The sequence below is a fragment of the Bos taurus genome, chromosome X, assembly GCF_002263795.3.
Source record: "Bos taurus isolate L1 Dominette 01449 registration number 42190680 breed Hereford chromosome X, ARS-UCD2.0, whole genome shotgun sequence".
Taxonomy (NCBI): domain Eukaryota; kingdom Metazoa; phylum Chordata; class Mammalia; order Artiodactyla; family Bovidae; genus Bos; species Bos taurus.
In genome coordinates, this window is record NC_037357.1 from 28,671,749 (window position 1) to 28,743,837 (window position 72,089).

The 72,089-nt window shown below is 41.1% G+C and overlaps 1 protein-coding gene across 3 annotated transcripts; it reads right to left on the reverse strand.

The window, feature by feature from the left end:
• Positions 1 to 13,613: 13,613 nt before the first annotated feature.
• Positions 13,614 to 21,921, reverse strand: SLITRK2 (SLIT and NTRK like family member 2). 3 transcript variants are annotated; one of them, XM_010821482.4, is made up of 3 exons: positions 21,639 to 21,921; positions 21,346 to 21,531; positions 13,614 to 21,098 (listed from the first exon to the last, which is right to left on the reverse strand). In XM_010821482.4, the coding sequence occupies exon 3, from the start codon at positions 21,065 to 21,067 to the stop codon at positions 18,533 to 18,535; it is 2,535 nt and encodes an 844-aa protein (XP_010819784.1). In that variant the 5' UTR covers positions 21,068 to 21,098; positions 21,346 to 21,531; positions 21,639 to 21,921; the 3' UTR covers positions 13,614 to 18,532. The 3 variants fall into 3 exon arrangements, with proteins under 3 accessions (XP_010819784.1, XP_005227636.1, XP_015316947.1); XM_005227579.5 differs by having other exon boundaries at positions 13,614 to 21,110; positions 21,336 to 21,531; XM_015461461.3 differs by lacking the exon at positions 21,639 to 21,921 and having other exon boundaries at positions 13,614 to 21,110; positions 21,346 to 21,447.
• Between the last annotated feature and the right edge of the window lie 50,168 nt (positions 21,922 to 72,089).

The following is a 72,089-nucleotide window of genomic DNA, read 5'->3' on the forward strand; positions in this document are numbered from 1 at the left end:
GACACAGATTGCTGCTGCTAAGTTGCTTCAGTCATGTCCAACTCTGTGTGACCCCATAGATGGCAGTCAACCAGGCTACCCCATCCCTGGGATTCTCCAGGCAAGAACACTGGAGTGGGTTGCCATTTCCTTCTCCAATGCATGAAAACAAAAAGTGAAAGTGAAGTCACTCAGTCGTGCCCAACTCTTAGCGATCCCATGGACTGCAGCCCACCAGGATCCTCAGTCCATGGGATTTTCCAGGCAAGAGTACTGGAGTGGGGTGCCATTGCCTTCTCCGGTGACACAGGTTAAGTGCTATGTAATTATTATTATTACTTGTATGAAGATAGGCCTATGTCCATATCAGGCCAAAGGAATAAAACACACTGCATTGCTCATGATATTTGCTTCACAGTCTTGACAAAAATAGATCAAGTTGTAAGAGGTCTCACCTTTACACATTAAAATTAATACAGAAAGAAAAACTAAAGAATTAATGGGAGCAATCAGCATCAAGGTATGAATAGAGAACAGAAAGTCAGATAATACCATAAGCAGCATCCCAGAGGACAGCAGGTACCAGTGGACCAAATGAGATCACCGGACTATGGCAAACCTTCATAGAACCTCCCTCTCCTTCTTGAGGATTAGTCGGAATCTGTGAGCAGCTATGTGATCACAGAGGTTAAAGGTTCTCAGAGTTAGAGAAATCAAATGCTGAAATGATTTTCCCATCTGCCTAACTTCTCCTGGGTGGTCAGATTCCCCTGCTTTAGCCAGCAGAGAGGTGAGGCTGTTTGTCTTTTTTAACGCAACTCAGAACGAATCTTCCCTATTTGACATCTGAGTTCAGGAGAGACTGTCTAGAGCTGGGATTTGTGAATGGCTCTATCCACTGGGATGCTTCTCACACATAAGCCTAATTCATGGCCCTATTCAATTTTCTCTTCAAGTTATCACCCTTGAGACACATTTAGAATCCTGGAACATGAGGGCCGGAAGGGGCATTTGAGATCCACTGGTCCAGCCTCCTCGTTTTACACTCACAACTGATAACTGCATTCCAATTTGTCACCAGCGTTGCTTCTGGCACGATGAGGGCTATTAACACTGGGAAAATGGTAAGCGGTTCCCCACATTCTCAGAAAGGCCAAGGTCAAAGTCACCCTCCCCCAGCTAGTCTCACACACAGTTTTCACTGTTTCCTCTCTGCTGCTCTGTGAGGCAGCTTACAAAACAATAGCCCTTTGTTGCTGAGGGAAGAACAAAACCCTGGCCTCCCAGCAGTGGAGAGATTTATAAGAGCTCAAGGAAGGTCAAAAGGGTAAATTACCCTGTGACTTGTATGTAATCAGCATCTCTCTAACATACTTCAGGATGAGGCTGATTACATCAGGCAAAGGTGGAGAAAAAGGAGCATAAATAGTCACAGAAGAGAAAGCTTGAACAAGTCGTGGTCTTCATCTTTTTTTCAGTCTTTACACACCATTCTGCTAAATCTTTTTCAGAAAAAGCATTGAGGAAGGACAAAGATTGAAGTTTTTTCCCAGATTTATTTAAAAGTAGGAGTAGGAAAAAATAAAAGTAGGACTAGGAAATAACTTGATATTGTGTGAGATTTTCTTTAGTTTTAATCAAGAAAGAACATGCCCATAAATTGGAGGGAGTGGCCCAGAATTGAGAGAACACTTCCATTTTGGAGGAAGCTGCAAAGACTTCACAGAGGAAGTGTGACTTTCACATTTCTTTCTCCTCTTCCTGTTTCATTATTTGTTTGCTTTCACAGACTTCTGAAAGAATGTGGTTATATTTAGGTAAAATTAGGGTAAGAGTACCTTTACTTCCTTCTCTCTCTCTGTCAATCGTATACATAGTGCACAGAAATTTCAAGTGCCCATTGTATCCTGGGAACTTTCAGTCTCTAGTTAACCCCACCTTAGCACTTAGAGCATTGCACTGCAAGTACTCCCTGGGACACAGTAAGCTCCATGAGGACAGAAACCTTGTCTATGTTATTTACCACTGTGTGCCCAGCACAGAGGAAGTGCCCAAAGAATTGACTGAATGAATGATTACAGCACCAGCTCTTTGGAGAGCTATGTGGCTGTGATTTCAAATGCAACTGATAAGAATATATTCCTAGGTGATGTTTTTCCACATCCCCTTGACCTTTATGAGGGCTACTGCCTACTTTCTCCATCCATGCAGGATTCTGGTACCTAGCATGGGGCAAGTCCTTGAATATTGATGTAACAGCATAATAAATACATTATATAAATCATTTAGTAAAGCAATCATAGTAGACCTACGGGTTTTAAAATAGCTCCCTTCAATATAAATCATGCAAGCCCTTTTAAGTAACAAAATGGAGAAAGACTCAAATGTAAGTGATAACTCAATTACAGTTCTCTACTTGAATGCTTTCCAACTGCTGTATGTAAGACATGACTGACATCAAAACTATACTGAACTTCCACTCCCAAATCATCTGAGCTTTACAATAAATTCACATGTTACTGGGTTCCCATAGTCCATATAGAATTCATATATTCATACAGTCACCACATGCATGTCCGTCCTAAAGAATACATAACAGCTAATGTTCAGGATTTGGAGGCTCTGCTAAAACATTCATTAATTAGGGCAGTTATACATGTTTCTGATGGAAGTACAGCCATTTATTTAGCTACAAAAGGCTTCGGTGCATGTGAAGAAGTAAAAATGTCTATGCTTCTCATAGGTGCTTTGGGATAACACACAAATAGGGATATGGGCTTAGCAAATGCTTTTTAGGCCAAGACTTTTTATTATACAAAGGTTTAATTAAATATATGTGAATATCTCATACAATAGAAATATGTACGATTCTAGAAAGATTTGATCCCTCCATTTTTCTCACCTTGCAAAAATCACTAATTCCTTTTCTCACTGGGACGTCCATACCCTACTTTCAGCTGCTGAAGCTCGTTTTGACTTCAAATTGTTTTCCCATCTCTACTTTCTCCCTGCCTTATTCCATTATTCAAGGCATCAAAGAGATTTTTCTTAAAAAAAAAAAAAGAGAGACTTTTCTAAATACAGATTTAATCTTGTTACTACCCTGCTCAAACCCGTAATGCCTTCAGTCTCTTTAGCATGACATTTGAGAGCCTTAATGAGCTGACTGTGGCCTACCTTCTCAGTCTCATCCTGGCCATTCTCGCTGTATGCTCTAACCTAGAGTTAGCGCCACCAGATGTCTCACCTAGACCAAAACAGGTGATACACTCACATCTCTCTGTGCCTTAGACTCTCAGTTCCCTTTTCCATCTTTTGCAGCCAATGCAATTCTACTTACCAGCTCTAGGGTAAGTTTTGCTAGGCCTCCTGCCCAGAGGAAGTTAGTGGTTGCTTCCTCTCTCTTCTCTGAGCGCTCTATGTATCCTTCTAACGTGGCATTTATAGCTCTGCATTAGCATTCGTTTTATGCTTGACTTTCTGCACCACTTGATTGTGAACTCCTGGAGGATTAGAACCAGAGTTTCTTCACAGTGTTTAATAAATGTTTGTTACATGAGTGAATGAGTGAGGTAATGAGCTAATTATTTCCCCCTGCTATGGACATTAGTCAGCATTCAAAACAGTCTTTTTTTCCATTTGGGAATCTCTTTATTGCCATATGGTATAATGAGGGCTCTTAAGTCTACCAGAGGTCTGGGGAAAGGAAATGTAATAAATGAGAAAGTATTTTAAAGTAGACACGTGTGGGCATTAGCTTGAAACCTTTTAAAGACAGACGTTACATGCTGGAAAATATCAGGAATGAGATTGTTGAAAACATGGTTTGTTTAACAATAGCTAGAAGTGAAAAGTTCTTGTCTTTAACCCTGGGAGCCATAAGGTGATGTTAACCCCTATTTCAGTCCTCTCCCTGCAGTGTTTACCAGATGAAAAAACCCCATCAAATTCTTCCATCCAGATTTCTGGTCTCTAAAAGGTGAAAAGGAAAGACTTTCATATTATTCTGATTTTCAAAATTTTATGAAGATCAGGTGAATTTACAAATGTAGTAGCATGGTTTAAAAAGTAAATTAAAAAAAAATAAAAATAAAAAGTAAATTGCTTGCTGTAGGCAAAAAATACTTGTTCAATTTACAAAACTGTGGAAACCTCTACATCCAAAATTTAATGCACAGATTTACTTTAGTATAATTCTAATTCTAATCATGGCACAATTTGTAAAGTAAGCCATAGATTCATGCATTTTTGATCAAAAGAGGTTTTAGGACAATTTTTGTCCAATGCAGGTAACAGATTTGAGGAGATTTTTATGTCCTTACTCCTTATAGAAAAGTGATTGGCTGTGTGAGATGAGATGCTTGTAAAAAGCCATACAGCAGTTTTTAATCTACCAGTTCTAGGGATAACCAAATACAAACGTAAAGAGTTCTTGATTTGTCTATTTAAGCATCAAGCCAGATACGTTTGTATGTATTTTCCAAGTCAGTCTTTAACATTTATTTTTATGATCTTTACTTGGCTTGAGTGTTTGTAACAATCATGAATGAAATTTCATAACATGAAGATTATTTGGCAAAACAAAACAAATAATGCCAGAGGTTGTCACAGACTAGCTCTCTCTACTGCAATTCAGCAACTTTTAACAGTTGCAGAACAAAGCTTTCTGAATCTGTGACCATGCGAGCAGTTCCAGAGCTCAAGGAGAGTCTTCTGGTGCCTGAATCCACACTTCCATGCTTGAGGAAGCAAGGCAGCCAGCCCCACGGTGAAGGCTGTCTCTCTTGTCTGCTTAGGGCTCCAGGCTTCTGCACTACTTGGCACTACTGAAATTTTGTCAGCCCAAGGAATCAATGGGGAATGTTCTGAGTGCTTTTACTTAAAAAAAAAAAAAAAAAAAAGTAGAAGAAGAAGAATGTAAGCCCCAAGCTTTGAACGCAACATACACTGTGGAGTTTTCTAAGTCCCACTCATGCCCACACAGCCCTTCATAATTGATGCATTTTCAGGTCAGAAAGCCCAAATACATCAGTCAAAGGTCCTGTTGTCCCTAAGGCTCATTCATTTGCATTCCAAGTAAGACCCGTGGTTTGTGGGTCAGATGTAAACAGAAGACTGATATGTGGCCCAATATCTCAGGCTTCCAAATGCTGTGGGCTTCAGAGACAGCTGTGAGGGTTGCCTACGAGCTCTTCCTATGTGCCTGACAAGTGCTTGATAGAAATCTGTGCATGGGCGTTGGGGGAGGTTTTGCTTGTACAATGCTGTCATGGCGTGACCTTTCTCATCTACTATTTAAAGAGTTTTGCTATGAATAACTGTGAAAATTTATCTAAGTACCATTTACTGGAAATCCTCAAAGGCTTTGGAACAATTTTATTTACAATGAAGGAATAGAAGACAGTCTAAATATCCTGATGCCGTGAATCAGGCTTTCATCATCGTCCAGCCCTGCTCTAACTTAACTGTGTCTACTTCCCCTCAAAATGTTTCTGTTTCTTTATGTTCTTCAATGGAGAAAATTCTGCTTTCTTCTTTGCAATTTCCTCTTAAGGCTGTTCTGATGATGAATGAAACCTGGGCCCATTGGAAGTTTTTCTTGTGATCACAGCTTAGATGACAGAGGTACATGAAGAGTTTTAAAAAGTACACAATTTCTTTCCCACAAAGTATAACCAAATCATACAAAGTTGTTTTTTTAACCTGCCCTACAAAAGCCAAATTGCTTTTCTCACACCACAAACTCATTCGACCGCTCTCACCAGCTCTGTGGAGATAACAACAGCCACCCCTGACACTGCCTCTGCTTTAGCCCTGGATGCTTTCATTTACACACACACACACATTCTGAATTAATCAAAAAGTGCGTCAAATGTAAATAAAATGTGTATGAAAGGAGAAGCGTCCACAATTTTGTTCAGTGTCAGACAGCCTGAGAGAGATACTTGGCCAGAAAGATGAGATGGGGCAGGCTGCTCAGAAGGTATGAGTCCTGGGACACACAGAGCTGCCTGAGGAGTAACTGGTGGCATGTTCATCAAGTCCATGGTGTCACAAACCCTGGGCTGGTTTGACATCATTTGTGAGGACCAGTTCAAAATGAAAATGGAGGATGTCTTGTTCAAAAGTTCCTCATAATTTCAAGAATTGTCAAAGTGGCAGAGCTTTAGACTACATGTGAGACAATTCTAGGTACTTTAAAAATTTTTATTTATTTTAATTGGAGGATAATTACTGTACAATATTGTAGGGTTTTGCCATACATTGACATGAATCAGCCACGGGTGTACATGTGTCCCCCATCCAAACCCCCCCACCTCCCTCCCCACCCCATCCCTCTGGGTTGTCCCAGAGCACTCGTTTTGAGCGCCCTGCTTCATGCATTGAACTTGCACTGGTCATATATTTTACATATAATAATATACATGTTTCAACAGTGGTCTCTCAAATCATCCCACCCTTACCTTCTCCCACAGAGTCCAAAAGTCTGTTTGTTACATCTGTGTCTCTTTTGCTGCCTTGCATATAGGATTGCCATTAGTCCTGACACTGTGCAGGTCTCCCCCCACCCACCCAAGAGGCCTGTGTGAAGCTCTGGGAAGCCGGAAATGCCTCCCCAGGGGGCCTCAGGTTTCTCCACTCACAACCAAGCCTTTTGAGCCTCTATCCCTTCAGGATCCATGAAGAAACAGACTTTTTTTTTTTAACCCATTTTTGCCTTACGCTTTTTCCTTAGAGAATAAAAATATTATTAAGAATCTGCTGAAGATAAAAGACAGATGTGTTACTAAATTTGGCTCTCTAAACCATCAGCCAGGACTCCCAGCTCCTGGACAGTCTGCAGTTGAACTAGAGAGCAAGGCCTCTTGGCTTCATCTTCTCTCCATTCCCCTCATCACAGGGTCTGCTTCCTTCATCCTGAGTCACCAGAGCAGCTTCCTGGGCCCTAATCTCTCTCCCCAAATGCTCAGATCACTCGTTCTGCCAGATGACTCACTCTGTTTATCCAGGGAGACCGAGTGATAGAGTGGACAAGACATGGGTTTCAAGTCAGTCAGGACTGATTTCAAAGTACACCTTTGCCACCTTTTGCTTTATTTGGCAAATATTAAGTCACTGATTCTCATAACCACACTGTTAGGGCAAATACGATCCTTCTTTCCTTGTTTCAGATGAGGAAACTGAGGCCCAGAGAGGTTTCACAACTTGCCCAAGGTCACACAGTGGGTGAGTGGCAGGCCTGGGTTTCAAATTTCAGCACATGGGCTGCAGAGTACCTGCCTGCTTGGGAGCATGTCTCTGTGCTGACTCGGTGAAGTAGACGGACTCAGCCTATACTCACTGGGTCACCAGGGTAAATACCAAAACTAATCTAGGTTTCATCATTGTAGCCCAAATATAATCATTTCAAATGGTAATGTAGGGATTAATGTTGGAAATGCATGTTAAATGCTTTATAAAGCCCTATTAGGAAAGTGAAGTGGCTCAGTCGTGTCTGACTATTTGAGACCCCATGGACTGCAGCCTACCAGGCTCCTCTGTCCATGGAATTTTCCAGGCAATAGTACTGGAGTGGATTGCCATTTCCTTCTCCAGGGGATCTTCCCGACTCAGGGATCGAACCCAGGTCTCCCGCATTGTAGACAGATGCTTTACCGTCTGAGCCACCAGAGAAGTCCTATACAAATAGTAACACTTCTACAATTTTTACTTTGCTTGAAGAAACTTGCATTATTTGTGAAATCAAGTCCAAATTTCTTACTGTGGCTTTCAAAGTCATCAAAAGGTGCATCAAGCCAGCTTTCCACACTCTTCTTCACTATCCTTCACAGGCCTATTTCTTTCTTTTTCACTTTTTAATTAGTTTTTATCATTTGTTACTTCTCTTGAATTTTCAAATAAATTGCTATATCATATGTCAATATGGGCAGTATCTTTATCCCATCCCATTGCCTTTTACTTTTTTAAATTAATTTTTTTTGGAGTATCGTTGACTTACTATGTTCTGTTAGTTTCAGGTGTACAACACAGTGAATCAGTTATACATATCTTCCATATATGTATTCAATAACATCTTATGGAAAAATACAAATAGACATTTTGGCCAATGCAATACATATATTCACTCTTTTTTAGATTCTTTTCCCCATATAGGTCATTACAGAGTATTTAGTAGAGCTCCCTGTGCTGTACAGTAGGTCCTTATTAGTTATGTATATATAACTATATATATATTATACATATATATATATACACATATATATATAACTGTTTTATATATAGTAGTGTGTATGTAGGAGAGAGCAATGGCACCCCACTCCAGTACTCTTGCCTGGAAAATCCCATGGACAGAGGAGCCTGGTGGGCTGCAGTCCATGGGGTCGCTAAGAGTCATATACAACTGAGCGGCTTCACTTTCAGTTTTCACTTTCATGCACTGGAGAAGGAAATGGCAACCCACTCCAGTGTTCTTGCCTGGAGAATCCCAGGGACGGAGGAGCCTGGTGGGCTGCAGTCCATGGGGTCGCTAAGAGTTGGGCACGACTAAAGTGACTTATCAGCATCAGTGTGTATGTGTCAATCCCAATCTCCCAATTTATCCCCACCCCTCTAGCACAGCAGTAACCATTTGTTTTCTTCACAGGCTTATTTGTCTTTATATTGTCAAGCTTGGTGACTCCCCAAGCCTTTCCCTAACTTACGGCTCTTTTTTTGTGCCCTGCCTTCTCCCATGAGCCTTCTCAGCTAAGTCCAATTTAATCTGCATTGATCTTTTTCTTTTGTGACCCTGATTTCTCCTCTCCTTTTCAAGGACGAGCAGCTCATCTTCCCAATTTAGTTTTATATTCCATGAGGGCAAGAGCCACGTCTTACTTCTAGTGTTTATGTTATGTCTCCCCGACATACAGGAGCCAGTTTTTTCATTTCTCCCCAACGGAGTCTCCTCCTAGCACTAGGCCTTCAGGAACTTGTGGATTTGTTTTAGATGTGCACAGCATCTGCTCAAGTGCTCGGCACACAATGAGCACTCCATAAGTTGTATTTTTAGAGACAATCTGTTACCACATAAGGACTACCAGAAATTACTCATACTCTTTGTGTAAATGGATTTATACAATTAAAATGTTTAGGAGCTGGAATAAGGATGAGGGAAAGAAAAGCATGAGACTGTTTTTGGTTTCTTTTTTTTTTTAAAGCTGAAAGAAACTATAGAACTTCTAGTTCAAATGTTTTCACTGGTGTGTCACAGAACAGGTGTGAGGATTGTTGAAAATAATTTGTTATTAATGATCATTAACCTGTCAACTTTGCAGATGATTTACTACTTTTTATAAATCAAAGTGGATTTCAGGTTTCCCCAGTAGTAAGCTCCTTTTTATTCAATTGTTTTCTTGACTGGCATGGCTGTCTACTTTCTTTTTCAGATGAGGAAACTGGGGCTCCGAGAAGGGACTGGTTCAAGGTCACATGGAGAGTTAGCAGAGGCATGGAGGCAAAATCTGAGGGCACCTTGTCCTTGGGGAATGTTCCCCCACTGTCGTCAGATCCTCCTTCATCAGCAAATCAGAAAGAATCAATGTGATTGAAGACCAAAACAAAGCAGAACTCAGAAAAACCCACAGTCTTACTGCCATAGGAAAATATTTGTCTCCTGATAAGGAATCAAAGCTGGGGAAAGATTTCTGACACAAGGCAATATTTTGTGAAACTCCCCATTTCCTGGCCATCTGTTATAAATCACTCTAGAAAGTGTCTATTTACCCCTAAGACTTTACCTTGTCTTTGTACAAATATCCATCCCTATATACAGACACTCAGAAAGTCCAACTGGAAAACCACAAACTCCATCAACACAGTCAGAGCCTTATCCATTTTAATATGTAAGAACAGAATAATAAACATATTTTTAAAATTTTATAATATTTGAACTGTTTGAGTAGTAGAACTGAACAACTTTCTGAGAAATTTGCACAAAACAATTAGATTGTCTCTATCTGAATAAATGTAATTTAAAAAAGAGTAAGATTCCTTCACAAAGCCCTGCTCTCAAACTGTCCAGATTATGGTTAAAAGATGTACTTGCTTTTCAGAGATCTAATTTAGTACATAAAATAGCTTTTTGGTTCAAAAAATTTCGAGTTAAACATTTGAAATGTAATTATACTGTAAATCCTGAGTATCTCAGTGGCATCCTATTTTTTAAATCTTTTAAGAGGAATGGCTTAGACAAGATAGTCTACATGTCCTTTTCCACAACCTTCTGTAACATGACAGAAGAAAACAGAAAGCAAAGTGTGGGATGGGTTTTCCTTGCATTCACTAAGGCTTTTAATAAGCCCGTTCAGACACCCTGGAAAGCAGAGGAAGTTTTTTTGAAGTAAATGTTTGCTTCTCTTTTTACCCTTGCAAAATTTAATGTCAGCCAAAATTTACAGGATTGAGGGCTTTGTTTTTTTGTTTCCAGTTAAATCAATCTGACCAACTAGAGACACAGTGGCCCAGAAATAAAACTATGGCTGAAGTCTATGATCAGTTAGAAGCCAAATACACTTGTCAGCTAAGAGCTTTGCTAACTGGAATGAATCGTTGAATTTCTGAAGCTCAACTGAATTGTCCAAGGGTCTGTCAGTTTCCTTGATGATAAGAAACTTGGCAGTGTTGGATAAAGGGTAGGATGATGAACAACCAAATGGGAAAACTGCTTTGTGCCCTGAAATGTGATAATATGATTTTCCTAGAGAGATTCATAGTTTAACTTTCCTAATTATCACACAGAATAAGCCCCATAGAAAACTCCCCCTACCAAACAGCTAAATGAAAATCCCATCACCTTCCTCCCCTCCCCCCAAAGCAGTAGAATGTTGTGATTTACAAAGAAGAAAAATGTTTTAAGCATTTTAAAAGTCAAGCTTTAGGAAGATAAACTAACCTGAGACAAATGTTACATTTGAATCTTGTAAAAAATAAAATCAGAGATGGCTGTGTCCAAATTAGACACTGGAAAGGAGAAGGGTAAGAGATTTTCAGGCTTGAAGTACCTGAATAATTGACTTCATGCATTATCCATTTTGTGTGTAGCAGTCACTCCCCCAAATAAACTAGAATCAGAGCATATCCATTGAGTTCATACAGGCCAACACTGCTCCAGATAGGAAAAACTGAGACCCAGTGAGAACTATGACTTATCCTTATAGCTTCTTAGCTGTACAAAGATCAGAACCTCAGATCCTGGGACTCTGTTATGAAATACCACCTCTAGGTTCTTTTCTGGACAAGTCGGACTTTATGAAACAACTGTGTTCTGACAGAAATATGACTTAATGTAGTCTGAACACAAAGAATTTCTCTTCTATATGGAAGACTTAAGAAACAAACCAAACACACAGGTCCTGCTGCTGCTGCTAAGTCGCTTCAGTCATGTCCGACTCTGTGCGACCCCCATAGATGGCAGCCCACTAGGCTCCTCCATCCTGGGATTCTCCAGGCAAGAACACTGGAGAGGGTTGCCATTTCCTTCTCCAATGCATGAAAGTGAAAAGTGAAAGTGAAGTCGCTCAGTCGTGTCTGACTCTTAGCGACCCCATGGACTTGCAGCCTACCAGGCTCCTCCGTCCATGGGATTTTCCAGGCATGAGTACTGGAGTGGGGTGCCATTGCCTTCTCTGACACACAGGTCCTAGGAAGACCTAAATGATAAGCTCTGAATCATCATTCAAGCTTTGTCAGGGAGTTTATTTTCTCTCAACTTGGAATCTCCTGATTCCAAAAGCCAATAACAAGGAAATCTCAGCGCTCAGCAGTAAAGCTTCTTTTAAGTCTAGAATGCGATCGCTGGGTTCAATAGACAGATTCGGGTATCACTTAAAATTGGGCCTGCCGGCATGTAATAAACTTTGGATCTTAGCTGTGTGTTACTGTAACTTCTCTACCATCATCACAGTGTGCATGTGTGTGTTCTTCATAAGCTCTGAAAATCGTTCCAGTAAATATTTGTTTAGTACTTCCTGGAACAGCTAAAAACCCATTACAATTGCTTTGAACTTAGATCCTTCAGTTTTTCACCCTTCTTCAGTGTTCACATGAGAGCCAGTATTATTCATTCATTCATTATGGAAATATTTATTGAAGGGTTATATATTCCAAATCACTATGGCAGGCGTTAATGCTGTGAAAGGGAAAGGGGCTTGAGGAGTCAGCGACTTGGCTAAAGATTACCCAGAGCACACCCCATTCACCTCTCCTATTTGCCCAACAGTCACTTTTGTGAGCCAGAAATTACCTTATATTTGATGTTGTACCCAACATTCTGTTAAGATCAAATGTATCCCAAAATGCCAGGTAACTAGATCTGACAGATAATTAGCTCTAATGTTCCTTTTTAGGGTAATGTTGATAGCAAACACAAAATAATGGTTGAAAAATCAAATTAATAAAAATGATGTATAACTAATCACATACTGTTGCCCAGGGAAATATGGACCAGGTGCATTTCCAGCCTCCATTCAGTAATGACAACATCTATTTTGATGGTCTTTTCCTAGGATCAACAGGCACATATGATTTGCTGTCTGATATGACATGTGTTCTGAATGGGGGGCTGTATATCCCTTTCATTCCCATTCCATTTCAACTTATCTTTCTTGTGGCTCAGCTGGTAAAGAATCCACCTGCAATGTGGGAGAGCTGCATTCAATCCCTGGGTTGGGAAGATCCCCTGGAGAAGGAAAAGGCTACCCAATCCAGTATTCTGGCCTGGAGAATTCCATGGACTATATAGTCCATGGGGTTACAAAGAGTCAGACACGACTGAGCAGCTTTCACTTGGATGAAATAATTTCGTGTACTAAGCACCAACTCTCATTCTTCATTAAAACACTCTAGAATGAGACTATTCCAATTGTTTTCACAGACTTGTGAAGGCCATATGAATAATCTGAATATATGGTGAAGACAGTAAATTAATAATCTAAAGAGGGGATAATTAGTTGCAAATCCTCTTGTTCATCACACAAATCTCAAGTCCTTTGTTGTACATTTGTGGATGGAGCATACCTGGCAGATATATTCTGATGTCCAACCAATGCAAATACCAAATAAGTCACTTTGCTATAGTATTACCATGATTACAGCAACAAATGCATCTCTCTCTCACTCGTTTTGACTCTAGTCTCTGCGAATACAGTATAACATCTTCTTTAATGAATTCATAATTTCTATTTCTTGGATTTGCATGCCAATCTTTCTCATTTTATAGATATAAAAGTATTAAATCACCTATGGTATTAGACAGAATTTTGTAATGAAAAACAGTTGGCTGTTGTGTGGGTTGGTGTGTGTGGTGAAGGCAGTGTGAAATCAGACTTTCAATTCCTAGAGAGATCTCAATTTTAATTGTTTTATTGTTCTTTCTACTTTTAATTTTTAAGGCTGATACCAATGGGTATTCATAGAAAAGTATTAGTATGTTTTTAAAAGGACATTTACCCTTAATATGTAAATTCTAATCATACAAAGAAGACCTTAATTTGTAAATATTTGAACAGTATAGACCAAGGCAAAGAGAATGGTTCCAGCAATACTTTGTCATCAACTCTTCTCAAGAGTCTAAAGAATTTTTCTAACTAATTCAAATGTTCATTTTTTGTGAATATTTATTAATTGAAAGCTAACTGTAGCATAAAAAATAATTTTATATAAAGTTTATCCAATAAAACACAGTATCATTTGATCACATTTTCAGTATTTCATTTTCCCTATTAACAGCCCAAAATATGGCACTCATTTTTTTGAAACAATGTCACTATTTGGCACAGAAGTCTATTTACACGAGAGTGCATTTCATTTTCCATTTATTCCAGTAATTTGAGAACAATTATTTGCAACTAAATCTAACAGTATTTGTACAAGTACTTTCAAGCTAAAATACTGCTAAAAAATTACAACACACATGCAGTTTAATATGTTTACATGATCACATATATTTATTATAAAACCTGTGACTCTAAGCACTTTATAGGATGTGAATACAGGAGTCACTCTACCGTCTAATGAATCATGGCCACATCTGACAGAGAAAATGCTTCGGAGCAGAAAAGTCCTGTGGTCAATGGAATTGAAATGGGTTGGCTACTCGGACTGTTCAGGAATGCTACTGCGCCCTCAGAGAATCGCTTGATAGCTCCAGTCACACAAAACTGCAGCGGATTTTCAAGTATAAGCCCTTAGCAACCAAGAAACTGGTAGCACAAGCAGCACTGGAAAAACACACTCTTATTATGCAGGTGGGCTGTGTTTTAAGCAAAGTTGATATTGAAACTCCAAACATACAAAAAAGATAAATTAGACAGATTATTTGTATTATAAAATGGTTTTCTGCCTTATAAAAAGATTGATTCACAAGTTTCCTCTAAATGGCAGCTCTCCTAATGCTTTTAAAATACAATTTAACTTACAAAACTTCAATTTATATGTGACTTTTTGCACAACCATTGTGGGAAGCAAAGTACACCTGTATACAGTACTTAATTTTCTCTCAGGATTTAGGTGTCTTATTGTCTTTGTAAAAGACACTTAAGCCAAATGTTATATTTTAAGCCACTGAAATAGAAAGTCAATACTGCCTTTAAAACATGGATATTCCAAAATTATAAGTATGTTTGTGATTTTTTGTATTTACAATTTGGGGATTCATCTTTATAATGTACATCTTTAGATAGCAGAAGTATATAGCTATTTTCAGGCCATAATATTGGACCCTATTCTGCAGAAATTTGTTTTTATTTTTGTGGGTGTTCTCCCTGTTTAACTGTGTAACTCTAAAATGATGTTAATGGTGGTTACACAGTAACTAGCACATGATGTGTCAGTGTTAGATTTCATTGCACAAAATCATCTTCAAAAACTCAACTTCCTGCATTTCACTGCTGTCCCCACTGTTTTTTCAGGTGATGGTCATTCAGATAAGGTTCTCCTTTTTTTAGTACTAAGCTCTCTGCAGGGTGTGGGGGTGAGGGGGTGGACAGAGATCCTGACTACTGTATCTCTGCACCGTCTTAGCACACAGCACAAAGCCTGGCCCCTAGGAAGCAAACACTCAATTACTTAGTGAATGAATGAAGAAATGACTGGATTAGGAGAATTGTCTAGAAGACTTCCTTCAGTCTAGCTTCCAATCCAGTTATGTTTCTGAAATGTGTACAGCTAAAATGAATTTCCAGAGTCTGAGAAATCACAGAATGTCCCTCTTTTTCATTAGACCCTTTTTGTAAAATCCATAGAATATTGAGCCCTTGATGAAATGAAAATATTTAGAAAAATTAAATCACCTTAGAGGCCAGAGGATAAAGCAGAGGAAACTGAAGGATCATTTCCTTACTCACCAACTGCTGGAGGGAAGTAACAAGGCACACAGGTTGACCAAAGTCCAGAAGCAAATTAGACTTTTGGCAATTGTGTCCAGACTGAGAAGTGGTGCTTTTGAGAGTTTTGATACAAACTTAGACACAGGTATATTCAGAAACAGCAGAAGGAACTAATTAAGAGCTAGAATCAGAGGGAATTACCATTTGCCAGATATACAGATCTGTTTCAGGCAGGGCCAGGGGAGATCACATTCTGCTGGCTGGAACCATTTCGCTGTGCTTGTGCTCATACCCATTACAAGCTGCATGTGAAATAAAAGTGAAATAGCAAAATCCAGCTGTAGGAGATAAAAATAAAAATCCTAAAATAAAATATGGTTTAAAGCACTTGAATGGATAAAGCAAAACAATACAATCAGTGGGGATGCTAATAAGTTAAAAAACAAAGTGTTTGTGATTGCATTAAAAAATAAAGCTTCATAGTATATGGTGTTTTATGCCTTTAAATGAAATAGTCTGGACCACATTCAAACAATTTCATCTTAAAACCTAAAACAAAATAAAGTACACATCTAAGAAGCATGAGAATTTAAAATTAAACCATAGTTATTAAGCAAAAGAGTTTATGAATCTGAGTTCTTCCAGGAGGCCGCTTTAAAATCATGTAACTAAATGAATAGTAAGCAATCTCTGCTTAAAATGAATGAATTAGTTTTTCTATAGAGACTAGTATTTTACAGGAATGATTTTATTTTCAGGAGAATACGAACACTGAAGTGGAATCACCACATCAGTGGTTCTAGGCATACAGTTTAAACCAAAAAACTCTCTTAATAGAAGATGGATATTAATTTGCCTTCATAATCATTCCCTCAAATACCTACCTCAGTGTTCTGTATTTATCGTTGCACCAAATGAGAGCAGACCTGACAGTCCTTTGTATTTCTTATATATATAAGAGGAGATGGTTTCCGGGAGCTATCTCCAAGTTCAACTGGCATATCACTCTTGCTCCTCTTCTATGAAATGTAAAATCTCTGGACATTAACCTTCCTGTAGATCATTTCAGCCCACCGTTTTAAACTTCAATCTAATGGATTTAAATAAGAATTATGATCTCTAATCAAAGAATGAACACGTAAGCTTGTCACTGTAGATGTTCAGAGATTTTAGGGCATTAAAGGCATTTACTTTCCTGAATGCCCTTTACATTTATATATACACAATTACCTTCTATTGTTAAAAAAACGATTTTGCACCAGTAGCTATTAATCCAAATAATTTGGATTTAAGTAATTTCTAATTGAAAGCCTATCACATGAATTGTTTATAGTGACAGACAATAAACTATTAGTCATTTTAAAGCTTTAAAAGTAAGTCATCAGGATCCACTTCAATCTCCACATGATAATAAAGGATTATTATGTGCAGTAACCTATTTATGAAAAGGAAACAGTGTGCTTCTTTCAGATGCCATCAATTGCTTTAATAAGGAACTGAAAAGCTGGACTACTTTATATGCAGATCACCACCCCAGTTGCATAAGGATTTACAATAGACAAAACAAAACTATTTTTTGTTGTAAAGAAGGGCTGTTTGTTTAAATCACACAATAATATTTGCATCTAAAAATTATTTACAGGCTAATAAGGCTTCATAAATGTTATGTAGACTTGGTTAGTTCAAATCATTTTAATTCTAACACCAAAACGAAAAGCTTGGTCAAGCCAAGGAAAAATTCAAGCAACACTTGCCTCAAGAAGGCAGGGGAAGAAAAGATGGCTACTTTCTCCATTTAGGCATTTATTAATTGCGTTGGAGACACACAGGGTACATCATTTGATAGCTCCCTGTTAACGCTTCCATAAACTCAAGAGGAAAACACTGCTTTCTCCGAAAATGGGAAAATTGAGATGGATTCTGAGTCTAACCTTTAATCCTAAAAGAAATAGCAAGTAATGTATAGATTTGTCTCTGTTGCCTTGAATTTGCAGAGAACTTACTTGGGACGTTTAAATCTCACCTTTGAAGTCTTCCTTCAAGGCATTTAATGGCTCGTATGTCTTTATTAAATGAGGTGTGTGGCGGCCTCTACTGGTGTGTGTTTATAGAAAATGTTTCAATAGGCAGAAAAAATATTAATTTCAATTAAAAAGTTAGAAATACAGACTCTTTCATTTAAATATAAAAATATCTAATTTAATGCAGGAAAAATATATTACAAGTTGTGTAATGTACTCTTTAATTAGGAAAATAATCTAAAACACTGACCATGTTAGTGTAAAATAATGATTTATGGAAGGGCATTAATTGTTCAATTCACTCATATTGGGTTAAATATATTTTATTAATGAATTACTAATCCCAACTGAGGTGGTTTATTACCTCTAGTCCACTGTTAAATCCCCTTAGTTGACTTAAATAAAATCATTTAGAACAAACCCAAAGGAAAGGAAACATTTTACAGTTAAATCTATAAAGTCCTAGAACTAGAATCATTTGATGACAAGCTGGTTTCTATAACTCAAGCAAACTGTACGTTGACTTAATATAGCTGACATTTCAATCTATTTTACAATGTTTTTAATTTCAAAAATACAACACATTAAAATATGTTCAATTTATCAAAGCTAAAAGCAACATTTAAGTAATGTACTTAAAGTGCAAAGGCACTTTAACATGAAGAAGTGATGCCCAGTGGCTATGCTTGGTAACTGAAGTTCGAAATACCATATATCGTTATTTACAAAAGAATTTATAGTCTCAAAAGATCTTTGGAGATCTTCTACAAAATACACTAAATATCCATTTTCATTTTAAAAGTTTGCTTACTGTTTCTTCATTCACTATAATCTCCTCTTCCCATTCCCACACTGGAAAAATAAAAGAAGAAAAAGGAAACACAACCATAAAGTATATGAAAAAATGCACTGTAGAAACATTCATGTTCAATGATGATTCCTAAGGAGAGAAGTGGGGGGAAGGTGGGGGAGGGAGGAGAGCAAGAGAGAAATAATTTAAAGGAAAACTTGAAAAAGCAGTATCATTGCTTCACCCCATCCCCCAAACATCTTCAAAGTCCCCCACTGAGGCTGAGAAACGGAGAACAGACACACACAAAAGCAAACGCCCAGCCTCCAAGAGTTTGGAGCAGCATCCTTTGATGCCAGAGGGTTGTCAATGATTTCCTTTCACAGCTGACTGATTGCAGTTTGTTTTTCCAGAACTTCGAGGTAGTCTGGTTCTGATTGCGGCTTAGCTTGCAGTAAAGGGTGGTCTGCTTTGGACTGCCCCACAAAGCATTTCCTGGGAGTTCCATATAAAACGGTTTTATTGATTCTGTCTTGGTTTTGGCGTCGAGATTCATAGGAAGGGGTGAACTGCCTTTTAGGTAAGGTACAAAAGTTATAGTGGACAAGTCCCGCACTGGGCAGCTCCTTGACCCGCTCAGCGATATTCTGATACAGCAGCTCGGGCTCTCTCGGGGCCTGCTTTTCCAGAAGCTCTGTGGCACTGATAGTGTAAGCAAGTGTGGCTGGCTCTTCTTTCTTCTCCTCCAGGTTGCTGTAACTGAATTCTTGCAGGTTTCGGTAATAGGCCACCGGGTCTCCTTCCTTCTGCATGTAGATGGGGTTTTGGCACATCTGGCCCACAGGTGGAGGGATGTAGTTATAGACGTGGCCGTCTGCTTTATCCTGGGTCTCAGTGTTGTAAGAGCCGTACTGTAACTGGAAGGAACTTACATCTAAGTTGTTAGCACTCCTGGGAACACTGGGTACCCGCTTCCGGCGTTTCAGGACAAAGACAAATAAGCCAGCGCCGAAACAGACAGATAAGATAAAGACAACCAGCAATCCTAAAATCAAGACGGAAAGCGGAACTTCAGTGTGCAGTTCAGGGTAGGAACTGGGAGACACACTGAGCGAGCGAGGTGTGTCTGTGTTGTGATTCATTGACAAAACGGTTCCATCTGACAAGTTCGGACCATCTGGACAGATTGCCTCCCTCCCCAGAAACTTCAGGATCTCCCCGGCGTGTTTCGCAGGAGATTCACAGGTCACCTCATTGATGATGACAGGAGAATTGGCATGCTCTGTCCAATCCTTCAGTCCCATGATGTCACAGGTGCAGTCCCAGGGGTTCTCTTGGAGATCAATCTGGATAAAAGCCGGAAGCTGATCTAGAACTCCTTTCACTGGCAAGTGAGAAAAATGGTTGTTTCTCAGATTCAGCCTGGTGAGGGCCGTGCCCCCAAATATGTTATCAGGCAGGGACCGTAGCAGGTTGTTATTCAGAAACAGCAGCTGTAGGTTAATCAAAGCATCAAAGGTCAGCGGCTTAATTTCCTTAATGACATTATACTCTAAATAGAGATACTGCAAGCTCTGCAGCCCATCAAACATAGCCGGAAACAGCACTTCAAGGTAATTGCCATTTAGATAAAGTCTGCGTAAACTGGTCAGGTTTGTGAAGGCACCTTCCTGAATGACTGCAATCCTATTGTTGCCTAGATGCAGCAAATCCAAAGAACTGTATTCTAAGAGGTCATTCTTATAGACCATTTGAAGATAGTTCCCTGTCAGGTAGAGTTTCTTTGGACTGGTGGGTTTGGGCTGCAGGTCGGAGATGTTGGTGAACTTCCGTTCTTGGCAGTTGACGTTCAGCCCATTGTCGGAGCTCTGAGAGGTGCAGACACAGCTGCTGGGGCAGGTGAGGGGCACTGGGGACTTGGTCTGGTACACCATGATGGGGCCAAAGCTCTGCCTGTCCTTTGACACTGTGACCCGGGGGGTGGGACGGTTTCTCATTTTGGGTGGCCGGCTGGCTTTTGGAGCCCGGGTCGGGTTGAGAGCAGGATTCAGGGTAGGTGACAGCCTCGGGATGTGTGTGTCGGTGTGGCCACCCCTCTGAGCCGAGTCACCAGTACTTTTTCTGGGGCAGAGGTCTTGCCTGGTCAGCTGGGTGACATCTTTACCGTGCAAGCGGAAAGGGGTTTCACAGACAATCTCCCCCACGAAAACGGTGATGGTGTCCAGCCAAGCCTTGAGTGGAAGTAAATCGCATGTGCAGTTCCAGGGGTTCTCCTCCAGCTGGATCTCCATGATGCCCCCGATGTGCTCGAGGACCCCCGCGAAAGGCATCAGTTTCAGCCGGTTCCCTCGCAGGTCTAGGTGGGTCAGCAGGACGAAGCGGAACACATTGCTGGGCAGCGACAGAAGGAGGTTGTCATTCAGGATGAGCACTTTGAGCTTGTTCAGCTTGCTGAAGGCCCCCGCCTCGATGGCGCTGATGTAATTGTAGTCAGCCTGCAGATACTCCAGGCTCTCTAGGCCCAGGAAGGTGTCCTCCCTCAGCACCTCGAGCTTGTTGTTGTTGAGGTGCAGCCTCTTCAGGGTCTTCAGCCCACTGAACGCCCCTGTACGGATCTCCTGCAGCCCGTTGTTGCCCAGGTGGAGAGTCACAGCGTTGGAGTAGTTGACGAACTCGTTGGGGTACAGTCTGGTCAGGAGGTTGCCATTGAGGAAGAGCTGATAGATTCGGTACTGGGGGGGCTGGAGCAGGCTGACGGTTGTAAATCCTTTGTTTTCGCAGTTAATATTCAGGACGTTCTCCTTCTCTTCACACAGGCAGCGGATCTTGCAAATGTCTTTGGCAGTTTTGCGACTCTCCGTCTCTAAGATCCCGGCCACGGTTAACACGCTGAGGAACCAGACGCCGCTCAGCATCTTTAGGCGCCGTCGGGGTCAGCTCAGGTACCTACAGGCAAACCTTGGGCGGGGGGCAAGAGAGAGCGGGAGGCGGGGGAGAAAGAAACACGGAGGCCCGATTAAAATGGCAAAGCGAGGGGGCGGCGTGGGAGGGAGGAAGACGGCGGGAAGTGGGCAGCGAGGCAGAATGAAATCACTGCGTTTTTTTTTTCCCCAGCGGTTTCTGCTCTCCTCCCCACTCCCGGCCCACCCACCCACCGACCCACCCACGCGTCCCGGCACCCACATGCTTGCACCTGATTTCCCAGCGGGTCGCAGCCAGCCACGAAGTCATTAGTAACCGAGTTGTCCTACTAAATCCAGCCCATCGCCTCCTCCTCCGCCCCTGGGGGATATCTTGAAGCTATCTCGGGCGGCTTGACCGTCCTGGGCTCGCAGCAGAAATTGCTCTACTTTTTTTTGTTGTTGTTTTGTTTTTTTAACTGCGCAAAAAGGGGGTGGGAAAATCAGGGGACTGGAGGCGGGGGGAAGGGAGAGGGTGGACGAGCAAAGACAGCGCGGGGTGCTGGGGCGGGGGTCTGTTACTCACGCATCAGGAGAAGACGGGACCCCTCTCCTCTGCAGTCCGCCGGTAGTTTAGCATCTTCAGAAAGAGAGGAAGAGCAAGGTAAAAGGGGACGCCGCTGCTTCCGGAGGGATGCTGTTTTCTGCTGGTTGATTTAATTTTGCTGGGGGGTGGGGAGGTGGGGGTGCGCACGAATTCGGAATCTGGCAGGCGACAGGAGAGGCCGAGGACGCTCCGAGCGGCGGGCAGCTGAGTCTCCGGGGACCCCGGGGGGTGCGACTGCGCACGGAGCTGGCGAAGCCGGCCGGCCCGGTCGGCTGGCGGCGGCGACGGCCGAGCCTGGGCTCTCACTTCCAGTCCCGCGGCAGTGGCAGCAGTGCGCCTGGCAGTTTGAATTTGAGAGGCTTTGCGGGTTCCCCGGGACAGGGCTGGGGTGACGTCACGGGGGAGGGGGCAGGCCGGGGAGCGAGGGCGCGCGGCGGGGGAGGGAGGGGCAGACGCTTCCCTTTCCCAGCGAGTGGCTTCGCCAAGCTCGAATCCCGGCTGCGTCAGTTGCTTCTGAACTCCTCCACCTCCAGCCCGGCGGGCGGCGGGTGGCTGGCGGAGCTCCTGGAGAGGGGGTTCTCCAGGAGCGGCCCCACTATGGGGTTGGCACCGCCGGGACGCCTCGGGCCCTTCCGAGTGGTTTCTTCCACCTGCCCCTCCCTCCTGGCCCTTCCACTGGGACTTGGGGTTGGGGGGCGGGGATGTTGGTGTCTCATTACAGATTCTGGAGCAGGGGTCCCATCTTCCGTGTGTGTGAAATCTTCCGTGTGTGTGTGTGTGCCTCTTTGCTACAGGACTCTGTGTGTGTGTGTGTCAAATCTTCCGAGTGTGTCCCATCTTCCGTGTGTGTGTGTGTGTGTGTGCGCGCGCGCGCGTGCCCGCGCTCGCGCGCCTCTTTGCTACAGAACTGAGCCCGCCTGCCAGCCTCCTAGCTGAGATGCTCTTGGTGCGGAGAGCGGGCTGTGTGTGCACCAGTGAGCCTGTGTGGGAGGACGAGGAGTTCTCCCGGGGGTTCTATGCTTTGCATTCAGAGCTTTGTTTCAGTGCGCAGAAAATTACTTTCTGGGTGGTGACTGGCCAGATATTTGCCTGGATTCTGACAGCCAGCCCAACAACATTAGCCTATAGACTGAGATAAACAACAACAAAACCCTTCTCCCCCTGAGGTTTATACTTAGCTAGATGATGAGGTTTAAACGTGTACTCTTAGCCTGAAGGAAGGAGAAGAGGGGTGGGTGTCAGACAGGCACGGCCAGGCTGCGCCTTAGCTGGGAGTCCAGTCCACAAGGGTGCAGAGCCCTCCAGGCTGCAGGAGCCAGGGACCCAGGGGGACAGAAACCGCCGATGCAGGAAGACTTGCTTCTGAGAAAGAAAAGGGATGACCCGAGTCCTGGCCTGAGACTCAGGAGACCTGGCCTCTGGTTCAGTTCTGTAGCCAGGTGTGTTGCTTTGTTTCTGGATCTTCCTGTTCCCACTGGCACAAGGGGGTGGACTATTCGGCCCCTCCCAGGTCTGCTAATCAATTGCATTCGGATAACCTTTCCTCAGGATTATTATTGGCCAGGTGTTGGCTTTTTGCCTTCAGTATCTCTGTTTTCCCCTAATTATCTTAAGGTCCCCTTTTAAGGCAACTTTTAAGTTGCACAGTTGGAGTCCATTTGCAAAATGGGAATGTCTGCCCATGGCCCAGAAGGGCCAGGGACTGCCTCTGGTGGGAATGGGGGAGATGAGGCAGCAAAAGTAATGGATGGAAGAGAATGGGAAGAGTTGACCGAGCTATGTGCCAGTCCAGCCAGACACTTCAGCGATTCTTCCCTGCCTCCTGGGCCCTGCCTGCCACAGTCCACACAGGGTCCCATGGCTGGGCGAAGGGTGGCAGAGAGGTTCTGGCAGAGGTCATCAGCCTTCAGAGAACAGCAAGCCTCCTGCCTCTCCCCTCCTCCTTTCCTGTGAAGCTGATGTCCTAGAATTGTCCCACCCAGACAAGTTTTTCCCTCCCCAAGAAGGGCTTTCTAGTTTATAAACAGCTTTCAAGCAACCTGTGGCTTTGGCCAGTCTCCTCCACAATTGGTAGCAGGCCTTCGCCTTTCCCCTCCTTTTCTTTTGGGGAAGAGCCCATCCCCATCCAGTAATTCTGGCTTCACCTTGGGCAACACTGTTTCCTTCTGGGCCCTCAAATTTCCTTCTTCTCTGCTAAAGGGCAACAGTAGAGGAACTGCCCCAGAGCTGGAGGGCATAGCCTCCCACCCACCCTGGCAACTACATCATTGCCAGTGGAATGGTGCAGTGCCAGCACGATTAAACTGCCTTCCAGAGCAGAGGGGCATTTGTTTCTACATATTTCCAAATGTTAAATATATAGAGTTCCTAGAGAGAGATGGTTTATTCTGTCATTCATATAACAAACATTTATTAATTAGGTTAATATTTCACTGAAGTGGAAGCCAACATGAGAGCTGGACAATACCTTTGCAATCAGATTCATTTTCTAGATGAGGACATTTCCTCAACCAGGGGAAGTGCTGACTTGCTTAAGTTCAAGAATCTATAAAATTAGAAACAGAACCCAGGGATTCTGAGTCCCAGGCCAGCAGTTCTCCAAAAAACTCACTCCTGCTTACCGTGAATTGGTGGTGGTGGTGGTGGTGATTTACTGAAATGTGTTCTTAAAAACAAAAATTTTGAAAGTGAAATACCAAATATGAGTTTTAGTTTCCAAAGATCGTAATTTCCTGCAGGAGACGGATGACTCTGTCAATACAGTTTTAGGACAGCATCTACTAGGAATTAGGGCGGGGGGTCGTCAATGGATGACGGAGGCGGTTGAAGTCCTCGACATCACGGGGCGAGGGAGACGACGCGGTAGGCTGCCTAGGGGAGCGGCACTGGGGACCCCGCGAGGGCCGCAGCGGTCCCCTCCCGTGGTTGGCTTCAGACGCGGGTCGGTGGACCCTCCCACCACTGCCGCATCTCCCGCCGGTCCCCGGGCTGCTGCAGCAGCTTCCCCAAACACAGTGACGGGGAACAAATCAGCCTCCACGCCGGAAAGCACTTTAAGGAAGTTTCCTTCAGCCCCGCGAGTCGGGAAGCGCCGCCGCGGCTCCCCGCCGGGGACAGCGGCTCCCGGGGCGGCGGAAAGGGGCCAAGTGAACGCGGAGCACGCGGGAGGCAGAGGCGGACGCTAAAATCGGGCAAACGCTCCCTGTCCCCGCGGGGGCGATGGAGGGAGAAACTGGGACTCCGCCGCCTCGGTCTCCCTCGCATCTTCCCAAATGAAGCGGGACTCGGGTCTTCGGGGCCGCCGGCGGCAAGTGCGAGCGTGCGCGCAGCCCTCCTCTTCTCCGGCCGCCAGGGGCTTCACGGAGCCCGGCCGGCCCGGGGAGGAGGCTTCCGCCGCCCGCCAGCCAGCAGCCTTTGGCCCCCGCTCCGCCTCCCGCGGCCCAGCCTTTCTCGAGAGCTCTTCTCGGGACCCAGGAACCCGGCGAGTCCCCCGAGGCCGGGCCCCGAGCCCGACCGCTCACGCAGCCCTCTCCTGCTCTCGCGTCTCCATCGCCGCGACGGCCGCTCGCGCCGCGCCGCCCCCTTCCCGGGCCCGGGTCGCTGCGTCCTCCGCCCGAGCGGTGGCCGCGCGACGCCCGGAGCCGGACCACGCCCGCCCGCGCGGACGGACGGTCCCGGGGCCGGGCAGCCGGAGCGGGGACGGCCGGCCACCCGCGCGCGGTCCCCGGCGGATCGCGCCGTCTTTCCTTGCCCGTTCCCTCTGCCGAGGGAGCCGGCTGGCCGGCCGCGTCGCCGCGGCGTCCCCCGAATGCTCAGAACTTACCCGGCGAACGCGCCGCCCGGAGCTTCCCCCGGAGGCGCCCCCGACATCCGCGAGCTGGGGAGGCGCGGGAGGCGGCGCGGCCTCAGCCCGGCGCGGCCCGGGAGCAAAGGCTCGGCGGAGAGCGCGGGCGGCGCCCCCAAGGGCAGGCGGATCCCCACTGGAGCCGCTCGCCGCCGGGCAGCGCTACCGGCAGGAAGGAGGGAGGGAACCGGGAGGGAGGCGGAGAGGAGGCGGGAGGGGGAGGAGGCAGGCGAGGTAGAGGGCGGGCCGGCGGACCCCCGCCCGCGCTTATCAATCACCCCGCAGATCAGGTGTCACTGCGCTACACCCGGATGGCATTGGACAGGCCCACAAACGAGCCTGGCTCGGCTTCTCTGACCTGTGCCGCGGAGCGCAGCTCCCGCCTCCCGGCGGCCCCTCTCGCCTGGAAATCTGCCCAGCCCCTGCAGCTTTCACCGGGGGCTGCGGCGCGGACACGGTCAAGTGACATCAGGATGGCACGGGGTCCGGACCGTAGGCGAGGGGACACTGAGACCTCAGGGTGGAAGTTATGGACAACTGAAAGCGGCCAGCTCTTCGAGCCGGCACCGTCCAGGACGGCTGCCCCCTTAACTAGTGAGCGCCCGGGGCTCGCCGTTCGCGAGCAGATGTGTAAGGACCCCTGACGAGGCAGTCAACACGGCATTTCCATATAACGTGGAGCCGGGCGACACCAGCGTGCGCCAGAGCCAGCCTTTCGCCACGGCCCAATCCCTGGTTCCGTTTGATTCTTTTCATTCTTCACGAGGTTGCCTGGATCGACTGGAGCGGACTCGGGGCCACCCGCCTTTCTGCTTTCTCCTTTCTTTCCTCTCTGATTAGTAGTCCAGGTGGTTGTGTTTTGATCACGGGAAGATGCTATAGGCGAGGGTCATGGTAGCCCCAGAGGGAAATGCGCAAAAGCCCAGAGCGTCGCGGTTCCTTCCACACCCGCTTTCCCTGGGTCTCCGGGAGAAAGTTGCAGTTGTATTCATTGAAGACGGGAGCAGGTAGTAGATGGCGTTGGCACCGAGACTTTCTCCCCTCAGTCCTGGAGCAGAGCAGCCGTAAGGAGAGTCATCACTGTCCCCTATCCTTTTCATTCCCTCTCTACAGGGTCTGTAAAACCCCAGTTCTTCAGAAATCCACTCACTTGGTGGCAGAGAAGGAGAGCTGAGGGGAGGAGACAGACGCAACAGAGCAAAAACTAGCTCTGGGCTAATGAATCTGCACTGCAATTTGTCTGTTTCAAGGTTATTTCCTGCACGTTTAAACCACTTTCTCCTGGCACAAACTTCCACTTCATTCTTGTCCTTACCCTGGGGAATATTTTGTGCTTCTTTCTTCTCTTCTAGGCTTTCTTTTCTTAATGGTTTTCTAAGCAGACCACTCTGGGCCTCTTTAATGGAAAATTACTGATAATCTTATGCACGTAGGCAGACTTTATTTTAGTAATAGTCCAGAGAATTTTCTCATATGTCTCTGAGGTTGTAAGGAGCATTACTGTTCCTTTTATTGACTTCAGTCCTGAGAAAGCCTTTTTGATATTCCCCTGCCATTCAGACAAGCAGTTTCAGAATAATAGAGTTCTCACATATGCACATGGGCAGGCTATTTACAGTTACATAGTCAGAAACATTGTTTTTCTTTAATATCCTTATTCGTGTAAAACCTGTTCACTATGACTATAGCAGCAGCCTGAACTCATTATATTATTACTGAGAACATTTAATACTGTTTCTTCATCTGTCTTTACCTCATTTCGGACGGTGTCATCTTTTTGTGTAGTCATTTAATGGGGGCTATAAACAACTACAAGGCACAGAGCTGAGGGGCTATTCAAAGGCAGAAATAATGACACATTCATGCTGAAAAAAAAAAAAGACAGTTTACTGAGAAGAGTGGTGTATCCCTCGCTATAGGGGACACACACAAAAGCCATGACATATACAGATGAGATGAGGAACATGCTATTTTATTTTGGTCCAGTAGAAACTTGTAACGGAGAAGGCAATGGCACCCCACTCCAGCACTCTTGCCTGGAAAATTCCATGGACGGAGGAGCCTGGTAGGCCACAGTCCATGGGGTCGCTAAAAGTCAGACACGACTGAGCGACTTCACTTTCACTTTTCACTTTTATGCACTGGAGAAGGAAATGGCAACCCACTCCAGTGTTCTTGCCTGGAGAATCCCAGGGACGGGGGAGCCTGGTGGGCTGCCGTCTATGGGGTTGCACAGAGTCGGACACGACTGAAGCGACTTAGCAGCAGCAGCAGCAGAAACTTGTAAAATGGGCATGCATTCATTTTAATCAGCCTTGTAAGCAAGTCTAATATCTTTATCAGCCTTCAGAAAAGCACTTAGCAGCCTGCCTTTCTGCACAAGACCACACTGATAGTAAGATGAAAAAGAGCAGACTTTTTGTCAGCATAACATTTTCAAGTAGTTGAATAGCTATTTCAAAGGATACCCTGAATGCACACAAGCACACAAAATCAGGAGCAATACAGAACTTTCTGTGAGGGTTGTTGCATAGATAATTACAGAAGGGAGTTTTAAGTGTGTGGAAGATATAAATGTACCAATTTGTTGGAAAGCTGTTTCATACTGATTTTTCTAAAAGTTTCTGTGTTACAGGGAAAATTCCTGATGTAATTGAATATCAAAGACATGCATATTAATGTATGTGTGTGAATTAGTAAAAATGACATTCTTGATTCTTTGCTGTAGTGGCATTGTAAATGCATCTCTGTGTTTGTCTGCTGAACTCAGTTGATGAGTTTATGTCACCAAAGGGCTTAGAGATCCCTGATTGCAATGCTGGTGGGGCAATAGAGAAAATTTTGTTAAATTTTGCTTGGGCTTTTGAAATTTCAAGCTAAATTTAGGAGAAAGTCAGAAGCTTCACATAGGATGAAGTTTTGAAATGTGAAGACATTACCAAGACAATGCAAATGTTGCCCAGTTACTGAGAGTACACAGTTTGCCTGAGAATGCTGCTTTTCCACCTTTACACAACAATCCAGGGCTGGAAAGCTTTTAAAAATTTTACAAAATAAGACCAAGTAGAGACCTCATGCAGAGTCAGTAGATCTAAGACCAGTGTGAGGTGTTTTCTGAAAATAGTGTCCCTTTAAACCAAAGGTTTCAAAGAAGTGTTCAGACGGAGACAGACAAATTCCTAAATAAAGAAATGAGACGCAGAGGACATGTCGTTAATACCGGTAATTATAGTTTTAAGGATATTGTATACGTTGGTTCTCTGATGCTATTGAAAGTCTGGATATTTTTAAAGTCAATGCAATTATTTTGATTATTTTGGCAGGCATGTTGGCTTGGTTGGAATAGTGCTGGGCCAGGACCCAGAGCAGTTTGTCTTTTAATCAAACTCATATCCAAACCCTTGGAGACCAATGACCTGGGTTCAAATTCCAGGGTAGATCCTGTCCCTAAGTTTCCCCATGTGCAAAACTGGGTACTACCACTTGTCCTATGGAGTCAGTAAGGATGAGTACCCATATGTGAGGTGAAATATTGAAATGAGAAATCCCTAAACTCCTTTCTTAAGAAAAGTAATTGATGCAAAGCAATGGTTTTAGTGAGAAAGCATCATTTTACCTGAAATTGGATAATAGAATCAGGATTTGAAAGATGTTTTACTCTTCTCATTGGAGCTGTATGATGTCAGGCATTCAAATGAAAACTTGAAAACATTTCATCTTTTCCCTAGATTTTTTTCCAAATACATAGATTTATGTGTATATCAGGATGTTGACTTCTTGGATCAGATCAGTGTTTGCTGTGGAGGGCTGGTGTACTTAATGTGTTTAGAAGCATCCCTGGCTTCTCCCAATTTCCAGTAGCACCAGTATGTTATATATTTATATACATGTACTATATGTTTGGCCTTCCCTGGTGGCTCAGACAGTAAAGAATATGCCTGCAGTGCAGGAGACCTGGATTCAATCCGTGGGTCAGGAAGATCCCCCGGAGAAGGGAATGGAAACCCATTCCACTATTCTTGCCTTAAGAACCCCATAAACAGAGGAGCCTGGCAGGCTACAGTCCATAGGGCTGCACAAAGTCAGACACAGCTGAGCAACTAAGTAGTATATGCATTCTATCTATTATATATATACATATGTTTTATGTATGTATATGTGTATATGTATATATATGGTATGTGTGTATGATATGTTTATTTCACACTTAAACAAAATGGAGTAACATAATGTACATGATGACTTAGCAACAGAGCAAGACCAAGAGCCCAGGCTCCCTGATGCCCTGCTTCTTGGTCTGCCTCACCCTGAAGCCTGCCTGCCACTTCTATGACCCCAAGTACTATCACTGGAGGCAGACAACACATACTGGTGCTGCTCTTTGTGAAGAAAGGTATTTTCCATCATGACCCAGGGCACTGTCATGGGTTGAAACCAGAGTTTCTGAAGCAGTATTCCTCTTGTCATAGCCATGCACCCTGAAATACTCTCTTGTAGCTGATTTTAAAACCTGCTGGCCATGGTCTGCTAAATTGATTTCATAAAGGACTAATAGGTTGTATCTCACAGTTTAAAAAACACTGATACAGTGGATCGGGCCAAGGAGGAACAGTGAGCCAGAAAAAAGAAAAGGAAGCAGGAAAGAAAAAGAGAGAGACTAGAAATAGAGGGAAAAGTGAAGTGCATATGGTGCAAAGTTACAGTAAAACTTAGAGCTCTCAACTGATTGTATTCAAATCGAATGTCACTTAGTGATGGCACCTGTTCGCTGAGGGTCCCAGATCTCCATCCATCCATGGTGACTAAGTAGAGTGATTCATCACTTAGAACCATATTTAAACTTACTGGACTTGGGAGGGAATATACATTGCAAAAGCCATAGATTTTACAGATCAGACTTAGGACAGCGTTAGTAAGTATTTCATTTATCCTGACACATTCTTCCCTATTAATCTCGCTGCAGCTGGAAGTTATGTTTTGGTCTGGAGTTACAACCTAATGCGCTCAGAAGGAAACCAAATTTATTGGTTTGACACTGCACATTATTGCAGCGGTATAATGCAGTCGAGCCTCTGTACTAAGTTCTGTTTATTTTATTTATGTATTTATGTTTGGCTAGTATAAATATATGGTAAAGTATGTGCTGTGGCAGAGAGTTTAATGCTGACTCTGCTGGAACATTCAAAAGTGTCTGCACACAAGTTGCCCAGTTCTAAAGAGTTACAGTCAGAAGACCAGCTACTAAGGATTTGCATTAAGTATTTCTGAAATTTTTAAAAAGCCATTATTTGTGAAGATGACAAGGCCGTTAATATTCAAAAACAGCAAGAATGACACACTCCAAATCTATCCTGAACTTGTGATTTGCACAAAATGAAACAGGGTTTAGAAATTATGGATTCAGAGGGAAGGTAAGATTTAGAAAGTAAATAAAATCATTTCCAAGTAATAGCTAGATGCAGCATTCAACCGTCATTGCAAATCAATGAGAGGAGAAAGGATTGTTTTTTACCTTGAATCTTGATGATTTATTACTCATATGTGATATCAGTTCCTTTTAAATTTTCCTTCTATTTTTCATCTTCCAGGAAGTTATCTAAGTGATATTACAATGCCACCTGGCACACACCCTGATTTACCTGATTATTGCAGCTGAGGTCACCTTTAAGTCAAACGTAATGACTCCAGGACATATATCAAACAACTTCTGCACTTGTCTGGTCATACCATGGTTCTTAGGCTAATTAAAAAGAAAAAAAAAAAAAACCTTCAAATTTTATGACACTTTTGATAACCTAGATATCTTTGATGTCCTCTCAGAAAAATAATCTGATGTGTATCTGGGGTTGAGGAACCATATGGAGTGTCTCAAAAACATCAGTCTGTGGCAACTCCAGGACACCATGACAAAATTGTAGGCATAATCATCACCAGATTTGTCGCCCACCCTAGACATTGCCACGGCAACTCAAGTACTGTAGTAGGGTCAGTGTCACTTTGTTAATATTTTGAAAGGAGGGAAAAGCAAGCTCGTTCTTTGCTACACATCATTGCTTCAGAATAATGAGTTCAGTATGCTGTACCCTTACCTGTTTACATACTGACCTAGTTGGTACAGGTCAGGAAACAGCACTATTTGAACTAGATAACTTCTTTGTCATCATTTAAACATATTGAATAGGTTTATCTTAATAGATTATTTTCAATAGAAATACTAATATTAAGGACATGTGTACAGTATTTCTAAATGATTGTGTTGGCTATTATTTACAGCAAGAAAGGACAATTGTCAAATTAATGAATCAATGCCCTTCTTACAATTTTTATAAAATATAACCACTCAATCTAAGATAACTCCTAACTCTCAAATGCAAATAAATAGTATAGAACAATCCCTGATTTACAGTTTCAGTTGCTTGGAATTCTAGCATATGATTTACTCAGGGGTCAGAACAGATTTGCTATGATTTATGTTGACAACATTGGGGTGTATTAGGCAGTAATGGAGTTGCTCGTTACCCCTGCTATGGCTCTTAGCCAAATTCAGTCTCAAACTGTAGTAATGATATTAATCACAGGCTTCCTGACTTCACCAAATTGTACTTCTCCACTGATTTTTTAAGTGGTTTGTCCAAAACGAATCCTAGAATGCTAATAACCCATAATGCCTATATGGAGTTAAGTTATCCAATTTCTTGATCTGTTTTCAATATTAATATGCAATAGCACCTTAAGTCATTTTTTAAAACTACTAAGATATGTTAATATAACAAATAATTCTCTGTAAAGTGAAAGTTGCTCAGTCCTGTCCAACTCTTTGTGACCCCATGGGCTATACAGTCCATGGAATTCTCCAGGCCAGAATACTGGAGTGGGTAGCCTTTCCCTTCTCCAAATTCTCTGTAGAAAGACCTCAAAATATAAGGGTGTAGGATGAGTGATCTATAGCTAAACTCTGCAGATTTCCCAAGCTGCTTTCACGCATGTTCAGTTGTTATCTTTCATTGAAATACCAAAGTAATTAGTCATCTTTAAGAATTTTCTACTTGCCAAATGTCAGTGAGTATTTTGGGTAGCGATGTTGACTAAAAGTACTTGATAGCCTAAGAATTTCTATTTTGCACGTTTGCCTGCTTTCCCTCCTCCCTCCCTCCCTTCCTTCTTTCCTTCTTTCATTCCTTTCTTCTCTTCCTTTTTTTCTGATTTGGGAATTCATTCATCCACAATTAGGTATTTCAGCAGTCTGTATCCTGAGAAAATGATGATTTGAACTGACCCAACACCACATAGAGCTTTCTGACCACATAGGTCAGAAAGACACCATCATGGTTCTCTTTTTACTGGATTTTCCTTAGACTGGGAAGATGGTAGATCCAGAAGGGATTTAAAGTTAGAGGACTTTGGTGTGTGGTTTGGGTGTGCCTCCAGCCTCTACCTCCTGGTCCCTTGGAAAACACGCAGTTTTCTGGGTCCCACCCCAGACTCATGGAATGAAACCTTCTGGAGGTGGAATGTGATATTGTGTTAAAATGTCCAGGAATGGCATTTTTATAGGATTCTCAAGGGATTCTGATGCAATTTGCAGGGCCAATTATAGTCCAGCATCTTCATTTTATAGACAGGGAAACTAATGATCCGATAAGCTGAGTAACCTTTTTCATAGTCAACCAGACAAAGCAAGAACCAAACTCAGATCTCCCAACTGTCATGCAAATATTAAGTTGTATAATGTTTTGATACTTTAGTTTTAGAATTGTATTTTTCAATGACAATCAGTGTTAAGATTTAATGCTGCTCAGTACAGTCTGCTTATGAACCATGTTACAAAATGCCCATAAAAAGTGGCTTGTTGGTCAGCCACAAGAAGAAATAACATTTTGTTTCCAGACTCTTTGGACTAAAAGTTTATTGCTATTTATTAGTACTTTGGGTGATAAACTATATAGAGTGGAATAAAATGGTTGATAAATACTTATTGAATTGAAAAAAAAAAATGAGCCCCAACTTTGGTTTAGAGTTTGAAAAGATTTACCTTATTATGGGCACAGAGATGCTAAAATGTCAAATTTAATGGAATCTGAAGTAGCTTACTTTTCATGTTATCATATACTAGAATCATTTTGAGGATATGATAGGTAAACCAGACTCCATAGTAGTTTGTTTGTTTCATTTTGCTTTTTCCTTCATTTCAAATTTTTGAGTAAAGTTACATAAACCCTTTAGGTTAGGGACTGAGGATGCACTCTAGAAGCTCTCTTGACCTATAAGTGTCTACTTCAAGAAAATTTCTGCTAGAAACTTTTGAAGATAAAATAGAACATCTAATTAACATTTAGAAAAGGAAGATATATATCCATTTCAAGTAACCTGACCTGGATTTCAGCAGCAGGATCTCTTCTTGACACATTTGTAACTCATTTTAATTGCTAATAGGTACTGTGTGTACACACCCAAGGCAGAACAGGACTTCACCTCTCAGCATTAAAAAGGTGAATTAACTTGAAATTAATACATTTTTGTGAAGAGACATTCCATTTATCCTAATCTAATACAGAATCAAATGCATGTGATTAACAAGCACCAATTATCTAAAAAACTTGAAAGGACTAATAATATTTTTATGCCCTGTCTGAATCACTATAATTATTTTCAAGAAAAATCAGGTGATCTCATTGGTATGAAGTGGGGATAGTAGAAAATGTATGGGCTTTGGAGTCATATAGACCTACGTTTGAACCACAACTCAACCATCTAACAAGAGTGTGAGTACTGGGCAAGCTGCTTAAATTCTCCAAGTCTCACTTTGCTTTCTTGTAAAGCCTATTATGCTGACTTTGTGAGGGCTGTTGTGAAAAACATGGAAAATAGATATAAAATGTTTCATGCTGTGCACATTTAATAGGTGAAGCAGGAACCATGTTCTCCTTCCACTGTCCTTAGGTTGGTCCACAGAGTAAGGAATACCATCCTCTTATCCTTCTTGGAAGTAACAGGAAGAGCGTTTCTGTCTCTCTCACTCAATCTTGAAAGAGAAGTGACCTTGTTACTGACCTTGAGTGAAGAATCTGACCAAGCTCACCTCTATGCATCTTGTGTTCGCTCTTTCAGGGTCACCTATCCTCAGAGTGTGCCAAGCACTGCCTGGGATTGGGCAGCCCTATCCACTTCAGAAGTCTTCTCTGTGAAGCCTAGCTGTGGCCATAGACCACAACTTATTCAATTCAAGCTTAATAGTATGAAGCTGGTATTTTGATCCCCATCCATATGGTATCTTCATTTATTCTCAGTTAGTCATGAACCCACAGTGGATTTAAAGGAGGGAAAAGCTATCACCCCCAAATCCCTAAGAGTAGAGAGTCAATAAATTATAGCTACTGTTTTCATGGGGGTTTTGATGGCATCTTCATTTTTTCATAGTAATTTGGTCTACTCAAAATATGAAATGTCTGTAACCTAGTGAACATTTTTTAATGGGACATTACTATATGTTCTAAATCTTTATTCATTAATTGGGAGGAAAAACTTGACCATTGGTTTCTTTTATCTGAGTAGCATGATTTAGCCTATACTTTGTCAAAACCGAAATCCTTTTTACAACTTCAAAGCAGAGGAAATGCTTTGATTGATGCTTCCTGAAGGTCAATTCTGCTTAGTCATACATTGTGTGTGTTCTTTTTAAACTCAGCAAATGTCTGAGATATCAAAAGATACTGAATTTAGAGGCATTATGAGGTAATAATTTTTATTGTAGCAAGACCAATGCTCCTGTTGCAGCTTAGCCTGATTTGTAAAAATGTGTTTGAGTGTATGTGTGTGTGTGTGAATTTAATTGTCATTTATGCTTTGTGACATAAATACAGTCAGTGGCAGAACAGAAATGTATGTCTCCAAGGGAAAATATTAGCAGTAGTTTCCTTTCTTCTGGGTGGGCGAAAAAATTAAATTTATCACTTATTTTTTGAGAAATAAAAGAATGAAAGATTGAAAAAGGAGAGAAAATAAGAGAGAAAGGAGTAATATGGAATATAATAACAATACAACAGCAAACACCTTTGTTCCCATTACCCAAATTGATGATGTAGGAGAGACTTAAAGCAAATAGGAACAATATTATCAATATAAAATATGTGAAGATTCAGGTGAAGCCACTTTTGTATCTCATTCCCGGTTGTATTCTTTTTACCTCTCCCCAAAGGCAAAGACATCGGTGTGTGTGTGTATGTATAAATATAAATTTAAAAAATATATGTACATGGACAATCTATAGGCCTGTTTTGTGAGAAAATACTGTATGTAGTATTTTTTATTTTTTAATGTAACGTTTCTTTTAGATCTTCCTATGTGGATGCATAGAAATCTAATTCATTCAGCTTGACTGCTATAGTCATCTATCAAATTATATTTATCAATTACAAGAGTGATAGTCATCTAAGTTGGTTTCAATTTTTTCACCAATGCAAACAAGCCACATCCTTGTGATAAACACCTTCTCTTGTCACCTTGCTTTCACTGTAATGAGTACGTGCTTGTTTTTCTCGTATATTACAGCGTCCTATTTATTTTTCCATGGCATCTAACACTATTTATAAGATTGTATTTAGTTATCTTATTCATTATTTACTTTATAAAATAGCTATGTACCCCATTAGATCGAAAGGTGTGTATGCAGGCACGGTATTTGTCATTGCTATTGTTCACCAATGTGTATATGTTTTGTGACTGACATACAGTGTATACTTCATCAATATTTGTTGAATAAGTGAATAAATGGAAACAACAAATGAATCACTTCTTTCTTAAGGTGAATTTGCTGCCAGGAATCTCCTCAGTCCTTCCCACAAATAGACTTCTGGCAAGCCTCCTCCTCGGGTCAGCTAAAAATATGCAGTCCTGTCTCATTCTGCATCACCAATGTGGCTAAGCTTTAAGCTCAGGGTTCTTATAGGTGCAGTGTAATCTACCAAGAAACCAGACCTCATATGGACATGTTATTCCCTTGAATTCTAGAGTCACTGGGAATAAAAGTGGCTGTCATTCTTTGTGAAGATAAAATTGTCCCCGGAAGTCTTAAAACAGACCTCAAACAAGCAAAAGCTACTGCCACAGATTTTGCTAGTAGCCTCTTGGTGTCTGCTCGCCATTGCTTGCTTAGTCTAAGAAGCTCTTTTTTTTTTTTTTTTTTGATTTCTGCACATTATCTCCCAGAATCAAGATGATCATTACTAAACTGCTACATGTGACCATCTGGCTGAGTGCTGGTCAGTGAGAGTGGAAAGTGTCATTTGGGGGTTCTGAAAAATCTCTTTAAGAGGCAAGGTGAATCCCCTTATTCTGCCCTACTTTGATTGTGTTCCTACAGTCATCTTGGATCATAAAGACAAAAGTTACCTGGTGGCTCAGTGGGAAAGAACCTGCCTGCCAATGCAGGAGATACAGGATACTCGGGTTTGATCCCTGAATCTGGATGATCCCCTGGAGGAGGTATGGCAACCCACTCCAGTATTCTTGCCTAGGAAATGCCATGGACAGAAGAGCCTGGAGGACTACGGTCTGTGAGGTCACAAAGTGTCAGGCACGACTGAGTGACTAAACAGCCACAACAACCCTCTGGGAGTGGTAGAACAGATTCCTAGAAGGTGTTAAGGTCCTAAGTACCATGTTGAACCATCATACCAGCCCTCAATTGTTTATTTGTGTGTATGTGTGTGTGTTTAATGTGAGCATTAAACATCTATACCCAGGTAATATCAATCCAAACAGATATATTTAGCCAAAGCAATACCATCCTAAGAATTTTGCCATTTAAGAAAAAATATCCATACACCTTGACACGGGAGTTGTGTAAAACCTGATTTTTTTTTTCCTACAAAACAGCAGGCTAAGCTTAAGAATATATAAGAACTTTGTCTACTAGAGAATTCTGTGACCATATCTAAATATGACCACTCTGGATTGTTTAACTAATATTAGTAAGAAACAAAGCCTGTCTTTACAGTTTGGCAAAAGCTCATTAATTTGATTTGAGGGGTGGGGATGATTTGAGTGCAATCTAGGCTGCACTTTATCTTTGTAGTAACTAACACACACAAAATTTCCCCAACAAATATGCAGGGTAATTGTTGACTTACCTAGAAATCAACTGCTTTCTTTTTTTTTTTTTTTCCAGGGTTGATTTCCTTTAGGATTTTTTTTTTTTTTTTGGTGTGTACATTTTATTATTATTATTTTTCACTTTACAATATTGTATTGGTTTTGCCATACATCAACATGCATCCACCACAGGGTTCAAGATGGGGAAACCAACTGCTTTCTAATTGAAAGTTGGCAGCTTCATGTTTGCATAGAAACAGTTAATGTGCTAATTTTAAATGATTTTTAAAAATCTATTTTTTTAAATTTTATTTTATTTAACTTTACATATTGTATTGTTTATTTACTAAAATAATTTGGCAAGACCTTATTATTGTTACTCATGTTGTATCGAGGTGGGCCAAAACTGAAACTCAATATTTCTGCTTCCTTGATGACTAGCAGCAGGGAAAAAACTGCTTTTTTAAAGTTGCAGAAAATTTCCTTCCTAGGGCTGGAAGAGTGAAAGTGGGAATGTGCTTTGGGAGTAGGTAGTCTTTCTCTTTGTTCTGGAAGGGATTAATCCTGAGCTTTATCGACATGCAGAAGTAAGCTAAGTACTTATTCTTTGTTCTCTGATTTTGGAAGTAATATAAGTGTAAATAATTCTGAGAGGAATGCTAACATTCTAATAATGCAAAAGTTTACTTTTGGTGGGATGAGGATGGAGGGATGGGAACCCAGTCCCTCCTGGATATCTAGGGATGTTCCCTTTCATCTGGCATGCTCTGGGCAAAAGCTGAAGAACCTTGAAACTGGAAAGAGAGAGATGACGGGAGAAGAAACACAGGCAGCTGGTCTGCTACAGACCTTCCATATTTGATGTCTGATACTGAACTCAATTATCCTTTCCTGCACTGTAATCACGTTTCCAGCACAATGTGTTAACCACCACAGCCTCTTGTGTTGTATTTCCTTGGGGTGGGGAGGAAGGGGCTCTGTTTCTATATTCAGAAAGAGGTTTTTGAGAACTGGAGTGGCATGGCTTAGTGGTAAGTAGAGATGGACCAAAATTAGAGTGAATTAGAGAATTCACAGGCATCAGTTTAGAGCCAAGTGTCACAAGGAAAAAGCAGGTGTCTACTGAGAAAAACAAAATGCACAACGTGAGAAGTGTGAGTTAAGTTTTATTTGAGGGAAAATGACTGTCACCCAGGAGACACCATTTCAGGTAGGTCTTAGAAACTGCTTCAAAGAGGCAGGGAGTAAGGTCAGTGTTACATATGGTTTTAGTGAAGATGGGGAGTATGTGTAGTCAAGCACACATTTTGGCAGAGGCTTGCTGCTAGTCATGAGGAACAGACATCACCATCAATGATCTTAGTGTTTTTCTAGATATGGGGAGATGCAAGAATTGGACTCATAAAATTGTCTCCTGAAAACATCCAACTGTATATCCAACGGTCTAAAGACCTGGTCTGCCAGTTTTTCCCAGCGCAGAGGGCCTCATTCCTTATCTCCACCTTGAACTCTTTTCAGTGGGTGTTGAAGCCTGTAGTTGCAGTGGCTTGTCAATAAGTCCTTGTAGAGGCAGATGGCAAGTGCCAATTTTTAGTTGGCTCAGGAGAGATAGATTTATACTCCCCAGGAATGATTTGAAATACACAGGAGGACTCTGTGTTACCCAGGATGAGTTCTCAAGTTATTTTTTATTTAGACATTCAAGAAAGATGATGCTTAGAAGGCTAGAAAAGTGGGAGCACTAGGGTTTCATAATAATATAAATACTGTTTCTCTTGAATATTTACTGCTACTGCTAAGTCACTTCAATTGTGTCCGACTCTGTGCAACCCCAGAGACAGCAGCCCACCAGGCTCCCCCGTCCCTGGGATTCTCCAGGCAAGAATACTGGAGTAGGTTGCCATTTCCTTCTCCAATGCATAAAAGTGAAAAGTGAAAGTGAAGTCGCTCATTCGTGTCTGACTCCTAGCGATCCCATGAACTGCAGCCTACCAGGCTCCTCCATCCGTGGGATTTCCAGGCAAAAGTACTGGAGTGGGGTGCCATTGCCAATATCTACTCTAGCACCTGTGTAAAACAGTTGATACACATGATCTCATGTATTGCTCATAACACCTGAAAGGCAGCATTATTTTCATTACCAGGGAGGCAAATGCTTAGAAATATTATAATTGGAAATTTGTCTTATTCTATGTTATTGTAATGAAAGTATTTTTCTTTACCTTTTTAAAATTAATTCTTACTAATCTTCTTTGCAGTTAATATGAACTGGTGACATTTGGTAGTCAGATGACAATAAAACTTTAATGAATTATCTATCAAGAGTGTTCATTTCCAGGAAGAACGTGGAAACATGTATGTGAATCCAGAGTATTAAGAGTAAGAGTTATGCTGAGAATATCTAGTGGAAGAGTTTTGCAGTTCATATCTAGTGGAAAAGTTTTGCAGTTAATATCAATGTTTATTTTTTATAATCACATATTTTGTTTTGAATCATGATACAAAGTAATACTGAGAACATTGAGTTTTACATTCTAGTATTTTTTATTAATTTATTTTAATTGGAGGCTAATTACTTTACAATATTGTAGTGATTTTACCATACATTGACGTGAATCAACCATGGGTGTACATGTGTTCCCCATCCTGAACCCCCCTCCCACCAGTATTAAATGACCACAAGTTACTGGTATTTACTCATGAGCATCATGATTCACATTTGATTGCCATGTCCTAGAGTGAGTAAAGTGCTGCTATTATGTACAGTACACTGTAGACAGGCTTACTAATGAAAAACTGCAGCAAAAATGACGGGCTACATTAGTAATGGATAATAAAGTCAGAACAGCTCTTAATGGTGAGCAATGTTACAGTTACTGAGTCTGCTGCTTTTCTTTTCTTTCTTTTTCTTTTTTTTTACTGTTTTACTCTGGAGAAGTGAAGTTGCTCAGTCATGTCTGACTCTTTGTGACCCCATGGACTGTAGCCTTCCAGGGTCCTCCATCCATGGGATTTTCCAAGAATACTGGAGTGGGTTGCTTTTTTCCTTTGGAGGGCTTCACACTTATGTCTTCTTTTCTTCTTTCTTAACCAACTAGATGGTTAAATGCAGAAATGCACTCAAGTGTAAGTGGAAAATGCCTGGCAGGAAAAGTCAATTGGCTTTTACTAAAATTAGGAGAAATATTTACAGCCATTCAAAAAAAAGTTGGTTGATTACAAGAGTGGAGTGCAAGCTCACATGAGCTCCTGGAGGGGCCTTGTTTTCACTTCATCATATGCACAGTGGCACAGAATTGAGCTAGTAACTTGGTGTGATTTGAGAAAGGGGTGGCTCTAGTGGCTTATGACTCTCCTGCTCCCAGTACCTTCTAACTCCTCACTAGGAAGCCCCTGGAGTTGGATGTCCAGTGTTAGGCAGCACTATAGCCTGAGAAGCTGACTAGGATTCATGTGGAAGAGAAAGGTGGTCAGGCGGTTGGAGACAAGGTGAGTCAGAGCATGAACAGACCTTCAGCTACAGGTGCAGTCATAGAGGGAGTTGAGGGGCACAGGTTCTTGCAGAAATTGAGTCAAAGTCTTGTGTGTATGTGTGTGTGTGTGTGTATATATACACACACACATACATACAGGCTCCTCTGTCCATGGAATTCTCCAGGGAGGTAAAGTTGACAATACATAAATACATAAAGATGATTTAGATATGAATATATATATATATATATATATATATATATATACACACACACATCCATATACATATAAAATCATGAATGGAAAGGTTGAAAGAGAGGTCATTCTAAAAGAAAAGCTATTATAAAGGAGGAACACTTGGATACAGCTCCTTATCTTATCTCTGTAATAGATTGTTGTTTGGTCTAACTCTGGTTTTAGCCTCCTTCGAACTAAGGAAAACTCATCTTTAAACTCACCTGAATCTTTAATCTGTGTTTTATGTCAAGAGCTATTTTCAGGCCATAATCACAGCTCTGGAGCTTTAAACTATCATAGCATTTTGATATCAAAAGGATTTGACTTTGTTCTTTCTAGGGAGACAGACAAAAACGCCTGCTTGAAATAATCAAATGGCTGCATAGTTGGATCTTTCTAATCCCTGCTTTCTCCCTGGATTAGGGAAGATGAAGAAGAAATTGTTCAAGGAGAAGAAAAGTATAGCATCTCTCTGAAGCCTTCTGTCCATAGCCGTTTCTCTGCCCTTGACCTGTTCTGGAGTCCCAGCACCAATGCTGTTCCTTCGGCAGGGAAGATGGAGAGAAGCTATGAGCCAGACGTTTGACTATAAATTAGCTTTTTTGTTGATGCTGATCTGATGGCTGAATTCTAATAATTGACTTCTTGCCTCATTCCTTATGATTAAGGTGCCATGTGGGGACATTTTTGTGAGCAAAAAGGGATGCTATTAATAACTAATCTGGGAAAGCAGGTATAAACCTGGGCTGCCCTGTGCAAACTGGACATTTGATCTCTCTATTTATGATCAAGTAGTACATGGTCCTAATGAATGATACTAATAACCTTTCTACACTTTGATGGAGACTAAGCACTTTAGTTACAGTGTGTCATTTAATCCTCAGAGCTGCCTCCCCTACCATATCAGTGCTGTTAGCCTCCAGATTTTACAGATTAGGAACTGGAGGCACAAAAAAGGGAAGTCACCCAAGTTCCCATGGCTAAGTTCCCATTGGCAGAAACAAATTGCAGGGGCTTGGAAAAGGTGAACGGAAGTACCAGTTAGGTTGAAAATAAGGAGCAGTGGGCTGGAATGAGGGCATAAGGACAGACACATTCCACAGGTGGTGTGGCAGTGTTAGCTGGGGATGTCTAGGGGGTGGAAGGGATTCTTAAGAATGCCAGGAAAGCATAGGCTAACAGACTATTTTTGTCATGGTGTATGGCAGCACATCAGTGGGGAGGTGAGAGTCACCCATCACCCCTTGCTCCCTTGAGATGCCCAGGGATCTCAGCTGTAACATGACAGGCCTGAAGCACACAGTACAATGTGTGCTTGTACAGATAACCCAGCTGTGTCAGCAGTTCTCCAACACCATCCTCCTGCACCTACAGAACTCTCTGTTATGAGCAAGCTAGGTCCTGTGATTTCTATCTGTTTATGTGGTCAGAATTCCAGGAGGATTTATCCTCTTCATCCTTCATTTTATCTCTAAACACTCTGTCATCTTTTATTACCCCCTAGGCATTCCTTGTGTAAGCCTTGAGCTGATGGAAAGCAACTTAAAGGCATGGACCAAATCATTTTGGCATCTAAGTGAGCATCACAGTGCTAAGCACAGAGAGATATTCAACAACAACAAAAATATTTTCATAGATCAGTTTTTTCATGCAGCTATAATATATAACTAAAATGGAGTCACTTCAAACAATACAAATGTATTATCTTACAGAAAGTCTGAAATGAGGCTCACTGGGCTAAAATCAAGATGTCAGTAGGTCCATGTTTCTTCTGATGGGTCTAAGGGAGAATCCACTGCCTTCTCTCTCCCAGCCTTTAGAGGCCACCTGCATTCCTTGGCTTGTCACCCCATCTTCCATCTTCAAAGCCAGCAGCAGAGCATCTTCAAACTTGGCTGATTCTGCCCTCTCTTTGCCACTCTCTTTCACTTTTAAAGACCCTTATGATGACAGTGGGCCCATCCAGATAATCTAGGGTAGTCTCCCCTTTGCAAGGTCAGTTGATGAAACAACTGTAAGTCCCCTTTGCTGTGTAACTTTAACGTAGTCACAGTTTCTGAGGATTAGAATATGTACATCTTTGGAGGGACCTACTGTACTTCCGTCCAAATGGGAAGGAAAAGGACACATGTTTCTCCCTGTGTTAGTTTCCCATTGTTTTTTTTTTTTTTTTTTTTTTCTTTTTTGGCCACACCATGCAACATGTAAGCTTTTAGTTTCCCAACCTGGGATCGAACCTGCATCCCCTGCATTGGAAGTGCATAGTCTTAACCACTGGACTGCCAGGAAAGTCCCAGTTTCCCATTGTTGATATAACACATTGACAACAAACTTTGTGGCTTAAACAGCACAAATTTATCATCTTACAGTTCTGTAGGCCAAAAGTCTGAAATGGCTAAAACCAAGATGTCAGGAAGGCTACATTCCTTTGGAGGTGCCAGCACAAAATCCATTTCTTTGCCTCTTCTAGAGGCCACCTGCATTCCTTGGCTCATGGTTCCTTCCTACATTTTCAAAGCCAGAAATGTGTGATCGAATTGTTCTCACACTGAATCATTATAACCCTCCTTCCAGCTTCACATATCCTTCCCTGACTCTCACTCTTTGGCTTCCCTGTTGTGCTTAAGGACCTTTGCGATGACATTACACTTAGCCAGATAATCCAGGATAATCTACCATCTCAAGATCAAGTGGTCAGCAGTGTTCATTCTTTTATGCCATGTAATCTGACATATTCATAGGTTCTCACAGTAGAATGTGGACACCTTTCTGGGGCCTATATTCTGCCCCACATCTTCTAAAAACTTTCCAAAAATATGTTCAAATATGCACAGAAGTGGAGAGACAGAGTACCATAAAGCCTCACTGACTCATCCTTAGCTTTGGACTCGGTTCATTTTTGAGGGTTATTCTGTGAGTGGTTGTAATATTATTTCATACAATAAATACTAGTTAACTTTATTTCTACATTATTTTGATTTCTTGTTATATAAACATTGAGATTATAATGTATTGTTTAAAAGTTATTTTGTAGACTTTATTTACTACTAATAATGGTTGTAAATGATATAAAACAGTACAATAAATACTCTCAAGGCAGAATATTGTATATAAAATCATGAAAAGTAGGATGGACACAAAAAACCTGATATTCTGACATCCCTCAGTACAAAAGAATACCTCTGGCCAATATTCAAAAACCTAGTGTCTAGATAGCAATAGGGGTTATCTAGACCCTTCCTAGCATCATCTGGGACAATCTTCTGCTTGGTGGAAAATGGAAACTTAATAACAGCACTTTTTAAGTCACGAACTAGTGTGGCATTATATTATTTTATGGTACTGAAAGTTTTTTTTGCTCATTAGTTAGTTTTGTTCACATTAAGTAGTGTTTTGCAAAACACAAATGAGCTATAAAACTAGAATATTTAATATTCATACTTGTTATACTTTAATATCTTGCTGAAGAGTTCACAGAGGACATGGAGCTTGTGTCCTGCATGTGCCAGTATTTATAAACTTTCCCATTAGTATTCATATTAGAGATAAGTGAATGAAAATAGAAATTATCTGGAAATTGAAATGTTGATGCATTACACTTGAAGTTTTCATTTTCTAGGCTATATTATTTTATGATTTCAGCTTTTGTAATCTTGTTATTACCGTGTGGCCAATACATAAATTATACACATGGTAGATTTGTTTTGGGGGTTGGAGTGGTACAGCCAATGGAGAATAAAGAAAGATAAACACAAGTTCTGTGAGATTATTCCTCCTTCTTACCGAGAATGCATCAGAGCTCTCTCCAGGGCCACAGGGGGATGAATACTGTTGCGCCATATTCATCTTGTCAACTCTGAGCCAGCTTCTGTATGTTTAAGTCGCAAAATTCTTGAAGAGCTTGGTTTTCTCAGCTTCTGTCAAAACTCTTCCTGTGGCTGTGTGCCTCCACTGTAGGCTAATGTTTGTCCTTGTTACATAGACAGAAATGTGATGTACACATCTTATATCACTTCTAGGATACTATGGACACTCTGGGATGCTATGCATTTACATTAACAAACACAGCAACAATAGCCCAATGATAACAAATGATTATTGACTTGTTATGTACTGTCACTGTTCAAAGCACTTTATATATATTAGCTCATTTAATTATCAGAACAGTAGTCTATCTCTTATATTCCTTTTAAATAAAATCTTCCCATAAGCCTCCAGCAGATTTCCTCTAAAGTCTCATTGACCAGAATTACATGTCTTGCCCATGCTAAACCAAGCACTTAGCAAGAGGAATGCTTGACTTAGAAAGTCTAATCAAAAACTCCTCACAAGTATGATATGATATCACTTATATGTGGAATCTAAAACAATCATACAAATAAAGTTATTTACGAAACAGACAAACTCACAGACTTAGAGAATGAATGTAAGGTTACCAGGAGGGGAAGGATTGTGGGGAGGGAGAGATGAGGAGTTTGAGGTTGACGTGTACACACTGAGAAATCAGAATATGCATAGAAACGAATGAAAATGAAAACAAAACAACCCAAAACCTATGGAATTCAATAAAAGCAGCGCTAAGGGGAAAGTTCATAGTAATACAAGCTTACCTCAAGAAATAAGAGAAAAATCAAGTAATAACCTAACTCTACAACTAAAGTAACTAGAAAAAAGAAGAAATGAAGAATCCCAGGGCTAGTAGAAGGAAAGAAATCACAAAAATTAGGGCAGAAATAAATGAAAAAGAAACAAAGGAGACCATAGCAAAACTCAACAAAGCTAAAAACTGGTTATTTGAGATGAATAAAACAGACAAACCATTAGCCAGACTCATCAAAAAAAAAAAAAAAAATCAGAGAAGATTCAATTCAACAAAATTAGAAATGAAAATGGAGAAATCACAACAGACAACACAGAAATACAAAGGATCATAAGAGACTACTATCAGCAACTATATGCCAATAAAATGGACAACTTTGGAATAAATGGACTAATTCCCAGAAAAGTATAACTTTCCAAAACTGAACCAGGAAGAAATAGAAAATCTTAACAGACCCATCACAAGCATGGAAATCAAAACTTTAATCAGAGATCTTCCAGTAAACAAAAGCCCAGGACCAGACGGCTTCACAGCCGAATTCTACCAAAAATTTAGAGACAAGCTAATATCTATCTTACTCAAACTCTTCCAGAAAATTATAGAGGAAGGTAAACTTCCAAACTCATTCTATGAGGCCACCATCACCCTAATACCCAAACCAGACAAAGATGCCACAAAAAAAGAAAACTACAGGCCAATATCACTGATGAACATAGGCGCAAAAATCCTTAACAAAATTCTAGCAAACAGAATCCAACAACATATTAAAAAAGATCATACATCATGGACAAGTGGGCTTTATCCCAGGGATGCAAGGATTCTTTAATATCCACAAATGAATCAATGTAATACACCACATTAACAAATTGAAAGATAAAAGCCATATGATTATCTCAATAGATGCAGAGAAAGCCTTTGACAAAATTCAACATCCATTGATGATAAAAACCCTCCATAAAGCAGGAATAGAAGGAACATACCTGAACATAAATAAAAGCTGTATATGATAAACCCACAGCAAACATTATCCTCAATGGTGAAAAATTGAAAGCATTTCCCTTAAAATCAGGAACAAGACAAGGGTGCCCACTCTCACCACTACTACTCAACATAATTTTGGAAGTTTTGGCCACAGCAACCAGAGCAGAAAAAGGAATAAAAGGAATCCAGATTGGAAAAGAAGAAGTAAAACTTTCACTGTTTGCAGATGACATGATCCTCTACACAGAAAACTCTAAAGATTTCACCAGAAAATTACTAGAGCTAATCAATGAATACAGTAAAGTTGCAGGATATAAGATTAGCACAGAGAAATCCCTTGCATTCTTACACACAAATAATGAGAAAACAGAAAGGGAAATTAAGGGGAAAAATCCATTCACTATTGCAACAAAAAGAATAAAATACTTAGGAATATATCTACCAAAAGAAACAAAAGACCTATATATAGAAAACTTTAAAACACTGATGAAAGAAATCAAAGAGGACACAAATACATGGAGAAATATACCATGCTCATGGATCAGAAGAAACAATATAGTGAAAATGAGTATACTACCCAAAGCAATCTATAGATTCAATGCAATCCCTGTCAAGCTACCAATGGCATTTTTGACAAGATTAGAACAAATAATTTCACAATTTGTATGGAGATATAAAAAACCTCAAATAGCCAAAACAATCTTGAGAAAGAAGAATGGAACTGGAGGAATCAACCTGCCTGACTTCAGACTATACTACAAAGCTACAGTCATCAAGACAGTATAGTACTGACACAAAGACAGAAATATAGATCAATGGAACAAAATAGAAAGCCCAGAGATAAATCCACGCACCTATGGACACCTTATCTTTGACAAAGGAAGCAAGAATGTGCAATGGAGAAAAGACAATCTCTTTAACATGTGGTTCTGGGAAAACCAGTCAACCACTTGTAAAAAAAATGAAACTAGAACACTTTCTAACATCATACACAAAAAATAAACTCAAAATGGATTAAAGATCTAAACGTAAGACCAGAAACTATAAAAATCCTAGAGGAAAACATAGGCAAAACACTCTCTGACATAAATCACAGCAGGATCCTCTATGACCCACCTCCCAGAGTATTGGAAATAAAAGCCAAAATGAATGAATAGGATCTAATTAAACCTAAAAGCTTTTGAACAACGAAGGAAACTATAAGCAAAGTGAAAAGACAGCCTTCAGAATGGGAGAAAATAATAGCAAACAAAACAATTGACAAAGAATTAATCTCAAAAATATACAAGCAACTCCTACAGCTCAATTCCAGAAAAATAAATGACCCAATCAAAAAATGGACCAAAATACTCAGACACTTCTCCAAAGAAGACATACAGATGGCTAACAAACACATGAAAAGATGCTCAACATCACTCATTATCAGAGAAATGCAAATCAAAACCACTATGAGGTACCATCTCACACCAGTCAGAATGGCTGCTATCCAAAAGTTTACAAACAATGAATGCTGGAGAGGGTGTGGAGAAAAGGGAACCCTCTCACACTGTTGGTGGGAATGCAAACTAGTACAGCCACTATGGAGAATACTGTGGAGATTCCTTAAAAAACTGGAAATAGAACTGCCATACGACCCAGCAATCCCACTGCTGGGCATAAGCACTGAGGAAACCAGAATTGGAAGAGACATGTGTATTCCAATGTTCATCGCAGCACTGCTTACAATAGCCAGGACATGGAAACAACCTAATGTCCATTGGGAGATGAATGGATAGGAACGTTGTGGTACATATACACAATGGAATATTACTCAGCCATTAAAAGAATGCATTTGAATCAGTTCTAATGAGGTGGATGAAACTGCACCCTATTATACAGAGCGAAGTAAATCAGAAAGAAAAACACCAATACAGTTTATTAATGCATATGTATGGAATTTAGAAAGATGGTAATGATGACCCTATATGTGAGATGGCAAAAGAGACACAGATGTAAAGAACAGACTGTTGGATTCTGTGGGAGAAGGCAAGGGAGGGATGATTTGAGAGAATAGCATTGAAACTTGTATATTATCATATGTGAAACAGATAGCCAATCCAGGTTTGATGCATAAGGCAGGGTGCTCAGGGCTGGTGCACTGGGATGACCCTGAGGGATGGGATGGGGAAGGAGGTGGGAGGAGGGTTCAGATGGGGAACACATGTACACCCATGGCTGATTCATGTCAATGTATGGCAAAAATCACTACAATATTGTAAAGAAATTAGCCTCCAATTAAAATAAATTGATTAATTTTAAAAATAAAATAAAATGCCTTTCCATATAAAAGGAAAAAAATCATCACCTAAGTACAGAGAAGGATATTGCAATTCAGAAAAATCTGAATGAAAGTTTGGTTGTCCTAGCAAGGAAGAAGGGACATAAAAACATTGGGCAGAATGCCAATGGTGTTTACCACAATACAGGGGGAAAGGAGCAGCTATCAGGAGAATCAAGTTTGGAGACATTGCTCAAACACTAAATATTGAAGTGAAAATAAAATTCCATTAGTATTTGAGCCCTTAAAGATAATGAATAGCAAAATAGCTGTGAATTTTCTAAGCATTTCTAATTAATTTCTTCTTAATTGTTTGCAGTGTGAATCCAGGCAAGTTAACTGAAGCAGTTGGCATTTCTTCTCCGACTATGACAACCCAATAATGAGACTTCTTAACTCAAGAAACTAGAAATGTCATTCTGGGCTCTGTCTTGGCCCATCCCCAATATCCATAGCTTGATCTATTTCATTTCTCCATCCTGGGAGATTGCAATTGACTGATCTTCATCCTTTGAACCAGAATCCAACAAGGGCAGGAAAAAGCATTTCAATAACCACTAAAGGCATTTGTAACAACCTTTAACTCTCCTACATTAAAGAGCCAAAGGGCCTAATACCCACAGGCATTAATGGGCAACAAGGTCTGTATAGCCCTTTTATTGCCCAGATTTGGGGTACAATCTTCTTCCTTCCTTCCCACCAGTCAACATTACAGTGATTTTGTCCCAACCTTCCCTGGCATCTGGGATTACCATCAGTTTGCACAACTGTGGGGAGTACCTGTGAAATTCATCAATCTTGCAGGAATCTCTTTCTGTGAGGCAGACAGATAGATGCACAGACATAAACAGATTTTTCTATCTATAATATTTCTTGTAGTTGAAATCGTACCCCATACAATTGTTTCCTGATTTTTCACCTACCATCATTCTCAGCTTTTACCTGTGCTGTATTTTCCATAAACCTTTCTGGACTTTACTTCTGATATGTGAGTCTTGCCCTAGAGGCCAATCCTGTTTCTACACCCCACCCCCCTTTGCCTGCCAGTATTCTCAGATCCCTCTCCTCTTTTGAGTCCACCTCCCTTACTCATAGGTGGCTAATCAAGTACCATAAAGTGTTTCTGTCTTCACAATCAACAAGACCCATCTTGTCCTAGAGGGCCTTATTCTTCTTCTGGACACTACCCACTTATTTCAGGATGTTGACCCACTCTGGAATCATTTGGAATCATCTTCTCATCTATTTTTCCAGGAACAAATGAAACTAATGTCATTATTTTCTCAGTTGACATTGCTTTAGATTCAAAGAATAATACCAGAGTTGATCATTCACTTTTTTTTTCTCCAGTGTTAGCTTCAAATGGCATCTTTTTCTGAAAATTTACCTTCAAAGGATGAAGATCAGCCAATAAGTATTAAATATACGTTTGAACTGTGGTGTTGGAGAAGACTCTTGAGAGTCCCTTGGACTGCAAGGATATCCAACCAGTCCATCCTAAAGGAAGTCAGTCCTGAATATTCATTGGAAGGACTGATGCTGAAGCTGAAGCTCCAATACTTTGGCCACCTGATGGGAATAACTGACTCATTTGAAAAGACCCTGATGCTGGGAAAGATTGAAGGCAGGAGGAGAAGGGGACGATAGAAGATAAAATGGTTGGATGGCACCACTGACTCAATGGACATGAGTTTGAGTAGGCTCTGGGAGTTGGTGATGGACAGGGAGGCCTGGCGTTTTGCAGTCCATGGAGTCGCAAAGAGTTGGACACAAGTGAGCGACTGAACTGAACTGATACTTTTGAATAAGAATGCTGTGGGTGTTTTCAACTGATTATTTGGTTTAAGAGAGTGCTAAAGACTGAAATCTACTCATTGTGGAAAGGGAAAGTGAAATTGAAGTCGCTCAGTCGAGTCTGACTCTTGGCGACCCCATGGCCTACCAGGCTCCTCTGTCCATGGGATTTTTCCAGGCAAGAGTACTGCAGTGGATTGCCATTTCCTTCTCCAGGGGATCTTCCCAACCCAGTGATCGAACCCGGGTCTCCCACATTGTAGGCAGATGCTTTACCATCTGAGCCACCAGGGAAGTCAGGTTCTATTTAAATCCAGCTGCCATTTCATAGAACAGTTCCTAATCATCGCCAGAAATGGTATTTCCCTCTTTAGGGATTACTCAAAAGGTACTTAATTATTTGTGTGCAAAGTTTCATGCAGAAGCAAGGCTAATCATGCCTAGCCACCCCGAGCCTTCAGCTCCTGTGCTCTTCAGCTCTGCATCTTTATTGGCAGCCACAGTGCAGAAGCAGAACTCACAGCAAATAACACACACTGGAGCACTCCAGAAGCTATCTTATACAAGTGGATTTTTATAAATAACCACAAGCTCTTCTCATCTATCAGCTCTTGACACGCAATCTCCTCAGTGTTCCCTGGAGAAGTGTGCCCTCCCCAGAGGAGAGCCAAGTGGGGGGAGAGAAGAAAGCCTTCAGCTCACTGCCTATGGCTCTTTCCCCTGGAACTGCCAGTGTTTGCCTGTGCCCTGACAGGTGACTCCTGATTACCGAGCTCCTTATCTTCAAGAAAAAAATAAAATAAAATAAGGTTGAGTTTCTCTGCATGGCACTTTATCTGCATTTCCATAAATAAAGTATGCTTCAGGGAGGAAAAAAAGGTCATTGGACCACATTCATTATAAGGAAAAGAAGATTGTAAGAGGAATTCTTGAGCACGGGCTTTTCAAACTAAAATTTGAGCAAGAACAATCATTTTCTCCTTTATAATATCACATGTCTAAAACACACTCTTGAGCTCAAGTTTTCGAAGTTTAAGAGAGAGGAGGTCAATCTTACCCCAGCATTTCTCAGACTCTTCTCAGCTGATCTCAGCCCACAGTCTCTCCTGCCCAGAGTAAACTTTCTGTAGCATCTCAGTTCTAACAGGGCTTTAAAAATTACCCTTTTCCTTTGCTTGGCTTTTGAAAAGTGCAAGTGATAGTTGCTCTGTTGTGTCTGACTCTTTGTGACTCCAAGGACTGTAGCTCACCAGGCTCCTCTGCCCATGGGAATTCACCAGGAAAGAATATTGGAGTGGGTAGCCATTCCCTTCTCTAGGGGATCTTCCTGATCCAGGGATGGAACCCGGGTCTCCCGAATTGCAGGCAGATTCTTTACCATCTGAGCCACAAGGGAAGCTTTTGAAGACCCCACTGACAAATAGCATGTCCCACAAGCTTCAAAAGAGGGAAGGTCCTACTCTCTAGGGGGAGGAGAGGTTCTTAGTGTATTGCACCCCAGGAAGGAGAGTTTTTTTGTTTGCCTTTTTTTTTTTTTTTCATTTATTATTTTCCTTCTGCACTTTACATGAGAATTCAGAGTTACCTCAAACTCTTCTCTCCCAGGCCCTAAAAGCTATCTCAAGACTCCTCACCAGGCAGACTAGGTTATGTCATTTGGAAAGGAGTCCTCAGGACCCAGAGAGCCAGAGTTGTGGACACCAGCACCCTGAGGAGAATGCTGAAGGAGACAGAGACAGTGGTGGCTTGTCTTAGCTATTCCCAATGGCAATCGCCATTCATAACTGCTATCATTAATGCCCCTGACTCTGCTATTTGGGCTGTGGTTTTCAATCTTTTTTCCTCAGTCAGTCCCACCTCATCTGTGTTCTACGATGTTTCTACCATCTGGAATTCCTTCGAAATCTCTAGTCTACTCCTGGCTGCCTTTCTGACTTCTCTGACACTGCAATGGCTTTTTCTTCCCTCATTCCCTGCCCCCACCCCCAAAAAATACTCTTTTTAATAATTTCAAGAGGCTCTTGGGAGGGAAGAGAAGCATATGTGTGTTCAATCCACCTTTTAATACTTGAAGCCCAGCTTTCTCTTTATCTTCTTATTAAAATCATCTATTGGTGGGAATGTACCTCGTGCCTTATTAGACCAGAAATAAGTCAACCTTCACTCTTCTAGTTTAAGGAGTTTCCTAAGCACTTTGTACAAATTATCAGCTAACGTATCTGATTACATAGTCATCATCTGAGCTAATGGCCTTCCATCAGCCTCTCTTGGAGGTCAGTGGATGCTTTGTGGGACTTCCTTCTCACTCGTGCCAAATACTGATTCGGTAGCTCTCTGTGGTGATTTATGCTCTGTCCTTTTAGGTGATGTCCTTTCTAAATGCCATAATCACAGAGATAAGCTATGGTATTTAACTTGAGCACAAAAAGTTTTAACATCAATTTTCATACCATTGCTTAATTTCAGACTGTTGAACACAGAGGGGTGGAGCATCCACGGTTACTTAAGGTAATAGAGAGATTTTAAAGGCAACATGAGCTGAAATTCTCCCATTAAAAAGCACTCTGGTTCTCCTCTAGGAGTTTTATAGTTTCTGGTCTTACGTTGAGATCTTTAATCCATTTTGAGTTTATTTTTGTGTATGGTGTTAGAAAGTGTTCTAGTTTCATTCTTTACAAGTGGTTTGACCAGTTTTCCCCAGCACCACTTGTTAAAGAGATTGTCTTTAATCCCATTGTATATTCTTGCCTCCTTTGTCAAAGATAAGGTGTCCATATGTGCGTGGATTTATCTCTGGGCTTTCTATTTTGTTCCATGATCAATATTGAGTCGCCAGTCCAGGTTCGATGCACGATACTGGATGCTTGGGGCTGGTGCACTGGGACGACCCAAGGGAGGGTATGGTGGGGGAAGAGGGAGGAGGGTTCAGGATGGGGAACACAGGTATACCTGTGGCGGATTCATTTCCATGTTTGGCAAAACTAATACAATATTGTAAAGTTTAAAAATAAAATAAAATTTAAAAATATATCACTCTGGTTGCTGTAGGTTGTTCAAAAAAAATAAATAAATAAAATAAAGAGCACTCTGTTCCCCTAACAGTGATTGTTTTGGATACACAGATAAGGTCAACCTGATTTTATTCTCTCTGCTGCTACTGCTACTAAGTCACTTCAGTCGTGTTCGACTCTGTGTGACCCCATAGACAGCAGCCCACCCAGGCTCCCCCATCCCTGGGATTCTCCAGGCAAGAGTACTGGAGTGGTGTGCCATCGCCTTCTCTGTTTATTCTCTCTGTCTACTGCCAAAAATAAAAGGCTTGTTCTACAACATTCTACAAAGTCATTTTCTTTCTATTTCTCCATTCCCTTGAGGTGGTTTAAACTATGAGCACCCATGAAATTTCTGAGTGACATAATCTGATGTTCCCTGAGTGTAAACAATACATGTATTGGAAAATACACATAGTTAATTAAAACAGATCATGAGGTCTTCTTCGCTTGGTGTAGCTACTTCTTTACTTGCATAAGAGGGTTATGCATAAACAGAAAAAACTCCTCACTGTACAGAATCTTACTTCTTAATTAAAATCACTCTGAGTATCTGAAACACTAGAGTCATCTTCAACTCATACACTATTTACCACTATGCTGCTGCTGCTGCTAAGTCACTTCAGTCGTGTCCGACTCTGTGCAACCCCATAGACAGCAGCCCACCAGGCCCCCCCCCCCCGTCCCTGGGATTCTCCAGGCAAGAACATTGGAGTGGGTTGCCATTTCCTTCTCCAATGCATGAAAGTGAAAAGTGAAAGTGAAGTCATTCAGTCGTGTCCCACTCTTAGCAACCCCATGGACTGCAGCCTACCAGGCTCCTCCATCCATGGGATTTTCCAGCAAGAGTACTGGAGTGGGGTGCCAATGCCTTCTCCGTTTTACCAACTATAGTTTTGATAAAAAGCCTCTCTTGCACATGCACTGCCAGTGTTCCACTTCAGGTTTAATTAACCCTCGATTTCCCTCATGTAATTCTCATTCTTTTTTCCAGTTGTTAGTGTTTTTTTTTTTTTTTTTAGTTAATAGACTTCATTTTGAGAGTCTTCAATTAGAGTTTGCTTTTTTTTAAAATTACACTGTGTTCATTTCAGATGTACAGCAAAGTGATTCATTATTTTTGTTGATTATATTCCATTATAGTTTATTACAGGACATTAAGTATATTTGAGTGCTATACACTCAATTCTTTGTCACTTATCTATTTTATACATAGTAATGTGTAACTGTTTAACCCCCATTTTCCTAAGTTATCCCTTCCCTACTTGCCCTGTGGTAACGTGCTTGTTTTCTATGTCTGTAAGTCTGTTTCTATTTTGTCTATATATTCATTTGTATTATTTTTTAAATTCCAAATATAATTGATATCATATAATATTTCCTTTCTCTGTTTGACTTGTTTCTCTAAGTATCATATTCTCTAGGTCCATCCATGTTGCTGCAAATGGCATTATTTCATTCTTTTTTATGGATAAGTAATATTTCATTGTATATCTATATCACATCTTCTTTATCCATTCATCTGTTGATGGACATCAATGTTTTTCCATGTCTTGGCAATTGTAAATAGTGCTGCAATGAATGTTGGAGTGGGAGAATGCTTCTTTTGAATTATAGTTTTTTCTCTGGATATATGCCCAGGAGTAGGATTGCAGGATCATCAGTTCAGTTCAGTCACTCCATCGTGTCTGACTCTCTGTGACCCCTTGGACTGCAGCATGCCAGGCCTTTCCTGTCCATCACCCAACTCCTGGGCCTACTCAAACTCATGTCCATCTCGTTAGTGATGCCATCCAACCATCTCATTCTCTGTTGTCCCTTTTCCTTTCACCTTCAATCTTTCCCAGCATCAGGGTCTTTTTCAAATGAGCCAGTTCTTTGCAACAGGTGGCCAAAGTATTGGAGCTTCAGCTTCAGCATCAGTCCTTCCAATGAATATTCAGGACTGATTTCCCTTAGGATGGACTGGTTGGATCTCCTTGCAGTCCAAGAGATCTCTCAAGGTCTTCTCCAACACCATAGTTCAAAAGCATCAATTTTTTGGTGCTCAGCTTTGCTTTATGGTCCAACTCTCACATCTATACATGACTACTGGAAAAAACTATAGCTTTAACTAGATGGACCTTTGTTGGAAAAATAATGTCTCTGCTATTTAATGTGCTTATCTAGGTTGGTCATAACTTTCTTCCAAGGAGCAAGAGTCTTTTAATTTCAAAGGCTGCAGTCACCATCTGCAGTGATTTTGGAGCCCCCCAAACAAATAAAGGCTCTCACTGTTTCCACTGTTTCCCCATCTATTTGCCATGAAATGATGGGACTTGAAAGCCATGATCTTAGTTTTCTGAATGTTGAGTTTTAAGCCAACTTTTTCACTCTCCTCTTTCACTTTCATCAAGAGACTCTTTAGTTCTTCTTCACTTTCTGCCATAAGGGTGGTGTCATCTGCATATCTAAGGTTACTGATATTTCTCCTGGAAATCTTGAGTCCAGCTTGTGCTTCATCCAGCTGGTATTTCACATGATATACTCTGCATATAAGTTAAATAAGCAGGGTGACAAATATCAGCCTTGATGTACTCCTTTCCCAATTTGGAACCATCCTCTTGTTCCATGTCCAGTTCTAAGTGTTGCCTTCTTGACATATGGCAACTCTATTTTTAGTTTTTAAAGGAAACGTCATACTGTTTTCCAAAGTGGTTTATATGTCAGGAATCTTTTTCTTTTGTTTCTTTTAAAATCTTTCTTTGCCTTTGATTTTTAGATAGTTTTGATTTAATATATCTTTAAGGATAACATCATTTTGAATTGGAATTGTGGAGTGACCCTACTAGCTTCATGATCTTGGATGCCCAAATCTCTCCCCACATTTTGAGAAGTTCTCAATCATTATTTCTTTGAATAAGCTTCCATCCCTTTACACTTTTTTCTCCTTCTGAGAACTCCAATAATTTATAGATTATTTCTGTTAATGATTATTCTATAATTTGCGTAGGCTTTCTTCCTCATTTTTTATCTTTTTGCTACTCTAACTGCCTGATTCAAATGACCTGTTCTTCCCAATTACTAATTCTTTCTTCTGCATAGTGAAGTCTTCTGTTGAAGCTCTCTTCTTGAATTCTTCGGTTCAATCTGTTGTATTCATTAATGCTAGGATTTCTGTTTTTGTTTTGTTTTGTTTTAATGGTTTCTATTTCATTGTTGAGATTCTAATTTCATTCAGGCATTGTTTTTCTTAATTCTCTTTAGTTGTTTGTCTTTACTTTCTTGTAGTTAATTGAATTTCTTTAAGAAGGTTATTCTGAATGTCAGATAGTTCACAGATCTCCATTTCTTTAGGGTCATTAATTGGAGGTTTATTAGTTTCCTTTCATGGTGTCATGTTTCCTTGATTATTTATTGTCCTTGTTGCCTTGTGTTGATGTCTGCACATTTAAGGAAGTAGGCACCTCTTCCATAATTCTTTACAGATTGGTTTCAGCAGACAAAACCCCTTGCCAGTGAGCCTGTCCAGAGATTCTGGATGGGCAATTTGTTGATGTCCATGGGCACGCTTGCTTCTTGTTTCACTGGGTGGGTAGGTCTGGTGCCCTCCACCTTCTTGCATCCCCAAGCAATGCTGAGGTAAATTAATTAAGGTAATCATGTGTAGAGTAAGGTTTTCAGTTCTCTGCTTTGTGGACTTCCTCATTTTTCAATCTTTCCCTGGCTCCACAGATGAACAATGGAGTGTTATGACCTGCCAGAGCCTCAGGGTCTCTCTTAAGTTCTAGAGTTATAATGAAACATTAGTCAGAAACCTATCCTCAACTCCCCCACAATGTAACCCCCTCCAGTGCTTTCTTGATATATTCTTAACACTGAAATGGATTTCACAGACAACTTTTAAGACCTTTCTCTTTGGGGAGTATGGGATAAGAACAGATATAATGCATAGGGCCAGCATCACTGTCCTGTCTTTTTTAATTGAAGTTCCTATCACATCTCACTTGATATTTTATAAATGTAAAGAAAAGAAAGACTATTCAGAGATGAATAAATAATATAGTGAAGAAACTGTGTGCAAGTAGTGAGTATCTCATTGAATTGACACCTCAGAAAATTGAATTCGTAAATAAAAAGATAAATTTGAGAAACTCCCAGAACACAGAGAAAAAGAGATGAAAATAATGAAAGTGGTGATAGTAAATATGGCGGAGAGATCCTATAAATAGGAGCTACAAATAAAGACAGCTAGAAGATAGGGGAGAACACACGAAACAGAAGGAATATTGACGAAAACTGCATGGGGAAATCTTTCTGATCTCAAGAAAGGCATTAAATGTAGAAAGTGGGAGCATTCACTGGGTTCTATAAAATATAAATAAAAATAGATTCAAATCACATAAATCAATTTAGTCAAAGAATCCTGGTTGTCAAGTCTTTACTGCTCACCAAAAGGAAAAAAAAAAAAAAAAAAACCAAACATATTAACCTAATAATAGTTCTGCACAAAGGAAAAAGATCAGACTACCCTTAATCTCCAAAATACTAAATTGAAGAAGACAGTAGATCACCATCTACAGAGTTGGGGGGACAAAGGGTGTGAGTTAAGGATTATAAATTAGGGAATACCCTGGTGGTCCAGTGGTTAAGACTCAGTGCTTTTACTGCTGAGGGTGCAGTTCAATCCCTGGTGGGCGAACTAAGATCCCACAAACCAGGTGGTGTGGCCAAATTAAAAACAAAAAAGAATTATAAATTAGACCAAGGTATCAAATTGTCATTCTTCTTTGAATATGTTTGAAAGAAATGGTATCTCTCTGTCTATGTATATATCTATCCATCCTCAACAAGTACAGATTGACTGTTTGAGTAGCCAGAAGCTTTTACAATTTAGGGGACCCAGTTAGGAAAAAAGGATACAAATTTGGGTATGAACATGAATACAGGTTTCCCCTGCTCTCCAAAAGGCAAGTGTACCTATGAAATCTTCCATAAGCAAGAAAACTATTACCTTAGAACATATCTTACTAAGGAGATGAGATGTACTACTTCACGTAGACAAAGCACAGATGCTCACAGACACAGTTTGAAGTTATGGAAACTGGATGCTGAGTGTGGTTCCCAGGAGGAGCTTGGCCATGATATTCTTATGGGTACTCTGGGTGCACACAGCCTCTATAACCCCTCAGCTCACTGAAAACAAATACTGACACTATTTTTGTTTTTGTCTTTTTTTTCCCCCCGAAAAAGCAAAAATCCTCTTTGTATGCCAAAGCCTTTGACTGTGTGGATCACAATAAACTGTGGAAAATTCTTCAAGAGATGGGAATACCAGAACACCTGATCTGCCTCTTGAGAAATTTGTATGCAGGTCAGGAAGCAACAGTTAGAACTGGACATGGAACAACAGACTGGTTCCAAATAGGAAAAGGAGTACATCAAGGCTGTATATTGTCACCCTGCTTATTTAACTTCTATGCAGAGTACATCATGAGAAACGCTGGACTGGAAGAAACACAAGCTGGAATCAAGATTGCCAGGAGAAATATCAATAACCTCAGATATGCAGATGACAGCACCCTTATGGCAGAAAGTGAAGAGGAACTCAAAAGCCTCTTAATGAAAGTGAAAGTAGAGAGTGAAAAAGTTGGCTTAAAGCTCAACATTCAGAAAACAAAGATCATGGCATCTGGTCCTACCACTTCATGGAAAATAGATGGGGAAACAGTGGAAACAGTGTCAGACTTTATTTTTCTGGGCTCCAAAATCACTACAGATGGTGACTGCAGCCATGAAATTAAAAGACGCTTACTCCTTGGAAGGAAAGTTATGGCCAACCTAGATAGCATATTGAAAAGCAGAGACATCACTTTGCCAACAAAGGTTCGTCTAGTCAAGGCTATGCTTTTTCCTGTAGTCATGTATGGATGTGAGAGTTGGACTGTGAAGAAGACTGAGAGCTGAAGAATTGATGCTTTTGAACTGTGGTGTTGGAGAAGACTCTTGAGAGTCCCTTGGACTGCAAGGAGGTCCAACCAGTCCATTCTGAAGGAGATCAGCCCTGGGATTTCTTTGGAGGGAATGATGCTGAAGCTGAAACTCCAGTACTTTGGCCACCTCATGCGAAGAGTTGACTCATTGGAAAAGACTCTGATGCTGGGAGGGATTGGGGGCAGGAGGAGAAGGGGATGACTGAGGATGAGATGGCTGGATGGCATCACTGACTCAATGGACGTGAGTCTGGGTGAACTCCAGGAGTTGATGATGGACAGGGAGGCCTGGTGTGCTGCGATTCATGGGGGCGTAAAGAGTCGGACACGACTAAGTGACTGATCTGATCTGATCTGATCTGATTTCTTTCAGTTAGTGAAAACAGGTACTAAAATAGGTCTTTCTCAAAAGTTGTTGTTTAGTCACTAAGTCATGTCCGACTGTCCTGCAACCCCATGGACTGTAGCCCACTAGGCTTCTCTGTCTGTGGAATTCTCCAGACAAGAATACTAGAGCAAGTTGCCATTTCTTTCTCCAGGGGATCTTCCTCATCCAGGGATCAAAGCCACATCTCCTGTTGGCAGGCGGATTCTTCACCATTAAGCCACCTGGGAAGCCCTTTGCAAAAGTAAAGTGGTGTAGAGCCAATCCTTGAAAAGCAGGAGATACCAGTATTTATTTAGACTGAAAAAGAACAGCAAATTGAAAAGTCTGAAACTGATAAATACTATAAATCTGATTGCATTTTTCAATAACATTTTTGAAAGCTTGCAATCACAGAATATATTAATAAGAATCATAAATGGAAGTCTAATGTGTTATCTTGATATTGACCTTGCTTGTCATATCCAGTGGTCACTTCATTATCTTCCTCTTAGTTCATTACTCAGCACCATTTCACATAGTTAACTGCTTTCCCTACTTGTGAAAACTTCTTTCCCCTTCCACAACATGCTTCTGTTTTTTTCCTTCTATTTTGCTGGCTGATCCTTTTCAGTCTCTTTTCCTGGCTCCTCCTCCTCTGTTGGACTTCTAGAAAGTGGAGTCCTCCCAGATTTTAATCCTGGACCACATGTTTGTTCTTTACTCTCTTCCTAGGTTATTTCATTTTGCTGCTAATGCTAAGTCACTTCAGTCGCGTCTGACTCTGTGCAACCCCATAGACGGCAGCCCACCAGGCTCCCCCGTCCCTGGGATTCTCCAGGCAAGAACACTGGAGTGGGTTGCCATTTCCTTCTCCAATGCAGGAAAGTGAAATGTGAAAGTGAAGTCGCTCAGTCGTGTCCGACTCTTCGCAACCCCATGGACTGCAGGCTACCAGGCTCCTCCGCCCATGGGATTTTCCAGGCAAGAGTACTGGAGTGGGGTGCCATTGTAGCAAGCAAGCATATTCCAAGAATCCCAAATTTGTAGCCTGCCTGACATCTCCACTGAGCTTTTGACTTATCAGGACATATCCAACTCCTACATAGTATCTCTGCCTAGATGCCAAATAAGCATCTCAAATCTAGAACCTGAAAAACACACCTTTTTATTTCCCTCTAAGTCCACCCTCCTTCCTAGTCTCTGTAGATCTCAGCAACAGTACCACCGTTAATCTAACAGCTTAAGCCAAAAACCCTGAGACTAATCCTTGATTTCTCCTATTTCCTCAGCTCCCTGAATTCAATCCATCAACACATCCTCTCAACTCTGCTTCCAAAATAGTTTCTGAAAATGTTCATTTTCTTCTATTTCTTTCACCACCTCTCTGGTCTAAGTTGCCATCATCTTCTTAGATTTTGTAATGCCTTCCTAATTTACCTCTCTGTGCCCATTCCCTTACCCACCGTCGCCAGAGTGCTATTTTTAACATGTTATTCTTATCATGTCCCTGCCATGCTTAAAATCCTCCAGTGGCTTGACATTCTACTTGGGATACAATCCAAATAGTTTACACAGGTTCACAAACAATCCCCTACGTGACATGGATATGCTCCTCTCCAATGTCAATTCCCAATGGTCTTCTGAGCTCACTATGCTCCAGTCACACATGCCTTCTTCTGTCTCTTGAAAAGCCAATCTAGTCCTTTCCTTGGGGCTTTTTCACTTTTAGTTCTTCCCTCTGCCAACAATACTTTTCTCCAAAAATTGTACACGGCTGTCACTTTCTGATCACTCAGGTCTTGGTAAGATCACCCTTGAAACTGTTACTTGAAGAGCAATCAATCCCCCCCCCCCTGCCCCCCTTAATCATCCCATTCCCTTATTTTAATCTTCTTCAATACAATTATATTTATTTGATATTTTATTTTTTATGTATATTTTAAATCATTTTTGTTTTTCTCTCCTGACCAGAAAGTAAGCTCCATTTGGGCAGCAGTTATTTGCTCTCTTGTAAAATATACTATAATTTCCTCAATACCTAAATACAATCTGGCACATAGTAGGTACTCAATACATGTGATGAAAAATGAATGAATGCTCAAGTGAGTACTAGCAACAAAAGTAGGTGTCTACCTTTCAAATTATGGAAGAAGATGAAAGCAATTGAATACATTGAATTGGGAGTACTTGTAAAGTGGGATACATTTTTTTTCTTTTTCTCCATTATTCCTTTAAATCCATCTTGTGGAATATTTTTGGAGCCCATATAAGAAATTTTGGACAGTCCTAATAGCTTATATGCTCAGTCTTAGTTGATAGAAAGTCCTCTGGTTGGCTTTCTAGTAGTTTCATTTTAGTAATGACTATGTAAATCTAGGTTGGATGGCATCACCTACTCAATGGACAGGAGTTTGTGAAAGCCCCAGGAGATGGTGAAGGACAGGGAAGCCTGGCATGCTGCAGTCCATGGGGTTGAAAAGAGTTAGACAAGACTGAGTGACTGAACAACAATAAATGTAAATCTAGGGTAATAAAAAAAACTTTGAACTTCAAAGGTAAGGATTCTATCCCTCATGTGCATCCTTCTCCCTTACAAATCTCCTCTATTATCTACTCCCCCCTCCATAAACATGCCTCCAGTTTCTGACATCTCCAGGATAGGAAACAGGTGGGAGGGGACGTCTGGGTCAGAAAAGGTCTATTTGACTGAACTTAAGGTGTCTGGCCAGAGAAGGCAATGGCACCCCACTCCAGTACTCTTGCCTGGAAAATCCCGTGGACGGAGGAGCCTGGTAGGCTGCAGTCCATGGGGTCGTGAAGAGTCGGACACGACTGTGCGACTTCACTTTCACTTTTCACTTTCATGCATTGGAGAAGGAAATGGCAACCCACTCCAGTGTTCTTGCCTGGAGAATCCCAGGGACGGGGGAACCTGGTGGGCTGCCGTCTATGGGGTCGCACAGAGTCGGACACAACTGAAGTGACTTAGCAGCAGCAGCAGCAGCAAAGTGTCTGGTGTTGGTGCCTCTAGCCTCATCAGATGTTTAAAGCTGCCTCATTTTGGGCTTAATCGATGGTCAACTCTAACTCTTTTCCTTGGAGATACATATAGGTGGGTTCATTGAAATCCCTGAAATGGCAATAATAAATCAACAATACTTATTTCTCTTTTAAACAGAGAATTCAGCATCCTTATCTTGTACTGGGGTCACTTTACCTTGATGGGAAGTCTGCTTGGGCAAGGATACCTGTGGTTGATTTAGGTTAATGTATGGCAAAAACCATCACAATATTGTAAAGTTAGTATCCTCCAATTAAAATAAATGAATTAATTAAAAAAAAAAAGACTTCAGGTAAGTGCCTCTCTCAGTCACCTTGCCCACATCTCACATTTGGTCCATGAGAAACATTCCTGCATCCTTGTCCCCATTCAGTGACTACATAGCCGAGTCTTAATGCTAGTTGTTCTGTCAGCAATGCCACCTTAGGCCAATAGTCATTATTTCTTTTGATGTTTGATTCCTCACATATATATGTCTACTGTGTTCCCTACTCCCAATTTCTGCTGCTGCTGCGTTGCTTCAGTCGTGTCCGACTCTGGTTCTAGTTAATAACCAAACGTGAAAGAGGCATTTTATTAATATTCATACAATTAACTAATATCAATATATAATATATTAGTCTGCTCACTAATAGAATCCTACTCAGTATATCAAAAGAGATATATCTTTCAAAATTTAAAGCCGATACTTCAGATACAGCATTTGTTTCACATCTGTGCAATCAAATATGTCTTTTTTTGATATTTCCCCCACTGCTTCTAAGTTTATAAATTCTTGACCTCAAGAGATGATAAACATACACTTGTGATTTTATATTTTCCAAGTTTTCTATTTGATTTACAATTAAAATAATAAATTATTCTTAATATTGGAATTAAACCCCAGGTATATTTGTGCAAATATATTGAACAATCCTTTACAACCTGACCCCTTTCCCTTTAAACTTAGTGCAACATTAGACTTCCAAAGACTTTGAAATGATCCTCTGTGTCTGTGTCCTCAATTCATCTGTCTCATGTAGTGGAAAATCTGTAATAGAAAGGGGATAATGGAAAGTAAAGACTTTGGAGTCAGTCACATCAAAGCTCAAACTCCAGCGATCTCATTTAGTAGCTCTCTGATTGCGGCTAATTCACCCAACCCTTCTGAATTACGTTTGTAGAATGGCAGCAGAACCTGAGTTGCCATAACCATAAATGAAATAATATATGTAAAGCATCTAGTGCATGGAAGATGCCCAATCAGTGTTAGTAGTCATTTTCTCCCCCTATCTATCCCTCTGGGCATTTTGCAACTAGCTCAACATTCATTACTGACATGCTCATCAGAGATACTTGTTAAAATTACTTGCTCTATGAACTGAGGGAGTCAGTTGGCTCTCTCTGAACTAAAAATTATAAGATAGAAGTTGTATGTTCTGCATAAAATAGCACAGAATATTCTGGTAGAACACAAGCTCAATTCAGAGTTAATTCATGAAAGCAAAGCAATTTTCTTTCCAATATATTTTGCATATCAGTCAGCTTTTACTAAGTTCAGGTGTGCATGGTCAGTCATGTCTGACTCTTTTTTACTCCATGGACTGCAGTCCACCAGACTTTTCTGTCTATGGGATTTCCCAGGCAAGAATACCTGAGTGAGTTGCCATTTCCTCCTGCAGGGAATCTTCCCAAATCAGGGATCGAACCTGCATCTCCTGCATTGGCAGGCGGATTCTTTACCACTGGCACCACCTCAGAAGCCTTGCTAAGTTATCCCATGGTAACAAATATTAAGCTTCCAAATCTCAGTATCTTTCAACAAGGAAAGTTTATTTCTCAGTCACCTTTCATGTCCTTTATAGGTTGAATGCAGTTCTACCCTCTATCCCCTTCATTCTGAGAACGAAGTACAAGGAACAGGCAGTTTCTGAGACCCATCAGTCTCAGGGCAGGGGGAAAAAGAAAGAGAAAACCCACATGCCACATGAAGGCTCTGAGAGTTTCTGCTCAGAAAGTGGCACATGACACCTCAGATCATTGGCCAAACCGAGTTACATGCCTGAGTCTGATGTCCATGAGTAGAGAAGTATAATTCTCCCCCAGGGATGGATGATCCAGTCGTGAGGATTTAGGCAAGGTTGAGGGCAACAAATATTATAACAATACAATTTAGCACATATGGTCTCTCAAGTATAAAGCTTTCATAAGGTAAGTATGGAGTGTGTGAAGCTGAGGTAAGACAGCTGAAACTTGAATGAAACAGTGTAATAGGTGAACAATTCAGTCATTTCTGGATTCTGTTAGGTCTATGACTACAGTGTGTCACCAAATCTCTGTTTCTACCTTAGACTCTCAGACTGTGTTTTCTGCTCTGTGGAGAAGCCTTCCTTCAGCTATGATGGAACATTACCTCCTTTGGCTCGTCAAAGAGTCTAGACAAGAATGGCCTATTTTGTAAACAGTGCTTCTGTATCTTTTGTTAATTTACAGTTGAAAATATTGCCCAACTATGCTTCTCTGTGCTTTGTACCCAGAAACTAACAGGATATCATCAGACATTTTTTTTTTTTTTTTGTATAAACAAAGCTTGTTTCTGTAGACTAATGTGTGTGCTTTCTTTCTTCAGACAATGACTAAAGAAAAGATTCACCACATTTCCCTTTTTGGACTTTACTGCCAGAAATCTTAGTACGCAATTCAGTGCCAAAGTGTAGGCATTGACTCAACTCAGCTGCCTGGTACAATTTTCTCTTTCTGCTGACTTGAAATAGTTCCTGTTCCATTGAATCCCCTGATTGTCCAGATTTGCATTTTTAAACCTCTAACCTGTCTCAAAATGTTTTGGGAAATAGTCCAAATCCTGAATCCTGAAAAAGTAAAAATGTGAACCACAATTATAAACTAACTCCGAGGAAAATGTTCCAGTTCTCAGTATCATATCTACAGAGAGATATGGCATATTATGACCAAACTTTAATTCACTGTAAAAATTTCAACTCCTTTGGGGAGACGAGTTCCCAGACAACAGGGCTCCACACAGGGGCAGACTGGGCAGGAGATGCCATGGACCCCGCCCTTGCAGAGGGGCCTGGTGGATACTACTTTCTTTGGAGCTTGGAACAGACTCATGGCCAGTGAAGTGAGTTCAACGGCTGAGGTGAGGCACCCGCATGGGGGCCTCATAACCCTATTTACACTATTCTCCTGCTCATCCTCAAAAAAAAAAAAAAAATCTTCTAACTCCTAATCCTAAACTGTAAAAAGTTCAAAATACTGTTTACGTATGACAGAGTGTGGCATGTACATGCTTTTTTGTGTTAAATTCCCCAACTAGAATGTGAACCTGATGAAGATAGGGTTCATGTTACATTTGTAGTCCCAGCATCTGCCATGTAGTCCCAAAGGGAAAGAAGCATTTTCTTTTCAAAGGGCTATATGGTGGAACTTAGGGGGTCAAGTAACTTTCCTTAGGTTACAGAGCTAGGAAGTGGCAGAAGTGGAATTAGAACTGAGTGCTGAATCATTCTGAAGTCTGTGTTTTTTGCATTATACCACTATTTCTCAAGGTGAAGTAACATGTACAATTGGTGAGCCATGGTGGTACAAGTAGGAAACTTTAAAATTTTAAAGTTATTCATTTATTTTCATGTGTGTCAAAATAAAATTAGGACAAAACAACTCTAATTTCATGGGTATTATGAGCTAAGATGAGAAGTCAGGAGGAGAAGGGGACAACAGAGGATGAGATGTTTGGTTGGCATCACTGACTTGACAGACATGAGTTTGAGCAAGCTCCAGAAGTTGATGAAGGACAGGGAAGCATGGGGTGCTGCAGTCCATGGGGTCACAAAGAGTCAGACACAACCGAGTGACTGAACTGATGAACTAAGATGAAGCAGTTAGCTGAAGCAGAAAATGTGGGTCAGTTAAAAGGACAGTCTTAAGTAAACCATAACATGGGTGGTTTAGGGATATGGTAAGTAGCCTGTATGTGTCCTCAGAATGACAGAAGTCTGAGAAAGAGGATGCTGCCCCTGCTGCTTAACTCCCATCTCATTCCAGTTGACACATTTATCACATAACATATTCATCCTATGATACCATATATTTAAGATGAGATCTGTTGTGCCTCACCTGTGTGCCAGGCACTCCGCTCTGCATTATGCTTTTCTGTAAGCACCTCAAAGACACCTGAAATCAGCCACATCTATGATGGATCAAATGTTTTTCTCCTTTTTTTAAGTTGCAATCTATGGACATTTCTGCTCATCAGTTCTAACCATGTATTTGAAAATTATTTTCATAATAAGCTTGGCTTATCCTCTATTGTGTGGGAATCTCCTTCTTCATTTAAAAATAGCAATTTCGATGTAAGTTAATTCAGCTGTTCTGTTCCCTCAATCCGAGGTCAATTATCAGCTCTAATTAAATAGGGTGTTGTATCTTTGTATTTGTGATATCACCTTTAAAAACAAGGATGCCAGAGACCCAGATATCTGGTGAATCTATGCCATATAAATAGAAAAGATAATAAGAGATTTCAGTTTTCTGCTAGTAAAACTTTATGTAGGGTCTTGGTGACTAAAATTATAGACATTAGAATGTCAGAAAGGGGAAAAAACTTATTATGGTAAAATAGCATGGAGTTTGCTTCTCTGTAATAGCAACACATTTTTTCCTCACTTAACATGATTTTATGAGCTTATAATACCTGCTGGAAATTAGAAGGAGTACTACATTTTGCAGCTCTTTAAGTGTTGATTACATAAGTATTTCTGAGTGAAGCATCATTTGAATTTTCCTCCAAAAGCAAAGCCGACAGTATTTCTCCATCCTTTTTGTTATTATTTTCTCAATTACGTGTTTGTGAAGCACATAATTACTCTTAGTTATTCTCACAAGCATTCACTTTCATATTTAGTTACAATCTTATGTCTGAAAAAGTTTTGCAAGAGACAGTCAGTTCAGTCGCTCAGTCATGTCCAGTTCTTTGCAACTCCATGGACTGCAGCATGCCAAGCTTCCCTGTCCATCACCAACTCCCATAGCTTACTCAAACTCATGTCCATTGAGTTGGTGATGCCATCCAATCATCTCATCCTCTGTCGTCCCCTTCTCCCCCTCATCCCTCTCTCTCAGGAGGAGAAGAGACACAGTAAAGAAATCTGTGTGCTGTTAGCCAGAATTAGCATTTATGATTATTTTAGTTTATTTTTCTATAGCTAGTTTTCATTACCACCACATTATTTTCTCTATCATGTCTTAATCTAAATATGTATTAACATGAATTAATTTAGTTTTAGCTGGAGAACTCTTTAAACAATGGCTATAGCTCTGTTGGTTATATTTCCAGAAGGAAAGTGATTGGGGAATGAAGGAATCTGTGATGGCTGAATCTTGGGCTAAACACCAGTTACTCTCACAGCTTCCCCAGAGGATGAAATATTCAGGACTGGAGGTGGTGGAGGGAGGTGGGTATTATTTCAAACAAATTAATGTAGTTTAATGAACCCAGGTGTATTAGTTCAGGTCTAATCAGAAGACAGAAACCACACCGATTCGGAACCTAAGAGACAACGAGCTGGTAACTGGCACATTTGGTTTTACCTTTCTCCACCTTGGGGGTGCTTGGCTCCTCAGCTTCTCCCCTTACCCCCTCATCCCAGTGTATTTGGAAAACAGCAGCCCAGATGAACCTGTTAACATGAATAGTCACATGGGAATAAGGTCATATCAGTCTTGTTTGCAAAAACCTCTAGTGGCACCCATCTGACCCAAGAGAAAGCTAAAGTCTTCACATCTGCCAGGTTACATTCAATCTTTGTCCCCCCAACTACCTCTCTGACTTCACCTTCTTCTCCTCTTCCCCTCCCTCCTGTGACACCGCAGCCTGGCAGCTCTTGCTTTCGATATTGGTGCCTGGTGTTCCCATTTCCTGGAGTGTGCTGCCTTGCCATAGCATAGAGCAGCTCCCTCACTTCCTTCACTCAAATGTCACCTTCTTAGTGAGATCTTCCCCCGGTATCTACCTCATGTGGCAACTTGCACTTAACTCTTCAGACCCCTCTTGTATGCTCGGTTCTTTTTCTCCTCCAGAGCTGGAATTCTATATACCCATAATCAGTCCAGTCAGGGTTACACTAGTACCTTTTTTGTAGGGATATTGTAAAGATTTTATATGTTTATAAATAGAAAAGACTACATCTATCTATACACACTCTCTCTCTATATATATAATATACTATGTATATTATGGGCTTCCCTGGTGGCTCAGATGGTATATTATACTTTTTGGCTAACCCAATATATATATAGTATATATATTATACACATATATAATAATATATAATGTATATATTATGCATATATAATACTATATGTGTGTATGCTATATATGTGTAAATATATACTATATATGTGTATGTGTATATATATATGTGTGTGTGTGTGTGTGTGCATGTGTATACACTATATATGTGTGTATTTGGGCTTCCCTGGTGGCTCAGTTGATAAAGAATCTGCCTGCAATGTAGGATACCTGGGTTTGATTCCTGGGTTGGAAAGACCCACTGGAAAAGGGAATGGTTACCCACTCCAGTATTCTGGCCTGAAGAATTCCATGGACAGAGGAGCCTGGCAGACTACAGTCCATGGGGTCGCAAAGAGTCGGACATGACTGAGCAACTTTCACTTTCATGTATGAATTTATGTTATATGGATATGTATAGGAAGAAAAATTATGACCAACCTAGATAGCATATTAAAAAGCAGAGACATTACTTTGCCAACAAACGTCCATCTAGTCAAGGCTATGGTTTTTCCATTGGTCATGTATGAATGTGAGAGTTGGACTGAGAGGAAAGCTGAGTGCCAAAGAATTGATGCTTTTGAACTGTGATGTTGGAGAAGACTCTTGAGAGTCCCTTGGACTGCAAGGAGATCCAACCAGTCCATTCTGAAGGAGATCAGTCCTGGGTGTTCATTGGAAGGACTGATGCTAAAGCTGAAACTCCAATACTTTGGCCACCTCATGCTAAGACTTGATTCCTTGGAAAGACTCTGACACCGGGAGGGATTGGGGGCAGGAGGAGAAGGGGATGACAGAGGATGAAATGGCTGGATGGCATCACTGACTCAGTGGACATGAGTGTGAGTGAAGTCTGGGAGTTGGTGATGGAGAGGGGGGCCTGGTGTGCTGCGATTCATGGGGCCACAAAGAGTCGGACATGACTGAGCAACTGAACTGAACTGATATATATATATATAAAGTACAGGCTGTAATGCATAGAAATATTAGCTATTGTACATATAGCCAACAAGCCCTAGGTTGGATGACCTATGAAAAACTGTGTGCAACCTTTGGGAATTCCTTTTTGCTTAGATTAAAGGCAGGCCTAATCCAAGCAGAAGCGGCAGCAATTCTACACTGAAAGCTAGCCAAGTGGCTACCTTGTCCCACACTTAAATACAGACACTCAAGACCTTAACTTCCAAAGGCACAAAGAGGCAAGTAAAGATAAACATAAGGAAGACTGTACCAGGGAAATAAAAAATATAGCCTTCTGACTATACATTGCCAAAGAGAGCACATCAACAGGAGGTGGCCAAGCATATAATAATGTCTTGTGGTAACTCAGATGGTAAAGAATCTGACTGCAAAGCAAGAGACCTTGGTTTGATCCCTGGGTCAGGAAGATCCCCTGGAGAATGGAATGGCAACCCACTCCAGTATTCTTGCATAGAGAAGTCCATGAACAGACCATGGAGTTGCAAAAAGCTGGACACGACTGAGTAACTAACAGTTTCTACTTTCTTAGGTACAGGGCTTGGCTGAGGAGAAAAAATAATTTCTGACAATATCATGTCATGAATAGCCATCTGAGACTTTGTCCCCCAGTGCAGACACACACAGACACACACACATATCCCATACCTTCTCAGGTGCCTTTTCCACCCTGGTTTGGTTTTTGCACCATTTCCTGCCGGGAGCCGGCATATTGCATATTGAGTGTATATTGTGTATTGAGTGCAGCACTTTCCACAGCATCATCTTTCAGGATCTGGAATAGCTCAACTGGAATTCTATCACTGCCGGGAGCCAGCATGAGGAGCTCCATCCATGACAAAGGTTATGAGGAAGGAGGCTTGCAATATGCAAAGGTGGGATCGAGCCTCAGGAGTTCCCCTGGAAATTCTCGAGCATCTACCCCCAAAACCAGAGTCTGCCTACTTTCTGCTTTGTGCTTTCACCTACACCTCTGACTTTACGGGGGGCTGTCCCCCACTACCTCTCTCTGAAAAAAGAGTTAGCTTACAGCTCCAGTTAATAATTCCTGGCTGTGACAGTGTTTCAACCTACAAACTCCTTTGGAAATCCTCTAGCCTGCCTGAATAGGTTTTTCTGGCCACATGTGATTGCTCAGAGCCTCCCAACTGTGAGAGGCATGAGATGTTCTAAACTGTCTAAATACAGAGTCCTTTGAGCAGTTAAAAGATTGATTAGAAATTGTATTGGTGAAGGGTTTTTCACTTGTTAGGCCAATGTTTGCTGCTAAGTCTCCATATCCCTTACCTGCTGTGTCCCTGGCAGTGTATTGATTAATATAATTTGTGTAAGTAGTAGCTTTAATGTTTGTAACCTTGGACCCTTGAGTTAATTCT

Excerpts from the sequence above, each read along its gene's own strand:
- SLITRK2 (XM_010821482.4), bottom strand. The coding sequence starts at position 21,067 with ATGCTGAGCGGCGTCTGGTTCCTCAGCGTGTTAACCGTGGCCGGGATC.